Raw genomic sequence first — 71,529 nt, forward strand, 5'->3', positions numbered from 1 at the left:
CGGTGCCACTGACGTCACACAGTTTTGGCGGGGAATCAGGAGAGCCAGCGCCATCTTGGCTTCCTAAAGGGCCTAAACCACAGGCCAAAATATTACTGTTTCACAAATTTCTCGGCTCTCCGAGAACACTCCACTCTCTCCCATATATCAAATTGATGCCTGCAACGTAGAGAACGCTTGGGAAAAGCAGACATGACTCTTACTGCAGGCGTGGGAGAAATATAAGGGGGGGAACACCGTCACAGATGTCAAAATCTTAACTAGTGAAAACTATGTGAATTGAAATAATTTTATTCAATAAATATCTATGTGTAGAATATCAAGCTTGACTTTTGTTCAGTCTTCTTTTTGAATCAATGTCCCTTCAAGTAAGAGTTAAGGCTAGAGATATCTAGATGAACAAGTGACAGATAACTAAATTAAGCAGTGTTCCAGTCGCATTGCTTAAATAAATGGAATTTATATTTAGTTTCAATGATAGGTGGTGGCCGCTTTTATCAGAACATCAGTATAGTATAACATCATAGATAGTATAACAGTCAGACTGCAATCCCCTACTCTCTCTATTATTCTCCTCCTACATCACTCTACTCCTCCTCCTTCCTTCTCTCCCTCTTGCCTCCTCTCTTCCCGTTCGCTCCACGTTTTCTATTCCCAATCGCCTCTCTCTACCTCAGTTTCTGCTTCAACCTTCCCCATGTTCGATCCTCCCATCCTTCATCCCTCTTTCTTCCTCCCCTTCCTTCTTCCTTACTTTGCTTTACTTTCTCACCATTACAGAGTAGATAGAAAATCAGGTTTTACAATGGTGCCAGCGGTTTAGGATATTAATTATCCTCGACTCACGTGTCTTGTGAGCTCAGACCAGCTACAAGGAGAGAAACTTAGTGCTTGAAAATTGACGATTTTCGCGATTTTAACTTGGCGATTTATATAGTGGTGAATTTTATATTGGCGATTTTCATTTTAATTCGCGAGTTTGGCAATTTTGTTAACATCACGTGTGCCATACATTAAAAAGTAGAGTAATTAATATGAAACTGAAGAGTTTTTACAAGTTTTTATTAAACATAGTGGTAATTTTACGATTATCTTTCTGTAAGAGGCTGCCTTTGTATGAGGCAGTCTAGTTAGGCGGTATTGGAAACACTGACCTTGCTGAGTGTACCAGTGTATATGATTATGGTTAAGGAATAAGCGTAGGATTAAGCAGGCTTGCGTTTTTCGTTGCTCGGAGCCACACGTATTTTTAAGAATAGTTGTTTAAATTGCGTGATACGTAAAACTAAAGAGAGTTTAGAGTATGCGTTTTCGCTCTGAGATCTATGGACAGAAATTAGTTCTCGTTTCTCTGAACAGCTTTCAGGGGTGTACACCCAGGTTTATTAGGTGTGCAGCAATCTGTCCGGCATGTTGTCTGAAATTTGTCGATAGGGAACGCTCTGTTGATAAATTAGGAGGTACTTGGAGTTGCCTCGAGTTCTAGATCTTGATGTGAAGGTAGTGGACTGTGAATAAAGTCACCTAGAGCATTACTGATGTCTTCATCATAGCGGGAGTAAGTTTCCACAGCGGAGCTTATTTCAAATTCTGGTCGTGAATTGTATCTTAGGTAGGGCGGCTGGTAATGCCGGATGTGTTACCTCAAGGGCAGGTCAGACGTAGTTGTCAGTCGTGGATTACCGAGGAACAATCGTAGTTTTAATCACCACGAAAGCTAATCTTAAATTGAATTAGAATTATCCCTAGAATTAATTATTTAGAATTAGACATCTAGAATTAAATGTCAGGCTAAGATTTTTCGTAGTGTAAGTGATTTATTATGTATTTTGTTAAACGTGGGAGAAGTTCAGAGCTAGAGGTTTAGATTTTGTGGAGTTAATTTTCATTATGTTAGGTTTTAAAGATCAGTCAGTCCAGTGCTCTACTGTACTTGGCTTGGGTAAGACTATGCTCGCTTTAGCATATTTAACTATTGACACCTGGTCCTGGACAGCATACTGTGGCTCTTACACTCTTTTCTCAGGTTGGAGTGGAGGAGTTATGTTTGAAGACTTCCAGGGGAGGACGAGATCGTTGACTACCAACAGCCTCCGCGACCACCAGGGCGGAGCAGTACTCTCTCTCAAGGTCATCCCTCATGCAGACTTCCAACGACCAGCTGTGGACCAGTGGTGGGGCACTACAGGTCCAGACGGACCCCGGGACAACCCTCGGGCCGTTCCCCACACAGAGGCTTCAAGAGTGACACCTTCAGTCACGCCTCAAGTACGATCTCAGTCTGCACTCATGGAGGTTCCACCTCTCAGGCTGTCCTCAGTAGACCCCAATATCACCGGGGTACCCAAAATTGGACCCCAGATGAGGTTTGTCCCGTTACCATCAGGACCCCAGCGGTCCCAAGGTTGTCATGTCGACGACCCCACTGATTGCAGAAGAAGAACAACGATCCCAGTTTGGTCCATTACCATCGGTCCATCAGCAACGGACCCCAATGGACCCCATGTTGCCTGTAATCATCGCATGGCAATCTCCAGTGGACCTCAAATGGACTACAGTAGACTCTGGTTGTCTGTCATTATTTAGACCACCCCATGTTGCCGGTTACCAACTCCAGGCGACCCCATTGAACACCAGTGGACCCCCCAGGTTATCCTGTCGACGACCCCACGGGATGAACGAGAAAGAAAGAAGAAGAAAGAAAGAAAGAAGAAGAAAGAAGAGAGAAGGAAGAGGAAAGAAGAGAGAAGAAAGAACAAGAAAGAAAGAAGAAGGAAGGAAGAAAGAAGATTAATTACAGTCTCCGTGGTAAGACACTCGCCTGGTGTTCCGCGAGCGCTATGTCATGGGTTCGTATCCTGGCCGGGGAGGATTTACTGGGCGCAATTCCTTAACTGTAGCCTCTGTTTGACGCAACAGTAAAATGTGTACTTGGATGAAAAAACGATTCATCGCGGCAGGGGATCGTATTCCAGGGACCTGCCCGAAACGCTACGCGTACTAGTGGCTGTACAAGAATGTAACAACTCTTGTATATATCTCAAAAAGATGAATGGTCCCCCGTGTTCGATCAGCCAGAGACGGTTGGCGCCCGGCCCCTAATGATGGTCATTGGTCACTAGCAGGGCCCAAGAAGATACTCACACTTGGCACTTAGTCTGGTGCTTGGTGTTGGGAGCACTACACGCAAGGACGGTGTGTTAAGACCAGCCCGGTTACCATCATTGGCTACCACTTGCCGGCAGACACACCAACTTCTGGTCGTGTGTGAGACAGCGTGACAGTACAGACCGAAGACTCCATCGAGAGATGTGGGAAGAAGGACGTCGCTGGAAGAGCAGCGCGGGTGTGTAGTTTGGGAGCGAAAATTGCCGCCACAATGGTTGTGCCAGGACCCCAAAAATGCTGGACAGTAGATGCTCGGCGCGGGCTGACCCTGACGTGACGGGGACTGCCGAGTAAGCGATATAGTGCACCGAGTAGGCTCTTGGCTCTGACCCCGGTTAACAGCGTTGTGGTAGCGCTTGAACGAGCAGCATCCGGAAACTGATAATTCGGGAAGTGTTGCCATGACCCTCATTCCTGTCTAAAAATCGTCTTTCCTGGTGCCACATCTTCAGAGACTTTTAAATGATATCTTAGGCTATTGGAAAATGTTGAACTAACAATTTGTTAAACCAAGTAAAAATTTAACATAAATATTTTAGCTAGGGATTTGTCACACTTTTTTTTTAATTTTCTTTAGATAGAATGTATTTTCTTGTATTTTTTATGCACCTTGTTGATATGTTTATTCTTACTTTTTATTTTATGTCTCCAATAAAGGAAATCTCTGAGTGTGATTCAATCTTGATTGGATCCCACTACAAAAAGCTTCATTTTGGGGGAGATAGGGGGATATGTAACAGTGCAAGTATTTTGCACTCTTTCATGTATGTTTGTGAGTTGTAATTGTGGGTGTACTCACCTAGTTGTACTCACCTAGTTGTGTTTGTGGGGGTTGAGCTCTGGCTCTTTAATCCCACCTCTCAACCATCAATCAACAGGTGTACAGGTTCCTGAGTCTACTGGGCTCTATCATATCTACACTTCAAACTGTGTATGGAGTCAGCCTCCACCACATCACTTCCTAATGCATTCCATTTGTCAACCACTCAGACACTAAAAAATTTCTTTCTAATATCTCTGTGGCTCATTTGGGCACTCAGTTTCCACCTGTGTTCCCTTGTGCGTCTGCCCCTTGTTTTAAATAGCCTCTCTTTATCTACTCTATCAATTCCCTTCAGAATCTTGAATGTGGTGATCATGTCCCCCCTAACTCTTCTGTCTTCCAGCGAAGTGAGGTTTAATTCCCATAGTCTCTCCTCGTAGCTCATACCTCTCAGCTTGGGTACTAGTCCGGTGGCAAACCTTTCAACCTTTTCCAGTTTAGTCTTATCCTTGACTAGATATGGATTCCATGCTGGGGCTACATACTCCAGGATTGGCCTGACATATGTGGTATACAAAATTCTGAATGATTCTTTACACAAGTGTCTGAATGCCGTTTGTATGTTGACCAGCCTGGCATATGCCGCTGATGTTATCCTCTTGATATGTGTTGCAGGAGACAGGTCTGGCGTGATATCAACCCCCCAAGTCTTTTTCTTTCTCTGACTCCTGAAGAATTTCTTCTTCCAGATGATACCTTGTATCTGGCCTCCTGCTCCCTACACCTATCTTCATTACATTACATTTGGTTGGGTTAAACTCTAACAACCATTTGTTCAACCATTCCATCAGCTTGTCTAGGTCTTCTTGTAGCCTAAAACAGTCCTCTTCTGTTTTAATCCTTCTCATAATTTTGGCATCTTTCGCAAACATTGAGAGAAATGAATCCATACCCTCCGAGATATCATTTACATATATCAGAAACAAGATAGGACCGACTACAGAGCCCTGTGGGACTCCACTGGTGACTTCACGCCAATCGGAAGTCTCACCCCTCACCGTAACTCTCTGCTTCCTATTGCTTATGTACTCCCTTATCCACTGGAGCACCTTACCAGCTACACCTGCCTGTCTCTCCAGCTTAGGTACTAGCCTCTTATGCGGTACTGTGTCAAAGGCTTTCCGACAATCCAAGAAAATGCAGTCCGCCCAGCCCTCTCTTTGTTGCTTAATCTTTATCACCTGGTTGTAGAATTCTATTAAGCCTGTCAGGCAAGATTTACCCTCCCTGAACCCATGTTGGCGATTTGCCACCAAGTCCCTTCTCTCCAGATGTGCTACCAGGTTTTTTCTTACGATCTTCTCCATCACCTTGCATGGTATGCAAGTCAAGGACACTGGCTTGTAGTTCAGTGCCTCTTGTCTGTCGTCATTTTTGTATATTGGGACTACATTCGCCGTCTTCCATATCTCTGGTAGGTCTCCCGTCTCCAGTGACTTACTATACACTATGGAGAGTGGCAAGCAAAGTGCCTCTGCACACTCTTTCAGTACCCATGGTGAGATCCCGTCTGGACCAACAGCCTTTCTAACATCCAGATCCAGCAGGTGTTCTTGACCTCCTCTCTCGTAATTTCGAACTCTTCCAAGGCCGCCTGGTTTACCTCCATTTTTCCTAGCAAAGTGACCTCACCTTGTTCTATTGTGAAGACCTCCTGGAACCATCTGTTGAGTTCTTCACACACCTCTTTGTCATTCTCTGTATACCTGTCCTCGCCTGTTCTAAGTTTGAATACCTGTTCTTTCACTGTTGTTTTCCTTCTGATATGACTGTGGAGTAGCTTTGGTTCGGTCTTGGCATATTTTGCTATATCATTTTCAAATCTTTTCTCTGCTTATCTTTTCACCCTGACATACTCATTCTTGGTTTTCTGGTATCTCTCTCTGCTTTCTGGTGTTCTGTTATTCCGGAAGTTCCTCCACGCCCTTCTGTTCAGTTTTTTTCGCTTCCATACATGCTCTATTATACCATGGATTCTTCTGTTGCTTCTCGGATTTTTCCCTTTGGGCAGGGATGAACCTGTTTACTGCCTCCTGACACTTTTTGGTAACATAGTCCATCATACCCTGTACAGACTTATCTCTGAGGTCTGTGTCCCAAGGTATTTCCCTTAGGAAACTTCTCATCTGTTCATAATTCCCCTTTCGGTATGCCAGCCTTTTGATTCCAAGTGTGTGTGTGTGTGTGTGTGTGTGTGTGTGTGTGTGTGCGTATGAACGTGTTTTATGAGAAGGGAGATGGTAGTCGAAGAGTGAGCCAGCCTAGCTTATGCAAACGGCAGTACAATTTAACAAGGAGCTCGTTGTATTGGCTTGAGAGATTACCCACCCCTGACTCTGCCAGCGAGGTGTTTTGAACAGTGAGCGACCACCTTGTACAGAGAGAAGGTGACCAGCCAGTCTTCCCACCCTGGTGGATGCCAGTCACCATGAGGGTGTATCCGTTTGAGTTGTGTGTTAAGAGTGTCAGTAATGCATTGTCTTGATTGGGTGTCCTAGTGGTGACGAGCTAGTGGACTCTGAACCATTTAGTATGTATGGTGTTAGCGTGTATGGAGTGGGTGATCCCCCCCCCCCCCCCTTTTTAATTTGGTCAATATTGTGTTAAAATAATCGGATGTCAAAACGTTAAATAGTGAAAACTATGTAAATTGAAATAATTTGATTCAATAAATGTCTATGTGTAGAATAACAAGCTCCACTTTTGTTTAGTCCTCTTTTTGAATCAATGTCCCTTCAAGTAAGAGTTAAGGCTAGAGATATCTAGATGAACAAGTGAGAGATAACTGAATTAAGGGGGAGTGTAGTTCCAAAAATGCAATCAATGTAAACTCGTTCGATTTCAATCAAAAATTTTTTACAAGTCCTGTATGAAAAGTGTTTCATCTGGTCCAAAATTCAGCATCGTAGCATAAATAGGAAGGGAGAAAAAAAATATTGAAGTAGGTGTGAAAATTATGCCAAAATGGTCAAAAACAATTATAAAAAAAAGTGTCAACTGAAATCATAGCTATGACTCTTTGCTATCCCAATAGCATATAGTAAACAAATATTATAATTAGTTTAATTGGAAAAAAATTAAGTAAAAAAAAAAATTATTATTTTTTTTTTTTCATTTTTTTTTCGGACGATTTGCATAAAACTTATACACCTGACTGCACGTAAGCCTATCTGTAAGGATGCCAGTTTTGGAGAAAATTGGTTGATGTCAACCTCAGCCACCGATTTTAGAATTTTAGACTTTATTATTTGCTGTTTTTTCAATTGACATAAACGTTTACAAAACTTTTTCATTTTTTATTGAATTTACATAAAACTTACACAGTATATGTGGACCGCATGTCTCTACATTTGGTAGAAAGTTTTTTTCTCTAAGTTCATTTATTGATTTTATAATAGCAATAAACATGCCATAATTTTGGGGGGAAACTTTGAAAATTTGTATTAGGAAAACTAAAGATGTTTTGGAAATTATCTAAATAACGATCCTTTATTATATGCTAATGTGTCAGAAAAGTGTCACAGAATAATTATATCTGAAACGTGTGTTCTGAAGTGTAGACTAGAAAATGTGTAAAAAACGTTGAAAAAAAATCTCCCTTTCTATTTACGCTGCAGTACTGAAACTTGGGACAATTTCAGCACTTTTCATATACAACTAGTCAAAAAATATTGGTTGACATTGAACAACTTTTCCAAAACGGTTATATTCGTTCTATGTATAAACAGTGTTCCTGTCGCATTGTTTAAATAAGTGGAATTTATATTTAGTTTCAATGACAGGTGGAGGCAGCTTTCATCAGAACATTATTATAGTATAACATCATTGATAGTATAACAGTCAGGGTACACTCCCTACTCTCTCTATTATTCCTCCTCCTACATCACTCTACTCCTCCTCCTTCCTTCTATCCCTCCTGCCTCCTCTCTTCCCGTTCGCTCCCCGTTTTCTATTCCCGCTCGCCTCTCTCTACTTCAGTTCCTGCCTCAACCTCCCCCCATGTTCTATCCACCCATCCTTCATCCCTCTTTCTTCCTCCCCTCCTTTCTTCCTTACTTTGCTTTACTTTCTCACTATTAAAGGGTAGATAGAAAATTAGGTGTTACACCAACATCCACACCACCCCCACACCCACATCACCCCCACACCCTCACTATCCCAACAACCCACCCTATATACCATCCCCACCATCCCTACACCCACACCACCTCACCATCTTATCTTGAGGTTATCTTGAGATGATTTCGGGGCTTTAGTGTCCCCGTGGCCCGGTCCTCGACCAGGCCTCCACCCCCAGGAAGCAGCCCGTGACAGCTGACTAACTCCCAGGTACCTATTTACTGCTAGGTAACAGGGGCATTCAGGGTGAAAGAAACTTTGCCCATTTGTTTCTGCCTCGTGCGGGAATCGAACCCGCGCCACAGAATTGCGAGTCCTGCGCGCTATCCACCAGGCTACGAGGCCCCTCCCATCCCCACATCCACACCACCCCCACACCAACACCATCCCCACAACCCCCATACCCACACCAATCCCACTTCCCCCACACCCACACCACCCTTACACCCACACCACCCGCACACCCACCACCCCCACACCCACCACGCCCACACTCAACACCCCCACACCACCCCCACCACTGCCACACCCACACCACCCCCACACCCACACCACCTCCACAACCGTAAAACTCACACCACCCCCACCACTACCACACCCACACCACCCCTACCACCCCCTACACCCACACCGTCCCAACAACCCCCACACCCACACCACCCCCACAATTACACCACCCCCACAACCACCACACCCACATAACCCCCACCACCCCCACACCCACACCATCCCAACCACCCCACATTCACACCACCTCCACCAAACCCAAACCCACACCACCCTCTCCACTACCACCCCCACACCACAACCCCCACTCAGCCACTGCCAAACCCACACCACCCTCACCACTGCCACCCCCACTACCGCGACACCCCTCACTACAGTCACACTCACACCACCTCACAACCTCCATACCCACACCACCTCCACATCCGTCTCAACTGCCACACCACCCCCACACCCACATCTTCCCCACCACTACCTCACCACGACTACAACCACTACTACAACACCACCGCCGCCACCCCCACACCACCCCAGCCACGACCACACCTCCCCAGCAACCCCCACACCACCGCCACCACACCGACACCACCGCCCCGACCATTGTCGCCACCTTGCCAAGACCACCACCACCACCGCCGCCACCCCCCAACACCACCGTCGCCACCCCTAACACCACCGCTACGACCCCAACACCATCTGCCACCCCCAACACCACCGCTTCTACCCCCAACACCACCACCACCATCCCCAGACCACCGCCATCCCCAGACCACCGCCACCACCACCGCTGCCACCCCCCGATACCACCGCTGCTACCCTTATACCACCACCACTACCCCAACACCACCGCCACAACCCCCAACCCCATCACTGTCACCCCCAATACCACCACCGCTACCCCCAACATCACCACTACAACCACCCCCACACCACCACCACCGTCGCCACCCCCATCACCAGCACTGCCACCACCACCACCTCAACCCCAACACCACCACGCCACCCCCAACACCACCGCCCCCACACCACCGTCACCACCTCCAACACCACCCACACCAGGCTACTACAGGATGCTACTAAACCACACATAGACACCAGGCTTCAACACCACGCCACTTCACCAGGCTACTACACCAGGCTACTACACTACACTACTACACCACGCTACTACACCAGGCTACTACACAACGTTGCTACACCAGGCTACTACACCAGGCTACTACACTACACTACTACACCACGCTACTACACCAGGCTACTACACAACGTTGCTACACCAGGCTACTACACCAGGCTACTACAACAGGCTACTACACCAGGCTACTACACAACGCTGCTACACCAGGCTACTACACCAGGCTACTACAACAGGATACTACACCACGCTACTACACCATGCATCAACACCAGGCTATTACACCACGCTACTACACCAGGCCACTACACCCCGATACTACAAATGAAACATGATTAAAAATTATGAACCAACCTTTATTATGATTTTTTTTTTGTCTTACTAAATGTAGAAATGTATTTTTTATATATTTACATTTTAAATTATATTCAGTTTTAACATTTTAACTTTAAATACTTTATAAGAGGTGTCACAAAGTTTCAAATTAGGGTATAAATAATGTCAAAAAGTTTCAAATTATGGTACAAAAAGGGTCACAAATTTACAAATTAATGTTAGGTAAGTAGGTTTTGGTTATAAGTTTTGCAAACCTATTTAAAACCACACAAAATGACGTATCTAATGCATGAAAACAAACGTTTTCACTTCTATCTAATACTTTCCAGGAGCGTAGTAGAAACTTAAAATTGTTTCCTGGAAAAAAGATATTCACGCAAACGTAAATGGAGTCAGGCAAGCAAAATGTAGTCAGGCAGGGGTAAATGTAGTAAGGCAAGCGTGAAGTTAGTCAGGCAAGCGTAAATTTTGTCAGGCTAGCGTGAACGTAGTCAAGCAGGCAACAATATAGACAGGCAGGCGTAAGTATAATGAGGCTAGCTTTAATGTAGTCAGAAAAGCGTAAATGTGGTCAGGCTAGCGTAAATGTAGTCAGGCAAGCGTAAATATAGTCAGACAAGCTTTAATTTATTCAGTATGAGCGTTATTTTAATCTGGCAAGTGTTAATTTAGCAGGTAAGCGATAATTTAGTCAGGCAAGCGTTAATTGATTCCTTCAAGCAATAACTAATTTTCTCATTGAGACATAAGTTTAGTCATGCAATCATTAATTTAGTCAGGCAAGCGTTAATTTAGTCATGCAAGCATTAATTTAGTCAGGCACGCTTTAATTTAGTCCTTCAAGCGCAAAAGTAGTCAGTCAGGAGTAAAATGTAGTCAGGTAAGCGTATATGTAGTCAGGCAAGCTTAAATATAGTCAGGCAAGCGTAAATGTAGGAAGGGATGTGTAAATGTAGAGAGGCAAGCATAAATATAGTCAGGCAAGTTTAAATATAATCAAGCAAGTGTAAGTGTAGTCAGGCACGCGTAAATGTAGTCAGGCATGCATAAATATTGACAGGTGAGCTTAAATGTAGTCAGGCAAGCGTAAATAAATTTAGGCAAGTGTAAATGTAGTCAGGCAAGAGTAAGTTCACCCCTACAAGCGTAAATGTAGTTAGGCCAGCGTAATTGTAGTCAGATTAGCTTAAATCTAGTCAGGTAAGCGTAAATGTAGTCAGAAAAGCGCAAATGTAGTCATGAAATCGTAAGTGTAGTCAGGCAAACGTAAATGTATTCAGGCAATCGTAAATGTCGTCGGGCAAGCGTAAATGTAGTCAGGCAAGCGTTAATTTAGTCAGGGACGCGTTAATTTAGTCTGACAAGCGATAATTTAGTCATACAAGCGTTAATTTAGTCAGGCAAGGGATAATTTAGTCAGGCAAGCGTTAATTTAGTCAAGCAAGCGTTAATTTAGTCACGCAACCGTTAATTTAGTCAGGCAAGCATTATTTTTTTCTGGCAAGCGTTAATTAATTCAGGTAACGATTAATTGTTTCCGGCAAGCATTAATTTAGTATTTAGTTTAGAAACATTTGTTTAGTCACGCAAGCAATAATTTAGTTAGATAAGCGTTCATTCAGTCAGACAAGAGATATTATATTCAGGCAAGCGTTAAGTTTTTCAGGCAAGCATAAATGTAGTCAGGCAAGCGTAACTGTGGTCAGGAAAGGGTAAATGTAGTAAGGCAAGCGGGAAGGAAGTCAGGCAAGCGTAAATGTATTCAGGCTAGCGTGAAGGTAGTCAGGCAAGCGTAAATGTAGACAGGCTAGCGTAAGTGTAGTCAGGCTTACTTTAATATAGTCAGAGAAGTGTAATTGTACTCAGGCAAGCGAAAGTGTAGTCAGGCAAGCGTAAGTATAGTCAGGCAAGCATAAGTGTACACAGGCAAGCATAACTGTACACAGGCAAGCGTAAATGCCGTCAGTTAAGCTTAAATATAGTCAGGCAAGCGTAAATGGTGTCAGACAAGCCTTAATTTAGTCAGGGACGCGGTAATTTATTCAAACAAGCATTAAATGGTTCCGGCAAGCATTAATTTAGTCATAGAAACATTAGGTTTGTCATGCAAGCATTAATTTAGTCCGGCAAGCGTTCATTTAGTCAGACAAGAGATAATTTATTCTGGCAAGCGTTATGGTATTCAGGCAAGGGTAAATGTCGTCATACAATCGTTAATTTAGTCAAGGACGCTTTAATTTAGTCAGACAAGCGTTAATTTAGTCAGGTAAGAGATAATTTATTTAGGCAAGCGTAAATGTAGTCAGGCAAGCGCAAATGTAGTCAGTCTAGCGTGAAGGTAGTCAGGCAAGCGTAAATGTAGACAGTCTAGCGTGAAGGTAGTCAGGCAAGCGTAAATGTAGACAGGAGGAGGTGTAGAGGTGGAGAAGCACCATAGTTGCTCTGGGAAACTTCATGGTGTAGCAGCCAAGAGAGCTGTGGAGGACCCTAGCAGAAGGGTGAAGCACCGTACTTGCTCAAGGAAACTTCATGATAGCAGCCTGGAGGAGCTGCAGAGGATCCTGGTAGTGAAGCCCGGAAGAACCTAAGGATATTAGGGTAGTGAACTTCCAGAGGTGGAAGGGGAAGTTCTGGTGGATTACTTATAGGGAGTTGATAGTGTTTGGTTGTCATTAGCGTGCAAGACGCAGTGAGAGGTGAGTGACTGTTTGCATTCTTATGTCAAGGAGTGATTTATTCTGAAGTTTAGAGTTACAGTCGTAGGCTGGGTTACCTACAGATGTATGCGTTCCAGGACTGACAGTGATCGATTGATCAGTGTTGTGCATCAATGAACATTTATACTGATATATGTTATTGCATTCAAATGCTGATGTTCTATATATACATTATCTTGCTGATAGTGCAACAGTGTATGTAGGCTTGATCAACTTGAGGAGGTTAATAGTATCAGGTGGTGAACCAGGAGATAGGATACCACTTGATAAGCTGATAATAGAGTTCTGATGGTGTTGGAGTGCAACCTGATTGTGATATTATAGAGTATAGGATTCATTATTATTATATGTGTGTATGTATCGTGTATGTGCTTCGTCCAGTAAATGTGTCACAATTTGCTGGTGTTTGCCCTTGTCCTAGTGAGGCTTCCCAGGAGGTAGTAAAGAAGGAGAGAGAGAGAGAAAGAACCAAGAACCACTGCTGTGGACAGGGTAGGAGGTAATACTAGTAAGTCATAGGGGATTGAGGAGATCATATCTCATAAGGAGAGAGTGGGGAGTCACAGCGGCTCGAGTGGGTGTGTGCACGTGACAACGAGGCTAAGTGTTGGAGCCGCATCCCCTAAACGTGTGACGTTGAGCCCCTCTCCAAGAGCCAGAAGCGCCAAGGGTGATCTCCTAGTATAAGCACTCTGCCGAGTTGTGGGTTGGGTTGTCCATAGAGAAGGATCAACGACGACAACACCAACCAACCCACAGTCTATAATAAATTGGGGGCCTGTGTCCGGAAGAGTGAACTGACACACCCACACCCTGTCCAAGAGTGGAGTTGTACACCCTTGCTGAAATAGATAAACTGTGTGACCGCAGGTGTATATTCTCTCTTGGGAAGACTCACAGGACAAGATGGATAAGGTGCAAGCGTTTGTGGAGTCAGGCAAGCCTGAGGACTTAGAAGGTTGCACGAGGGATCAATTGAAACAAATAGCAGAAAAATGTGGCATCAGGTTGAAAGCATCTAAAGTAGCTGGGATGAAGGATGAGATCCTGAGGCAGTTAAGAGCCAAAAATGAAGCGGCAGAACAAGGAGCCCAGAAAGGTGCTGAAAGTGGAAAGGAGGATGATGGGCAGGATGAAGTGAGATCCCAGGGATCGAGTAGGAGCAGCAAGAGTAGCCGCAGTAGTAGGAGTAGCCGAAATAGGAGCTTGGAGAGATTCCAGTTAGAGCTCCAGATCCAACAACAGCGTGAGGAGAGACAGTTCCAGCTGGAAAAGATGAAATTGGAACTCCAGATGGAAAATGAAGCCGAGAAGGAAAAAGAGAAAACCAGACTGGAAATAGAAAAAGAGAAAGCAAGACTAGAGGTGGAGAAAGAAAAAGAGAAAACCAGAGTAAGAGAACTGGAGTTGGAACAGGAGAAAGAAAAAGAGAAAGCAAGGCTAGAGGTGGAAAAAGAAAAAGAGAGAACAAAACAAATGCAGATAGAAGCGAACAGAACCTTGGCTGAGCAAAGGATTGAACATGGGTTGCCAGAGAGCACCACCCAGGTATCACACCCACCAGATGTTAGGGTTAGGGAGAAGGACATTCCCTTGTCAGAGAGCTTCTGCAGAGCATTTGAAGCAGAGAGAAGCAGAGAGCTTCTTCGAGCATTTTGAGAAAGTAGCCAGCATCAAGGAGTGGCCACAGGAGGAATGGGCCCAGCTGGTCCAGTTAAGATTGACCGGTGCAGCCAGGGAGGCATACACCCAATTGTCACTGGAAGAGTGCCAGGATTATGCCACAATAAAGAGCAGCATATTGCGCTCGTTTCAGTTAACCCCAGAAGCATATAGGAAGCGCTTCAGAGAGATGATCAAAGTTGGAGCGTGTACGTTTGCTGAGACAGCAAGAGATCTGGAAAGACGATTCCAGAAGTGGATTGAGGCTGCTGGAGTTGGATCTTACGCTGACCTGAAGCAACTGATGGTCATGGAGAAGTTCTTAGAGATGATGCATCCCGAAACAAAGTTCAAGATCCAAGAAGCAGGGATATTGGAGGTGAAAGATGCCGCAGATAGGGCGGATATGATTACGGAAGCGTACAAGAGCTTGAGGGAGAACAGAGTGAGAAGCGAGGCGAGACGCAGCAATGGCAGATCCAATGGAGTCTGGGGAGGAAGAAATTATGAGAGACCCAGAAGAGTCTGGGGTGAGAAAAATTTTGAAAAATGGGCAGATAAAAGTAAGTACCCTAAAACTCAGAAGAGCAGGTCGCGCACTTCATCTGAAAGTGAGGATGGAGGAGCTAAACGAGAAACTAATCGTTATCCAGGGAATCAAGAGTCCAGTAAAGCTCCACAGAGTACGAGTAGTACGTCTGGCCCGAGGAACTCCAATACGAGTGGGCAGAGTCAGAGCTACTCTGGTACATATAGAAGAGACTTTGCCCAGATGAGATGTTACAATTGTAACGGATTGGGTCACGTGATGCGAGATTGTCGGCAGGGCAAGAGAGTTGTGACCCTGGCCATGTGTGACCCCCAAAGTAAATTTACTAATGTGTTCCGAGACAAACCACAGAGAGCGAACTTAGTGAACGAGAGGTATAGGCCGTTCATGAGCAAAGGTTGGATCAGGATAGGAAGCCAACCTGAAGTAGAAGTTGGTATCTTAAGAGATACCGGAGCTAATCAGAGCTTGATTACGAGAAGCCTGATTGGGAATGATCGACGGTTAGCTGGCAGGAGTAAGATGAGAGTATATGGGTTATTGTCTGAGAGTGACATGCCCGTTTGTACTGTCCAGCTAAGGTCGGAATATGTGTCGGCAGAGGTGATGTTGGGAGTGTGCCCCGACATACCTGTTCCAGGAGTCCAAGTGATCCTGGGGAATGACTTGTGCGGGACAAAGGTGTTGCCAAGAGTCATAGCGGAGACTGTGCCAGAGGAGTGCCCAGAAGGCCACTGCACGGGTGGGACACCTGAGAGTGTGAACCTGAATGACATCCGAGGAGATGAGTCAGGAGACCGCCAAGCCATTGAAAACCCTGTCTCGGTAGTGACGAAGGCAGAGGTGGCCGACGAGGAAGACACTGGAGAAGGTGAGACAGTGTCGATTCAGCCGGTGGAAGAGATCGATGTAGACATAGCGTGGCTGTTTGATGAAGGTCCAGCCCAGGCAAATGGAGTATCGGTGAGGTCAAAAGTGAAGATGGCCCAGCCGAAGAAGAATCATGTGAAGAGAGTTGACCTGAGTAGAGCCCAGACTGCTGAAATTAAGAGTCGGAAGGTGAATGCAACTGTGCTGAGTAGGAATGAGGAAAGATGTGGACATACCGAGGACGAGAGTAGAGCGTCAAATGGTCCACGAGCACAGAGGCATATGGATAGTGGAGTTAAGTTGTTTGAGACGTCAAGAGTTGGCATGTTTCACAGACAACGTGGAGGAGAAATAATGAAGAAGAGTGATAGCCGAGAAAATGAGAGGAGAAGAGACAGTATGTGTGGAGAGATGCCTACGAGCACTCTAGGAAAGGCAAAGCGACATGTATGGTCGAGTGCTGTTGGATGTAGTATAGTGCCCGAAGAAACTTTTAGGGAACGAAGAAGAGTTGAAGGAGAAGAAATGGAGTTGTATAAAGGTGAGAAGTGTGAGAAGAGGATGACGATACAAGCATGGAGGAATAGAAGAAAGCCGAGGACTCGATGGAGGTCAAACAGGATGAGGTCTCGGATATATGAGGAGACGAAAGGGAGGATAATCGGTGAAGACGAGGGAGTGAAGTATGATGACAGGAGACGAAAGTATAACGGCAGTAGATGGAAGTGTGAAGACGACAGAGGAGGTACAGACAGTAGATGTCTGACTCTGGACGTGAAGAGAGGAAGACGAGGAAATGGAGGGTGGAGACAGTAAGTAGAGTGGACCGATGGAGTGCAGGCGTCCAAGGAGGACAGCCTAGCCAAGAGGTGCCAGATAAGTCAGATCGTTTATGAGAAGATCATGTTCCTGGAGAGTTGTGAGCCAGATGTTGCAAGGAGCATCGAACTAATTGTAGACTCCTAAGGGAGTATATGGGGTGAAGAACGAGACAGTGTGGTGGCGGATGTATTATCCCGAGCTTTGCCACTGGAATAACTCTCAAAAATAAGGGGAGGGGAGTGTTATGATCTCAGCCTACAGGAGAAACGAGTCTCCCTCCTTGAGAGTTATTCAGCAAGCCTAACCTAACTAGAAGGTCTAGCAAATATTGAGGTGATAACCCATATGAAAAATGGCTGGTTGGATATGTAAAACAATTTAAGATTATGGGCAGTAAGTAAGGAAATAGATAAATGACTGGCTAGGAGATGTGGACATTTTGCTGGAGGCGTGAGGCTCGCTTCCGGAGGACCTTGACCTCACTTGAGTGCCAGACATCGCAGGGGGAAGCCGCGCTCCGTTTGAGCTCCCGCCAGAAGGGAACCCCTAGTGATATATCTCTAAGAGAAGAGAAGTGTGCAGACGTGCCAGCTGTGGAATTGAGCTGAGAACGTTGTGGTGTCAAGTCTTGGACGGCGAGGAGAGTTTAATAAGCTGCTCAGAGGCATTTTCGTGGGCTGTGTGGAGCGCCCTGACCAGACGCCGTCAGAGGGAAAGCGCCCTCGATCAGTTAATCTGTGGTAAGCACGATATACGCCAGTTCATAGTGATTGCTTGTAGTTGGTCGTGTGCCCAGCGACAGTAGCGATGTTTATTTTATAAGTTAGACATGTTTTAATAAGGCAGAAAGCCTGAAATAGGAGAGTGAAGAGGGAGGAGCACGGAGCGACGTCCGTCCCCTCTGAGCGCTGGCGGACGACTGAGGGAGCCTGGCTCCTGATGGAGGAAGACCCTCCCAGCGAGTGAGGACCGCCGCCAGGCGAGGTGGAGTATGGACCCGCCCAAAACGGGGGAGTCCACTCTCACTGTATGTAGAGAACAGATAGAGGTTTGAGGCAAACATATTGTGTGAATATTTTTTGTTTATGTGTTAAAGGGGAACATTTTATTGGAGTGTCGATGGGTTGCAGGTTTGTCTTTGGGGAAGAAGTTGCTGAGAACTTCGAAGCCAGCAGATGAAGTAGCTGATGAGACTCCAAGGTAGTGGAGCAGGGGACCTCGAGCTGTGAGGAGAAGCAGCAGTGAAGAGGAGTGTCACGTGCTTCTGTAGAGGTGGAGAAGCACCATAGTTGCTCGGGGAAACTTCATGGTGTAGCAGCCAAGAGAGCTGTGGAGGACCCTAGCAGAAGGGTGAAGCACCGTACTTGCTCAAGGAAACTTCATGATAGCAGCCTGGAGGAGCTGCAGAGGATCCTGGTAGTGAAGCCCGGAAGAACCTAAGGATATTAGGGTAGTGAACTTCCAGAGGTGGAAGGGGAAGTTCTGGTGGATTACTTATAGGGAGTTGATAGTGTTTGGTTGTCATTAGCGTGCAAGACGCAGTGAGAGGTGAGTGACTGTTTGCATTCTTATGTCAAGGAGTGATTTATTCTGAAGTTTAGAGTTACAGTCGTAGGCTGGGTTACCTACAGATGTATGCGTTCCAGGACTGACAGTGATCGATTGATCAGTGTTGTGCATCAATGAACATTTATACTGATATATGTTATTGCATTCAAATGCTGATGTTCTATATATACATTATCTTGCTGATAGTGCAACAGTGTATGTAGGCTTGATCAACTTGAGGAGGTTAATAGTATCAGGTGGTGAACCAGGAGATAGGATACCACTTGCTAAGCTGATAATAGAGTTCTGATGGTGTTGGAGTGCAACCTGATTGTGATATTATAGAGTATAGGATTCATTATTATTATATGTGTGTATGTATCGTGTATGTGCTTCGTCCAGTAAATGTGTCACAATTTGCTGGTGTTTGCCCTTGTCCTAGTGAGGCTTCCCAGGAGGTAGTAAAGAAGGAGAGAGAGAGAGAAAGAACCAAGAACCACTGCTGTGGACAGGGTAGGAGGTAATACTAGTAAGTCATAGGGGATTGAGGAGATCATATCTCATAAGGAGAGAGTGGGGAGTCACAGCGGCTCGAGTGGGTGTGTGCACGTGACAACGAGGCTAAGTGTTGGAGCCGCATCCCCTAAACGTGTGACGTTGAGCCCCTCTCCAAGAGCCAGAAGCGCCAAGGGTGATCTCCTAGTATAAGCACTCTGCCGAGTTGTGGGTTGGGTTGTCCATAGAGAAGGATCAACGACGACAACACCAACCAACCCACAGTCTATAATACTTGTCAGACAATCGTTAATCTAGTCAGGCAAGCGTAAATCTAGTCAGTAAAACGTTAATTTAGTCAGGGAAACGTAAATTTATTCAAGCAAGCGTAACTCTATTAAGGCAAGCGTAAATGTAGTAATGCAAGCGTAAATGTAGTTAGGCAAGCATAAATGTAGATTGGCTAGCGTAAATGTAGTCAGGAAAACGTAAATGTAGTGAGGCCAGCGTAAATGTAACCATGCAAGCATAAATGGAGACAAGCAAGCCTAAATGTAGTCAGGAATCGAAATGTAGTTAGACAAGCGTAAATATAGTCAAGCATGCTTAAATGAAGTCAAGCAAACATAAATAGTCATGGAAGAACAGTTGTTCACAGGCAAGCTGTTGTTGTTGTTGTTTAGGATTCGCTACCTAGAGCAAAAAGTTCCAAGTACCACGGGCTATGGCGAGCCCGTACTCAGGCAAGCGTAAATCTTGTCAGGCAAGTTAAAATTTAGTCAGGTAATCGTAAATTTAATCGGACAAGCGTAAATTTAATCGGACAAGCGTAAATTTAATCGGACAAGCGTAAATTTAGAGATGTAAGCGTTAATTTAGTTAGGCAAGCGATTATTTAGTCAGGCAAGCTTTAATTCTGTCAGGTAAGCTTTATATTAAACAGGTAAACGTTAATTTAGTCAGGCAAGCGCAAAAGTTCTCAGTCAAGCGTAAATGTAGTGAGGCAAGTGTAAATGCAGTCAGGCAAGATTAAATGTAGTCAGGCAATCGTAAATGTTGTCAGTGAAGAATAACTGTAGTCAGGCAAACGTAAATGTAGTAAGGCAAACGTAAGTATAATCAGGCAAGCATAAATGTAGGCAAGCAAACGTAAATGTAGTCTGGCATGAGTAAATGTAGAAAGGCAAGCGTAAATGCAGCCAGGCAAGATTAAATGTAGTCAGGCAAGCGTAAATGTTGTCAGGAAAGAATAACTGTAGTCAAGCAAGCGTATATGTAGTCAAGCAAGGGTAAATATAGTCAGACAAGCGTAAATGTAGTCAGTCAAGAGTAAATGTCGTCAGGCAAGCGTGAATATAGTTAGGCAAGCGTTAGTTTAGTCAGGAACATGTTAATTTAGCCAGCCAAGCGTTAATTTATCAGGGAAGCGTTAATTTAGACAGGCAAGTATTAATTTTGTCAGGTAAGCGTTAATTTATTCAGGCAAGCATTAAGTTATTCCGGCACGCATTAATTTAGTCATAGAAACATTAGTTTAGTTATGCAAGCATTAATTTAGTGCGGCTAGCGTTTATTTAGTCTGGCAAGAGATAATTTATTTTAGCAAGCCTTATGTTATTCAGGCCAGGGTAAATGTAGTCCAACAAGCGTTAATTTAATCAGGGACGCTTTAATTTAGTCAGACAAGCGTTAATTTAGTCAGGCAAGCGCAAATGTAGTCATTTAACGGTAAATGTAGTAAGGCAAACGTGAAGGTAGTCAGGCAAGCATAAATATAGTCAGGCTAGCGTGAAGGTAGTCAGGAAAGCTTTAATATAGTCAAAGATGCGTAAATGTAGTCAGGCAAGCGTAAATGTAGTCAGGCAAGCAGATTAATGGAGACAGGCAAGCCTAGATGTAGTCAGGCAAGCGATAATGTAGTCAGACAAGCATAAATGCAGTCTGGCAAGATTAAACGTAGTCAAGCAAGCTTAAATAGTCCGAGAAGAATAACTGTAGTCAGGCAAGTGAAAATGTAGTCAGGATAATTTAAAAGAAGTCAGGCAAGCATAAATCTAATCAGGCAAGCAAAAATTTTGTAAGGTAAACGTAAATTTAGCTCGGCAAACAATAATTTAGACAGGCAAGCGTTATTTTAGTCAGGCAAGCAGTATACTGATCTGGGAAGCATTAATTTAGTCAGGCAAGCGTTAATTTAGTGAGGCAAGCGAATTTTTAGTCAAGCAAGCATTAATTTAGTCAGGCAAGCGTTAATTTAGTCAGGCAATCCTTAGTATATCAGGCAACAGTTAATTTTCTCACGCAAGCGTTAATTTAGTCAGGTAAGCATTAATTTAGTCAGGCAAGCGTTAATTTATTCAGGCAAGCGTTAATTTATTCAGAGAAGAGTTAATTTAGTAAGCCAAGCGTTAAATTAGTCAGGTAAGCATTAATTTATTCTGGGAAGCGGTAATTTAGTCAGGAAAGCGTAAAAGAAGTCAGTCAAGCAAAAATGTAGTCAGGTAAGCGTAAATATAGTCAGGCAAGCTTAAATATAGTCAGGCAAGCATAAATGTAGTCAGGCAAGCTTAAGTATAGTCAAGCAAGCGTAAATGTTGTCAGCAAGCGAAAATGTATTCGGCCAAGCTTAAATGTAATCAAACAAGCGTAAAAGTAGTCAGGCAAGCGAATATATGGTCAGGCAAGCGTAAATATTGTCAAGCAAGCGTAAATGTTGTCAGGCAAGCGGAAAAGTAGTCAGTCTTGCGTAAGTGTAGTCAGATTAGCTTAAATTTAGTCAGGCAAGCGTAAATGTTGTCAGAAAAGCGTAAATGTAGTCAGGCAAACGTAAATGTAGTCAGGCAAACTTAAATGTAGTCAGGGAATCGTGAATGTGTCAGGCAAGCCTAAATGTAGTCAGGCAAGCGTAAATTCAGTCAAGGACATATTATTTTTAGTCTGACAAGCGTTAATTTAGTCAGGAAAGCGATAATTTCGTAAGGCATGCATTAATTTGGTCAAGCAAGCGTTAATTTAGTCAGGCAAGCATTAATTTTGTCTGGCAAGCGTTTATTTAGTCAGGCAAGTATTAACTTTGTCAGGCAAGCGTTAATTTAGTCAGACAATCGTTAGTTTATTCAAGCAAGCATTAAGTTATTCCAGCACGCATTAATTTAGTCATAGAAACATTAGTTTAGTTATGCAAGCATTAATTTAGTGCGGCTAGCGTTTATTTAGTCTGGCAAGAGATAATTTATTCTAGCAAGCGTTATGTTATTCAGGCCAGGGTAAATGTAGTCCTACAAGCGTTAATTTAATCAGGGACGCTTTAATTTAGTCAGACAAGCGTTAATTTAGTCAGGCAAGCGCAAATGTAGTCATTTAATGGTAAATGTAGTAAGACAAACGTGAAGGTAGTCAGTCAAGCATAAATGTAGTCAGGCTAGCGTGAAGGTAGTCAGGAAAGCTTTAATATAGTCAAAGATGCGTAAATGTAGTCAGGCAAGCGTAAATGTAGTTAGGCAATCGGTAATGTATTTAGGCAAGCGTAATTGTAGTAAAGCAACTGTAAATGTAGTCAGGTAAGCCTAAATGTAATCAGGCAGGCAGATTAATGGAGACAGGCAAGCTAGATGTAGTCAGGCAAGCGTAAATGTAGTCAGACAAGCATAAATGCAGTCTGGCAAGATTAAACGTAGTCAAGCAAGCTTAAGTAGTCCGAGAAGAATAACTGTAGTCAGGCAAGTGAAAATGTAGTCAGGATAATTTAAATGAAGTCATGCAAGCATAAATCTAATCAGGCAAACAAAAATTTTGTAAGGTAAACGTAAATTTAGCTTGGCAAACAATAATTTAGACAGGCAAGCGTTATTTTTGTCAGGCAAGCAGTATACTGATCTGGGAAGCGTTAATTTAGTCAGGCAAGCGTTAATTTAGTTAGGCAAGCGAATTTTTAGTCAAGCAAGCATTAATTTAGTCAGGCAATCCTTAGTATATCAGGCAACAGTTAATTTTCTCACGCAAGCGTTAATTTAGTCAGGCAAGTATTAATTTAGTCAGGCAAGCGTTAATTTATTCAGGCAAGCGTTAATTTAGTCAGAGAAGAGTTAATTTAGTAAGTCAAGCGTTAAATTAGTCAGGTAAGCGTTAATTTATTCTGGGAAGCGGTAATTTAGTCAGGAAAGCGTAAAAGAAGTCAGGAAAGCGTAAAAGAAGTCAGTCAAGCAAAAATGTAGTCAGGTAAGCGTAAATATAGTCAGGCAAGCTTAAATATAGTCAGGCAAGCATAAATGTAGTCAGGCAAACTTAAGTATAGTCAGGCAAGCGTAAATGTTGGCAGCAAGCGAAAATGTATTCGGCCAAGCTTAAATGTAATCAAACAAGCGTAAAAGTAGTCAGGCAAGCGAAAATGTAGTAAGGCAAGCGTAAATATTGTCAAGCAAGAGTAATTGTTGTCAGGCAAGCGTTAAATAATTCAGTAAATGTAGTCACGCTACATTTAAGAATTCAGGCTAAGAGTAAGTACAGTCAGGCAAGCGTAAATGTAGTTAGGCTTGCGTAAGTGTAGTCAGATTAGCTTAAATTTAGTTAGGCAAGCGTAAATGTTGTCAGAAGAGCGTAAATGTAGTCGGGCAAACGTAAATGTAGTCAGGCAAACTTAAATGTAGTCAGGGAATCGTGAATGTGTCAGGCAAGCCTAAATGTAGTCAGGCAAGCGTAAATTCAGTCAAGGACATATTATTTTTAGTCTGACAAGCGTTAATTTAGTCAGGAAAGCGATAATTTCGTAAGGCATGCATTAATTTGGTCAAGCAAGCGTTAATTTAGTCAGGCAAGCATTAATTTTGTCTGGCAAGCGTTAATTTAGTCAGACAAGTATTAACTTTGTCAAGCAAGCGTTAATTTAGTCAGCCAATCGTTAGTTTATTCAAGCAAGCATTAAGTTATTCCAGCAAGCATTAATTTAGTCATAGAAACATTAGTTTAGTTATGCAAGCATTAATTTAGTGCGGCTAGCGTTTATTTTGTCTTGCAAGAGATAATTTATTCTAGCAAGCGTTATGTTATTCAGGGCCGGGTAAATGTAGTCCTACAAGCGTTAATTAAATCAGGGACGCTTTAATTTAGTCAGACAAGCGTTAATTTAGTCAGGCAAGCGCAAATGTATTCATTTAAGGGTAAATGTAGTAAGGCAAACGTGAAGGTAGTCAGGCAAGCATAAATGTAGTCAGGCTAGCGTGAAGGTAGTCAGGAAAGCTTTAATATAGTCAAAGATGCGTAAATGTAGTCAGGCAAGCGTAAATGTAGTTAGGCAATCGGTAATGTATTTAGGCAAGCGTAATTGTAGTAAAGCAACTGCAAATGTAGTAAGGCAAGCCTAAATGTAATCAGACAAGCAGATTAATGGAGACAGGAGAGCCTAGATGTAGTCAGGCAAGCGTAAATGAAGTCAGACAAGTACAAATGCAGTCTGGCAAGATTAAACGTAGTCAAGCAAGCTTAAGTAGTCCGAGAAGAATAACTGTAGTCAGGCAAGTGAAAATGTAGTCAGGATAATTTAAATGAAGTCAGGCAAGCATAAATCTAATCAGGCAAGCAAAAATTTTGTAAGGTAAACGTAAATTTAGCTCGGCAAACAATAATTTAGACAGGCAAGCGTTATTTTTGTCAGGCAAGCAGTATACTGATCTGGGAAGCGTTAATTTAGTCAGGCAAGCGTTAATTTAGTGAGGCAAGCGAATTTTTAGTCAAGCAAGCATTAATTTAGTCAGGCAAGCGTTAATTTATTCAGGTAATCCTTAGTATATCAGGCAACAGTTAATTTTCTCACGCAAGCGTTAATTTAGTCAGGCAAGTATTAATTTAGTCAGGCAAGCGTTATTTTATTCAGGCAAGCGTTAATTTAGTCAGAGAAGAGTTAATTTAGTAAGCCAAGCGTTATATTAGTCAGGTAAGCGTAAAATTATTCTGGGAAGCGGTAATTTAGTCAGGAAAGCGTAAAAGAAGTCAGTCAAGCTAAAATGTAGTCAGGTAAGCGTAAATATAGTCAGGCAAGCTTAAATATAGTCAGGCAAGCATAAATGTAGTCAGGCAAGCTTAAGTATAGTCAGGCAAGCGTAAATGTTCGCAGGAAGCGAAAATGTATTCGGCCAAGCTTAAATGTAATCAAACAAGCGTAAAAGTAGTCAGGCAAGCGAAAATGTAGTCAGGCAAGCGTAAATATTGTCAAGCAAGCGTAAATGTTGTCAGGCAAGCGTTAAATAATTCAGTAAATGTAGTCAGGCTACATTTAAGAATTCAGGCTAAGAGTAAGTACAGTCAGGCAAGCGTAAATGTAGTTAGGCTTGCGTAAGTGTAGTCAGACTAGCTTAAATTTAGTCAGGCAAGCGTAAATGTTGTCAGCAAGCGAAAATGTATTCGGCCAAGCTTAAATGTAATCAAACAAGTGTAAAAGTAGTCAGGCAAGCGAAAATGTAATCAGGCAAGCGTAAATATTGTCAAGCAATCGTAAATGTTATCAGGCAAGCGGAAAAGTAGTCAGTCAAGCGTAAATGTAGTCAGGCAAGCGTAAATATTGTCAAGCAGGCGTAAATGTTGTCAGGCAAGCGTTAAATAATTCAGTAAATGTAGTCAGGCTACATTTAAGAAATCAGGCTAAGAGTAAGTACAGTCAGGCAAGCGTAAATGTAGTTAGGCTTGCGTAAGTGTAGTCAGGTTTGCTTAAATTTAGTCAGACAAGCGTAAATGTTGTCAGAAAAGCGTAAATGTAGTCAGGCAAACGTAAATGTAGTCAGGCAAACTTAAATGTAGTCAGGGAATCGTGAATGTGTCAGGCAAGCCTAAATGTAGTCAGGCAAGCGTAAATTCAGTCGAGGACATATTATTTTTAGTCTGACAAGCGTTAATTTAGTCAGGCAAGCGATAATTTCGTAAGGCATGCATTAATTTGGTCAAGCAAGCGTTAATTTAGTCAGGCAAACATTAATTTGGTCTGACAAGCGTTAATTTTGTCAGGCAAGTATTAACTTTGTCAGGCAAGCGTTAATTTAGTCAGCCAATCGTTAGTTTATTCAGGCAAGCGTTAAGTTATTCTGGCACGCATTAATTTAGTCATAGAAACATTAGTTTAGTTATGCAAGCATTAATTTAGTGCGGCTAGCGTTTATTTAGTCTGGCAAGAGATAATTTATTCTAGCAAGCGTTATGTTATTCAGGCCAGGGTAAATGTAGTCCTACAAGCGCTAATTTAATCAGGGACGCTTTAATTTAGTCAGACAAGCGTTAATTTAGTCAGGCAAGCGCAAATGTAGTCATTTAAGGGTAAATGTAGTAAGGCAAACGTGAAGGTAGTCAGGCAAGCATAAATGTAGTCAGGCTAGCGTGAAGGTAGTCAGGAAAGCTTTAATATAGTCAAAGATGCGTAAATGTAGTCAGGCAAGCGTAAATGTAGTTAGGCAATCGGTAATGTATTTAGGCAAGCGTAATTGTAGTAAAGCAACTGCAAATGTAGTAAGGCAAGCCTAAATGTAATCAGACAAGCAGATTAATGGAGACAGGAGAGCCTAGATGTAGTCAGGCAAGCGTAAATGAAGTCAGACAAGTACAAATGCAGTCTGGCAAGATTAAACGTAGTCAAGCAAGCTTAAGTAGTCCGAGAAGAATAACTGTAGTCAGGCAAGTGAAAATGTAGTCAGGATAATTTAAATGAAGTCAGGCAAGCATAAATCTAATCAGGCAAGCAAAAATTTTGTAAGGTAAACGTAAATTTAGCTCGGCAAACAATAATTTAGACAGGCAAGCGTTATTTTTGTCAGGCAAGCAGTATACTGATCTGGGAAGCGTTAATTTAGTCAGGCAAGCGTTAATTTAGTGAGGCAAGCGAATTTTTAGTCAAGCAAGCATTAATTTAGTCAGGCAAGCGTTAATTTATTCAGGTAATCCTTAGTATATCAGGCAACAGTTAATTTTCTCACGCAAGCGTTAATTTAGTCAGGCAAGTATTAATTTAGTCAGGCAAGCGTTATTTTATTCAGGCAAGCGTTAATTTAGTCAGAGAAGAGTTAATTTAGTAAGCCAAGCGTTATATTAGTCAGGTAAGCGTAAAATTATTCTGGGAAGCGGTAATTTAGTCAGGAAAGCGTAAAAGAAGTCAGTCAAGCTAAAATGTAGTCAGGTAAGCGTAAATATAGTCAGGCAAGCTTAAATATAGTCAGGCAAGCATAAATGTAGTCAGGCAAGCTTAAGTATAGTCAGGCAAGCGTAAATGTTCGCAGGAAGCGAAAATGCATTCGGCCAAGCTTAAATGTAATCAAACAAGCGTAAAAGTAGTCAGGCAAGCGAAAATGTAGTCAGGCAAGCGTAAATATTGTCAAGCAAGCGTAAATGTTGTCAGGCAAGCGTTAAATAATTCAGTAAATGTAGTCAGGCTACATTTAAGAATTCAGGCTAAGAGTAAGTACAGTCAGGCAAGCGTAAATGTAGTTAGGCTTGCGTAAGTGTAGTCAGACTAGCTTAAATTTAGTCAGGCAAGCGTAAATGTTGTCAGCAAGCGAAAATGTATTCGGCCAAGCTTAAATGTAATCAAACAAGTGTAAAAGTAGTCAGGCAAGCGAAAATGTAATCAGGCAAGCGTAAATATTGTCAAGCAATCGTAAATGTTATCAGGCAAGCGGAAAAGTAGTCAGTCAAGCGTAAATGTAGTCAGGCAAGCGTAAATATTGTCAAGCAGGCGTAAATGTTGTCAGGCAAGCGTTAAATAATTCAGTAAATGTAGTCAGGCTACATTTAAGAAATCAGGCTAAGAGTAAGTACAGTCAGGCAAGCGTAAATGTAGTTAGGCTTGCGTAAGTGTAGTCAGGTTTGCTTAAATTTAGTCAGACAAGCGTAAATGTTGTCAGAAAAGCGTAAATGTAGTCAGGCAAACGTAAATGTAGTCAGGCAAACTTAAATGTAGTCAGGGAATCGTGAATGTGTCAGGCAAGCCTAAATGTAGTCAGGCAAGCGTAAATTCAGTCGAGGACATATTATTTTTAGTCTGACAAGCGTTAATTTAGTCAGGCAAGCGATAATTTCGTAAGGCATGCATTAATTTGGTCAAGCAAGCGTTAATTTAGTCAGGCAAACATTAATTTGGTCTGACAAGCGTTAATTTTGTCAGGCAAGTATTAACTTTGTCAGGCAAGCGTTAATTTAGTCAGCCAATCGTTAGTTTATTCAGGCAAGCGTTAAGTTATTCTGGCACGCATTAATTTAGTCATAGAAACATTAGTTTAGTTATGCAAGCATTAATTTAGTGCGGCTAGCGTTTATTTAGTCTGGCAAGAGATAATTTATTCTAGCAAGCGTTATGTTATTCAGGCCAGGGTAAATGTAGTCCTACAAGCGCTAATTTAATCAGGGACGCTTTAATTTAGTCAGACAAGCGTTAATTTAGTCAGGCAAGCGCAAATGTAGTCATTTAATGGTAAATGTAGTAAGACAAACGTGAAGGTAGTCAGGCAAGCATAAATGTAGTCAGGCTAGCGTGAAGGTAGTCAGGAAAGCTTTAATATAGTCAAAGATGCGTAAATGTAGTCAGGCAAGCGTAAATGTAGTTAGGCAATCGGTAATGTATTTAGGCAAGCGTAATTGTAGTAAAGCAACTGTAAATGTAGTCAGGCAAGCCTAAATGTAATCAGGCAGGCAGATTAATGGAGACAGGCAAGCCTAGATGTAGTCAGGCAAGCTTAAATGTAGTCAGACAAGCATAAATGCAGTCTGACAAGATTAAACGTAGTCAAGCAAGCTTAAGTAGTCCGAGAAGAATAACTGTAGTCAGGCAAGTGAAAATGTAGTCAGGATAATTTAAATGAAGTCAGGCAAGCATAAATCTAATCAGGCAAACAAAAATTTTGTAAGGTAAACGTAAATTTAGCTCGGCAAACAATAATTTAGAGAGGCAAGCGTTATTTTTGTCAGGCAAGCAGTATACTGATCTGGGAAGCGTTAATTTAGTCAGGCAAGCGTTAATTTATTTAGGCAAGCGAATTTTTAGTCAAGCAAGCATTAATTTAGTCAGGCAATCCTTAGTATATCAGGCAACAGTTAATTTTCTCACGCAAGCGTTAATTTAGTCAGGCAAATATTAATTTAGTCAGGCAAGCGTTAATTTATTCAGGCAAGCGTTAATTTAGTCAGAGAAGAGTTAATTTAGTAAGTCAAGCGTTAAATTAGTCAGGTAAGCGTTAATTTATTCTGGGAAGCGGTAATTTAGTCAGGCAAGCATAAATGTAGTCAGGCAAACTTAAGTATAGTCAGGCAAGCGTAAATGTTGGCAGCAAGCGAAAATGTATTCGGCCAAGCTTAAATGTAATCAAACAAGCGTAAAAGTAGTCAGGCAAGCGAATATATGGTCAGGCAAGCGTAAATATTGTCAAACAAGCGTAAATGTTGTCAGGCAAGCGGAAAAGTAGTCAGTCTTGCGTAAGTGTAGTAAGATTAGCTTAAATTTAGTCAGGCAAGCGTAAATGTTGTCAGAAAAGCGTAAATGTAGTCAGGCAAACGTAAATGTAGTCAGGCAAACTTAAATGTAGTCAGGGAATCGTGAATGTGTCAGGCAAGCCTAAATGTAGTCAGGCAAGCGTAAATTCAGTCAAGGACATATTATTTTTAGTCTGACAAGCGTTAATTTAGTCAGGAAAGCGATAATTTCGTTGGGCATGCATTAATTTGGTCAAGCAAGCGTTAATTTAGTCAGGCAAGCATTAATTTTGTCTGGCAAGCGTTAATTTAATCAGGCAAGTATTAACTTTGTCAGGCAAGCGTTAATTTAGTCAGCCAATCGTTAGTTTATTCAAGCAAGCATTAAGTTATTCCAGCAAGCATTAATTTAGTCATAGAAACATTAGTTTAGTTATGCAAGCATTAATTTAGTGCGGCTAGCGTTTATTTAGTCTGGCAAGAGATAATTTATTCTAGCAAGCGTTATGTTATTCAGGCCAGGGTAAATGTAGTCCTACAAGCGTTAATTTAATCAGGGACGCTTTAATTTAGTCAGACAAGCGTTAATTTAGTCAGGCAAGCGCAAATGTAGTCATTTAAGGGGAAATGTAGTAAGGCAAACGTGAAGGTAGTCAGGCAAGCATAAATGTAGTCAGGCTAGCGTGAAGGTAGTCAGGAAAGCTTTAATATAGTCAAAGATGCGTAAATGTAGTCAGGCAAGCGAAAATGTAGTTAGGCAATCGGTAATGTATTTAGGCAAGCATAACTGTAGTAAAGCAACTGCAAATGTAGTAAGGCAAGCCTAAATGTAATCAGGCAAGCAGATTAATGGAGACAGACAAGCCTAGATGTAGTCAGGCAAGAGTAAATGAAGTCACACAAGCACAAATGCAGTCTGGCAAGATTAAACGTAGTCAAGCAAGCTTAAATAGTCCGAGAAGAATAACTGTAGTCAGGCAAGTGAAAATGTAGTCAGGATAATTTAAATGAAGTCAGTCAAGCATAAATCTAATCAGGCAAGCAAAAATTTTGTAAGGTAAACGTAAATTTAGCTCGGCAAACAATAATTTAGACAGGCAAGCGTTATTTTTGTCAGGCAAGCAGTATACTGATCTGGGAAGCGTTAATTTAGTCAGGCAAGCGTTAATTTAGTGAGGCAAGCGTTAATTTATTCAGGCAAGCGTTAACTTAGTCAGAGAAGAGTTAATTTAGTAAGCCAAGCGTTAAATTAGTCAGGTAAGCGTAAAATTATTCTGGGAAGCGGTAATTTAGTCAGGAAAGCGTAAAAGAAGTCAGTCAAGCAAAAATGTAGTCAGGTAAGCGTAAATATAGTCAGGCAAGCTTAAATATAGTCAGGCAAGCATAAATGTAGTCAGGCAAGCTTAAGTATAGTCAGGCAAGCGTAAATGTTCGCAGGAAGCGAAAATGTATTCGGCCAAGCTTAAATGTAATCAAACAAGCGTAAAAGTAGTCAGGCAAGCGAAAATGTAGTCAGGCAAGCGTAAATATTGTCAAGCAAGCGTAAATGTTGTCAGGCAAGCGTTAAATAACTCAGTAAATGTAGTCAGGCTACATTTAAGAATTCAGGCTAAGAGTAAGTACAGTCAGGCAAGCGTAAATGTAGTTAGGCTTGCGTAAGTGTAGTCAGATTAGCTTAAATTTAGTCAGGCAAGCGTAAATGTTGTCAGCAAGCGAAAATGTATTCGGCCAAGCTTAAATGTAATCAAACAAGTGTAAATGTAGTCAGGCAAGCGTAAATATTGTCAAGCAGGCGTAAATGTTGTCAGGAAAGCGTTAAATAATTCAGTAAATGTAGTCAGGCTACATTTAAGAAATCAGGCTAAGAGTAAGTACAGTCAGGCAAGCGTAAATGTAGTTAGGCTTGCGTAAGTGTAGTCAGGTTTGATTAAATTTAGTCAGACAAGCGCAAATGTTGTCAGAAAAGCGTAAATGTAGTCAGGCAAACGTAAATGTAGTCAGGCAAACTTAAATGTAGTCAGGGAATCGTGAATGTGTCAGGCAAGCCTAAATGTAGTCAGGCAAGCGTAAATTCAGTCAAGGACATATTATTTTTAGACTGACAAGCGTTAATTTAGTCAGGCAAGCGATAATTTCGTAAGGCATGCATTAATTTGGTCAAGCAAGCGTTAATTTAGTCAGGCAAACATTAATTTTGTCTGACAAGCGTAAATTTTGTCAGGCAAGTATTAACTTTGTCAGGCAAGCGTTAATTTAGTCAGCCAACCGTTAGTTTATTCAGGCAAGCGTTAAGTTATTCCGGCACGCATTAATTTAGTCATAGAAACATTAGTTTAGTTATGCAAGCATTAATTTAGTGCGGCTAGCGTTTATTTAGTCTGGCAAGAGATAATTTATTTTAGCAAGCCTTATGTTATTCAGGCCAGGGTAAATGTAGTCCAACAAGCGTTAATTTAATCAGGGACGCTTTAATTTAGTCAGACAAGCGTTAATTTAGTCAGGCAAGCGCAAATGTAGTCATTTAACGGTAAATGTAGTAAGGCAAACGTGAAGGTAGTCAGGCAAGCATAAATATAGTCAAGCTAGCGTGAAGGTAGTCAGGAAAGCTTTAATATAGTCAAACATGCGTAAATGTAGTCAGGCAAGCGTAAATGTAGTCAGGCAAGCAGATTAATGGAGACAGGCAAGCCTAGATGTAGTCAGGCAAGCGATAATGTAGTCAGACAAGCATAAATGCAGTCTGGCAAGATTAAACGTAGTCAAGCAAGCTTAAATAGTCCGAGAAGAATAACTGTAGTCAGGCAAGTGAAAATGTAGTCAGGATAATTTAAATGAAGTCAGGCAAGCATAAATCTAATCAGGCAAGCAAAAATTTTGTAAGGTAAACGTAAATTTAGCTCGGCAAACAATAATTTAGACAGGCAAGCGTTATTTTAGTCAGGCAAGCAGTATACTGATCTGGGAAGCATTAATTTAGTCAGGCAAGCGTTAATTTAGTGAGGCAAGCGAATTTTTAGTCAAGCAAGCATTAATTTAGTCAGGCAAGCGTTAATTTAGTCAGGCAATCCTTAGTATATCAGGCAACAGTTAATTTTCTCACGCAAGCGTTAATTTAGTCAGGTAAGCATTAATTTAGTCAGGCAAGCGTTAATTTATTCAGGCAAGCGTTAATTTATTCAGAGAAGAGTTAATTTAGTAAGCCAAGCGTTAAATTAGTCAGGTAAGCATTAATTTATTCTGGGAAGCGGTAATTTAGTCAGGAAAGCGTAAAAGAAGTCAGTCAAGCGAAAATGTAGTCAGGTAAGCGTAAATATAGTCAGGCAAGCTTAAATATAGTCAGGCAAGCATAAATGTAGTCAGGCAAGCTTAAGTATAGTCAAGCAAGCGTAAATGTTGTCAGCAAGCGAAAATGTATTCGGCCAAGCTTAAATGTAATCAAACAAGCTTAAAAGTAGTCAGGCAAGCGAATATATGGTCAGGCAAGCGTAAATATTGTCAAGCAAGCGTAAATGTTGTCAGGCAAGCGGAAAAGTAGTCAGTCTTGCGTAAGTGTAGTCAGATTAGCTTAAATTTAGTCAGGCAAGCGTAAATGTTGTCAGAAAAGCGTAAATGTAGTCAGGCAAACGTAAATGTAGTCAGGCAAACTTAAATGTAGTCAGGGAATCGTGAATGTGTCAGGCAAGCCTAAATGTAGTCAGGCAAGCGTAAATTCAGTCAAGGACATATTATTTTTAGTCTGACAAGCGTTAATTTAGTCAGGAAAGCGATAATTTCGTAAGGCATGCATTAATTTGGTCAAGCAAGCGTTAATTTAGTCAGGCAAGCATTAATTTTGTCTGGCAAGCGTTTATTTAGTCAGGCAAGTATTAACTTTGTCAGGCAAGCGTTAATTTAGTCAGACAATCGTTAGTTTATTCAAGCAAGCATAAAGTTATTCCAGCACGCATTAATTTAGTCATAGAAACATTAGTTTAGTTATGCAAGCATTAATTTAGTGCGGCTAGCGTTTATTTAGTCTGGCAAGAGATAATTTATTCTAGCAAGCGTTATGTTATTCAGGCCAGGGTAAATGTAGTCCTACAAGCGTTAATTTAATCAGGGACGCTTTAATTTAGTCAGACAAGCGTTAATTTAGTCAGGCAAGCGCAAATGTAGTCATTTAATGGTAAATGTAGTAAGACAAACGTGAAGGTAGTCAGTCAAGCATAAATGTAGTCAGGCTAGCGTGAAGGTAGTCAGGAAAGCTTTAATATAGTCAAAGATGCGTAAATGTAGTCAGGCAAGCGTAAATGTAGTTAGGCAATCGGTAATGTATTTAGGCAAGCGTAATTGTAGTAAAGCAACTGTAAATGTAGTCAGGCAAGCCTAAATGTAATCAGGCAGGCAGATTAATGGAGACAGGCAAGCTAGATGTAGTCAGGCAAGCGTAAATGTAGTCAGACAAGCATAAATGCAGTCTGGCAAGATTAAACGTAGTCAAGCAAGCTTAAGTAGTCCGAGAAGAATAACTGTAGTCAGGCAAGTGAAAATGTAGTCAGGATAATTTAAATGAAGTCAGGCAAGCATAAATCTAATCAGGCAAACAAAAATTTTGTAAGGTAAACGTAAATTTAGCTTGGCAAACAATAATTTAGACAGGCAAGCGTTATTTTTGTCAGGCAAGCAGTATACTGATCTGGGAAGCGTTAATTTAGTCAGGCAAGCGTTAATTTAGTTAGGCAAGCGAATTTTTAGTCAAGCAAGCATTAATTTAGTCAGGCAATCCTTAGTATATCAGGCAACAGTTAATTTTCTCACGCAAGCGTTAATTTAGTCAGGCAAGTATTAATTTAGTCAGGCAAGCGTTAATTTATTCAGGCAAGCGTTAATTTAGTCAGAGAAGAGTTAATTTAGTAAGTCAAGCGTAAATTAGTCAGGTAAGCGTTAATTTATTCTGGGAAGCGGTAATTTAGTCAGGAAAGCGTAAAAGAAGTCAGGAAAGCGTAAAAGAAGTCAGTCAAGCAAAAATGTAGTCAGGTAAGCGTAAATATAGTCAGGCAAGCTTAAATATAGTCAGGCAAGCATAAATGTAGTCAGGCAAACTTAAGTATAGTCAGGCAAGCGTAAATGTTGGCAGCAAGCGAAAATGTATTCGGCCAAGCTTAAATGTAATCAAACAAGCGTAAAAGTAGTCAGGCAAGCGAAAATGTAGTAAGGCAAGCGTAAATATTGTCAAGCAAGAGTAATTGTTGTCAGGCAAGCGTTAAATAATTCAGTAAATGTAGTCACGCTACATTTAAGAATTCAGGCTAAGAGTAAGTACAGTCAGGCAAGCGTAAATGTAGTTAGGCTTGCGTAAGTGTAGTCAGATTAGCTTAAATTTAGTTAGGCAAGCGTAAATGTTGTCAGAAGAGCGTAAATGTAGTCGGGCAAACGTAAATGTAGTCAGGCAAACTTAAATGTAGTCAGGGAATCGTGAATGTGTCAGGCAAGCCTAAATGTAGTCAGGCAAGCGTAAATTCAGTCAAGGACATATTATTTTTAGTCTGACAAGCGTTAATTTAGTCAGGAAAGCGATAATTTCGTAAGGCATGCATTAATTTGGTCAAGCAAGCGTTAATTTAGTCAGGCAAGCATTAATTTTGTCTGGCAAGCGTTAATTTAGTCAGGCAAGTATTAACTTTGTCAAGCAAGCGTTAATTTAGTCAGCCAATCGTTAGTTTATTCAAGCAAGCATTAAGTTATTCCAGCAAGCATTAATTTAGTCATAGAAACATTAGTTTAGTTATGCAAGCATTAATTTAGTGCGGCTAGCGTTTATTTTGTCTTGCAAGAGATAATTTATTCTAGCAAGCGTTATGTTATTCAGGGCCGGGTAAATGTAGTCCTACAAGCGTTAATTAAATCAGGGACGCTTTAATTTAGTCAGACAAGCGTTAATTTAGTCAGGCAAGCGCAAATGTATTCATTTAAGGGTAAATGTAGTAAGGCAAACGTGAAGGTAGTCAGGCAAGCATAAATGTAGTCAGGCTAGCGTGAAGGTAGTCAGGAAAGCTTTAATATAGTCAAAGATGCGTAAATGTAGTCAGGCAAGCGTAAATGTAGTTAGGCAATCGGTAATGTATTTAGGCAAGCGTAATTGTAGTAAAGCAACTGCAAATGTAGTAAGGCAAGCCTAAATGTAATCAGACAAGCAGATTAATGGAGACAGGAGAGCCTAGATGTAGTCAGGCAAGCGTAAATGAAGTCAGACAAGTACAAATGCAGTCTGGCAAGATTAAACGTAGTCAAGCAAGCTTAAGTAGTCCGAGAAGAATAACTGTAGTCAGGCAAGTGAAAATGTAGTCAGGATAATTTAAATGAAGTCAGGCAAGCATAAATCTAATCAGGCAAGCAAAAATTTTGTAAGGTAAACGTAAATTTAGCTCGGCAAACAATAATTTAGACAGGCAAGCGTTATTTTTGTCAGGCAAGCAGTATACTGATCTGGGAAGCGTTAATTTAGTCAGGCAAGCGTTAATTTAGTGAGGCAAGCGAATTTTTAGTCAAGCAAGCATTAATTTAGTCAGGCAAGCGTTAATTTATTCAGGTAATCCTTAGTATATCAGGCAACAGTTAATTTTCTAACGCAAGCGTTAATTTAGTCAGGCAAGTATTAATTTAGTCAGGCAAGCGTTATTTTATTCAGGCAAGCGTTAATTTAGTCAGAGAAGAGTTAATTTAGTAAGCCAAGCGTTATATTAGTCAGGTAAGCGTAAAATTATTCTGGGAAGCGGTAATTTAGTCAGGAAAGCGTAAAAGAAGTCAGTCAAGCTAAAATGTAGTCAGGTAAGCGTAAATATAGTCAGGCAAGCTTAAATATAGTCAGGCAAGCATAAATGTAGTCAGGCAAGCTTAAATATAGTCAGGCAAGCGTAAATGTTCGCAGGAAGCGAAAATGTATTCGGCCAAGCTTAAATGTAATCAAACAAGCGTAAAAGTAGTCAGGCAAGCGAAAATGTAGTCAGGCAAGCGTAAATATTGTCAAGCAAGCGTAAATGTTGTCAGGCAAGCGTTAAATAATTCAGTAAATGTAGTCAGGCTACATTTAAGAATTCAGGCTAAGAGTAAGTACAGTCAGGCAAGCGTAAATGTAGTTAGGCTTGCGTAAGTGTAGTCAGACTAGCTTAAATTTAGTCAGGCCAGCGTAAATGTTGTCAGCAAGCGAAAATGTATTCGGCCAAGCTTAAATGTAATCAAACAAGTGTAAAAGTAGTCAGGCAAGCGAAAATGTAATCAGGCAAGCGTAAATATTGTCAAGCAATCGTAAATGTTATCAGGCAAGCGGAAAAGTAGTCAGTCAAGCGTAAATGTAGTCAGGCAAGCGTAAATATTGTCAAGCAGGCGTAAATGTTGTCAGGCAAGCGTTAAATAATTCAGTAAATGTAGTCAGGCTGCATTTAAGAAATCAGGCTAAGAGTAAGTACAGTCAGGCAAGCGTAAATGTAGTTAGGCTTGCGTAAGTGTAGTCAGGTTTGCTTAAATTTAGTCAGACAAGCGTAAATGTTGTCAGAAAAGCGTAAATGTAGTCAGGCAAACGTAAATGTAGTCAGGCAAACTTAAATGTAGTCAGGGAATCGTGAATGTGTCAGGCAAGCCTAAATGTAGTCAGGCAAGCGTAAATTCAGTCGAGGACATATTATTTTTAGTCTGACAAGCGTTAATTTAGTCAGGCAAGCGATAATTTCGTAAGGCATGCATTAATTTGGTCAAGCAAGCGTTAATTTAGTCAGGCAAACATTAATTTGGTCTGACAAGCGTTAATTTTGTCAGGCAAGTATTAACTTTGTCAGGCAAGCGTTAATTTAGTCAGCCAATCGTTAGTTTATTCAGGCAAGCGTTAAGTTATTCTGGCACGCATTAATTTAGTCATAGAAACATTAGTTTAGTTATGCAAGCATTAATTTAGTGCGGCTAGCGTTTATTTAGTCTGGCAAGAGATAATTTATTCTAGCAAGCGTAATGTTATTCAGGCCAGGGTAAATGTAGTCCTACAAGCGCTAATTTAATCAGGGACGCTTTAATTTAGTCAGACAAGCGTTAATTTAGTCAGGCAAGCGCAAATGTAGTCATTTAATGGTAAATGTAGTAAGACAAACGTGAAGGTAGTCAGGCAAGCATAAATGTAGTCAGGCTAGCGTGAAGGTAGTCAGGAAAGCTTTAATATAGTCAAAGATGCGTAAATGTAGTCAGGCAAGCGTAAATGTAGTTAGGCAATCGGTAATGTATTTAGGCAAGCGTAATTGTAGTAAAGCAACTGTAAATGTAGTCAGGCAAGCCTAAATGTAATCAGGCAGGCAGATTAATGGAGACAGGCAAGCCTAGATGTAGTCAGGCAAGCTTAAATGTAGTCAGACAAGCATAAATGCAGTCTGACAAGATTAAACGTAGTCAAGCAAGCTTAAGTAGTCCGAGAAGAATAACTGTAGTCAGGCAAGTGAAAATGTAGTCAGGATAATTTAAATGAAGTCAGGCAAGCATAAATCTAATCAGGCAAACAAAAATTTTGTAAGGTAAACGTAAATTTAGCTCGGCAAACAATAATTTAGAGAGGCAAGCGTTATTTTTGTCAGGCAAGCAGTATACTGATCTGGGAAGCGTTAATTTAGTCAGGCAAGCGTTAATTTATTTAGGCAAGCGAATTTTTAGTCAAGCAAGCATTAATTTAGTCAGGCAATCCTTAGTATATCAGGCAACAGTTAATTTTCTCACGCAAGCGTTAATTTAGTCAGGCAAATATTAATTTAGTCAGGCAAGCGTTAATTTATTCAGGCAAGCGTTAATTTAGTCAGAGAAGAGTTAATTTAGTAAGTCAAGCGTTAAATTAGTCAGGTAAGCGTTAATTTATTCTGGGAAGCGGTAATTTAGTCAGGCAAGCATAAATGTAGTCAGGCAAACTTAAGTATAGTCAGGCAAGCGTAAATGTTGGCAGCAAGCGAAAATGTATTCGGCCAAGCTTAAATGTAATCAAACAAGCGTAAAAGTAGTCAGGCAAGCGAATATATGGTCAGGCAAGCGTAAATATTGTCAAACAAGCGTAAATGTTGTAATGCAAGCGGAAAAGTAGTCAGTCTTGCGTAAGTGTAGTAAGATTAGCTTAAATTTAGTCAGGCAAGCGTAAATGTTGTCAGAAAAGCGTAAATGTAGTCAGGCAAACGTAAATGTAGTCAGGCAAACTTAAATGTAGTCAGGGAATCGTGAATGTGTCAGGCAAGCCTAAATGTAGTCAGGCAAGCGTAAATTCAGTCAAGGACATATTATTTTTAGTCTGACAAGCGTTAATTTAGTCAGGAAAGCGATAATTTCGTTGGGCATGCATTAATTTGGTCAAGCAAGCGTTAATTTAGTCAGGCAAGCATTAATTTTGTCTGGCAAGCGTTAATTTAATCAGGCAAGTATTAACTTTGTCAGGCAAGCGTTAATTTAGTCAGCCAATCGTTAGTTTATTCAAGCAAGCATTAAGTTATTCCAGCAAGCATTAATTTAGTCATAGAAACATTAGTTTAGTTATGCAAGCATTAATTTAGTGCGGCTAGCGTTTATTTAGTCTGGCAAGAGATAATTTATTCTAGCAAGCGTTATGTTATTCAGGCCAGGGTAAATGTAGTCCTACAAGCGTTAATTTAATCAGGGACGCTTTAATTTAGTCAGACAAGCGTTAATTTAGTCAGGCAAGCGCAAATGTAGTCATTTAAGGGGAAATGTAGTAAGGCAAACGTGAAGGTAGTCAGGCAAGCATAAATGTAGTCAGGCTAGCGTGAAGGTAGTCAGGAAAGCTTTAATATAGTCAAAGATGCGTAAATGTAGTCAGGCAAGCGAAAATGTAGTTAGGCAATCGGTAATGTATTTAGGCAAGCATAACTGTAGTAAAGCAACTGCAAATGTAGTCAGGCAAGCCTAAATGTAATCAGGCAAGCAGATTAATGGAGACAGGCAAGCCTAGATGTAGTCAGGCAAGCGTAAATGAAGTCACACAAGCACAAATGCAGTCTGGCAAGATTAAACGTAGTCAAGCAAGCTTAAGTAGTCCGAGAAGAATAACTGTAGTCAGGCAAGTGAAAATGTAGTCAGGATAATTTAAATGAAGTCAGTCAAGCATAAATCTAATCAGGCAAGCAAAAATTTTGTAAGGTAAACGTAAATTTAGCTCGGCAAACAATAATTTAGACAGGCAAGCGTTATTTTTGTCAGGCAAGCAGTATACTGATCTGGGAAGCGTTAATTTAGTCAGGCAAGCGTTAATTTAGTGAGGCAAGCGAATTTTTAGTCAAGCAAGCATTAATTTAGTCAGGCAAGCGTTAATTTATTCAGGCAAGCGTTAACTTAGTCAGAGAAGAGTTAATTTAGTAAGCCAAGCGTTAAATTAGTCAGGTAAGCGTAAAATTATTCTGGGAAGCGGTAATTTAGTCAGGAAAGCGTAAAAGAAGTCAGTCAAGCAAAAATGTAGTCAGGTAAGCGTAAATATAGTCAGGCAAGCTTAAATATAGTCAGGCAAGCATAAATGTAGTCAGGCAAGCTTAAGTATAGTCAGGCAAGCGTAAATGTTCGCAGGAAGCGAAAATGTATTCGGCCAAGCTTAAATGTAATCAAACAAGCGTAAAAGTAGTCAGGCAAGCGAAAATGTAGTCAGGCAAGCGTAAATATTGTCAAGCAAGCGTAAATGTTGTCAGGCAAGCGTTAAATAACTCAGTAAATGTAGTCAGGCTACATTTAAGAATTCAGGCTAAGAGTAAGTACAGTCAGGCAAGCGTAAATGTAGTTAGGCTTGCGTAAGTGTAGTCAGATTAGCTTAAATTTAGTCAGGCAAGCGTAAATGTTGTCAGCAAGCGAAAATGTATTCGGCCAAGCTTAAATGTAATCAAACAAGTGTAAATGTAGTCAGGCAAGCGTAAATATTGTCAAGCAGGCGTAAATGTTGTCAGGAAAGCGTTAAATAATTCAGTAAATGTAGTCAGGCTACATTTAAGAAATCAGGCTAAGAGTAAGTACAGTCAGGCAAGCGTAAATGTAGTTAGGCTTGCGTAAGTGTAGTCAGGTTTGATTAAATTTAGTCAGACAAGCGCAAATGTTGTCAGAAAAGCGTAAATGTAGTCAGGCAAACGTAAATGTAGTCAGGCAAACTTAAATGTAGTCAGGGAATCGTGAATGTGTCAGGCAAGCCTAAATGTAGTCAGGCAAGCGTAAATTCAGTCAAGGACATATTATTTTTAGTCTGACAAGCGTTAATTTAGTCAGGCAAGCGATAATTTCGTAAGGCATGCATTAATTTGGTCAAGCAAGCGTTAATTTAGTCAGGCAAACATTAATTTTGTCTGACAAGCGTAAATTTTGTCAGGCAAGTATTAACTTTGTCAGGCAAGCGTTAATTTAGTCAGCCAATCGTTAGTTTATTCAGGCAAGCGTTAAGTTATTCTGGCACGCATTAATTTAGTCATAGAAACATTAGTTTAGTTATGCAAGCATTAATTTAGTGAGGCTAGCGTTTATTTAGTCTGGCAAGAGATAATTTATTCTAGCAAGCGTTATGTTATTCAGGCCAGGGTAAATGTAGTCCTACAAGCGCTAATTTAATCAGGGACGCTTTAATTTAGTCAGACAAGCGTTAATTTAGTCAGGCAAGCGCAAATGTAGTCATTTAATGGTAAATGTAGTAAGACAAACGTGAAGGTAGTCAGGCAAGCATAAATGTAGTCATTTTAGCGTGAAGGTAGTCAGGAAAGCTTTAATATAGTCAAAGATGCGTAAATGTAGTCAGGCAAGCGTAAATGTAGTTAGGCAATCGGTAATGTATTTAGGCAAGCGTAATTGTAGTAAAGCAACTGTAAATGTAGTCAGGCAAGCCTAAATGTAATCAGGCAGGCAGATTAATGGAGACAGGCAAGCCTAGATGTAGTCAGGCAAGCTTAAATGTAGTCAGACAAGCATAAATGCAGTCTGACAAGATTAAACGTAGTCAAGCAAGCTTAAGTAGTCCGAGAAGAATAACTGTAGTCAGGCAAGTGAAAATGTAGTCAGGATAATTTAAATGAAGTCAGGCAAGCATAAATCTAATCAGGCAAACAAAAATTTTGTAAGGTAAACGTAAATTTAGCTCGGCAAACAATAATTTAGAGAGGCAAGCGTTATTTTTGTCAGGCAAGCAGTATACTGATCTGGGAAGCGTTAATTTAGTCAGGCAAGCGTTAATTTATTTAGGCAAGCGAATTTTTAGTCAAGCAAGCATTAATTTAGTCAGGCAATCCTTAGTATATCAGGCAACAGTTAATTTTCTCACGCAAGCGTTAATTTAGTCAGGCAAGTATTAATTTAGTCAGGCAAGCGTTAATTTATTCAGGCAAGCGTTAATTTAGTCAGAGGAGAGTTAATTTAGTAAGTCAAGCGTTAAATTAGTCAGGTAAGCGTTAATTTATTCTGGGAAGCGGTAATTTAGTCAGGCAAGCATAAATGTAGTCAGGCAAACTTAAGTATAGTCAGGCAAGCGTAAATGTTGGCAGCAAGCGAAAATGTATTCGGCCAAGCTTAAATGTAATCAAACAAGCGTAAAAGTAGTCAGGCAAGCGAATATATGGTCAGGCAAGCGTAAATATTGTCAAACAAGCGTAAATGTTGTCAGGCAAGCGGAAAAGTAGTCAGTCTTGCGTAAGTGTAGTAAGATTAGCTTAAATTTAGTCAGGCAAGCGTAAATGTTGTCAGAAAAGCGTAAATGTAGTCAGGCAAACGTAAATGTAGTCAGGCAAACTTAAATGTAGTCAGGGAATCGTGAATGTGTCAGGCAAGCCTAAATGTAGTCAGGCAAGCGTAAATTCAGTCAAGGACATATTATTTTTAGTCTGACAAGCGTTAATTTAGTCAGGAAAGCGATAATTTCGTTGGGCATGCATTAATTTGGTCAAGCAAGCGTTAATTTAGTCAGGCAAGCATTAATTTTGTCTGGCAAGCGTTAATTTAATCAGGCAAGTATTAACTTTGTCAGGCAAGCGTTAATTTAGTCAGCCAATCGTTAGTTTATTCAAGCAAGCATTAAGTTATTCCAGCAAGCATTAATTTAGTCATAGAAACATTGGTTTAGTTATGCAAGCATTAATTTAGTGCGGCTAGCGTTTATTTAGTCTGGCAAGAGATAATTTATTCTAGCAAGCGTTATGTTATTCAGGCCAGGGTAAATGTAGTCCTACAAGCGTTAATTTAATCAGGGACGCTTTAATTTAGTCAGACAAGCGTTAATTTAGTCAGGCAAGCGCAAATGTAGTCATTTAAGGGGAAATGTAGTAAGGCAAACGTGAAGGTAGTCAGGCAAGCATAAATGTAGTCAGGCTAGCGTGAAGGTAGTCAGGAAAGCTTTAATATAGTCAAAGATGCGTAAATGTAGTCAGGCAAGCGAAAATGTAGTTAGGCAATCGGTAATGTATTTAGGCAAGCATAACTGTAGTAAAGCAACTGCAAATGTAGTAAGGCAAGCCTAAATGTAATCAGGCAAGCAGATTAATGGAAAAAGGCAAGCCTAGATGTAGTCAGGCAAGCGTAAATGAAGTCACACAAGCACAAATGCAGTCTGGCAAGATTAAACGTAGTCAAGCAAGCTTAAGTAGTCCGAGAAGAATAACTGTAGTCAGGCAAGTGAAAATGTAGTCAGGATAATTTAAATGAAGTCAGGCAAGCATAAATCTAATCAGGCAAGCAAAAATTTTGTAAGGTAAACGTAAATTTAGCTCGGCAAACAATAATTTAGACAGGCAAGCGTTATTTTTGTCAGGCAAGCAGTATACTGATCTGGGAAGCGTTAATTTAGTCAGGCAAGCGTTAATTTAGTGAGGCAAGCGAATTTTTAGTCAAGCAAGCATTAATTTAGTCAGGCAAGCGTTAATTTATTCAGGCAAGCGTTAACTTAGTCAGAGAAGAGTTAATTTAGTAAGCCAAGCGTTAAATTAGTCAGGTAAGCGTAAAATTATTCTGGGAAGCGGTAATTTAGTCAGGAAAGCGTAAAAGAAGTCAGTCAAGCAAAAATGTAGTCAGGTAAGCGTAAATATAGTCAGGCAAGCTTAAATATAGTCAGGCAAGCATAAATGTAGTCAGGCAAGCTTAAGTATAGTCAGGCAAGCGTAAATGTTCGCAGGAAGCGAAAATGTATTCGGCCAAGCTTAAATGTAATCAAACAAGCGTAAAAGTAGTCAGGCAAGCGAAAATGTAGTCAGGCAAGCGTAAATATTGTCAAGCAAGCGTAAATGTTGTCAGGCAAGGGTTAAATAACTCAGTAAATGTAGTCAGGCTACATTTAAGAATTCAGGCTAAGAGTAAGTACAGTCAGGCAAGCGTAAATGTAGTTAGGCTTGCGTAAGTGTAGTCAGATTAGCTTAAATTTAGTCAGGCAAGCGTAAATGTTGTCAGCAAGCGAAAATGTATTCGGCCAAGCTTAAATGTAATCAAACAAGTGTAAATGTAGTCAGGCAAGCGTAAATATTGTCAAGCAGGCGTAAATGTTGTCAGGAAAGCGTTAAATAATTCAGTAAATGTAGTCAGGCTACATTTAAGAAATCAGGCTAAGAGTAAGTACAGTCAGGCAAGCGTAAATGTAGTTAGGCTTGCGTAAGTGTAGTCAGGTTTGCTTAAATTTAGTCAGACAAGCGCAAATGTTGTCAGAAAAGCGTAAATGTAGTCAGGCAAACGTAAATGTAGTCAGGCAAACTTAAATGTAGTCAGGGAATCGTGAATGTGTCAGGCAAGCCTAAATGTAGTCAGGCAAGCGTAAATTCAGTCAAGGACATATTATTTTTAGTCTGACAAGCGTTAATTTAGTCAGGCAAGCGATAATTTCGTAAGGCATGCATTAATTTGGTCAAGCAAGCGTTAATTTAGTCAGGCAAACATTAATTTTGTCTGACAAGCGTAAATTTTGTCAGGCAAGTATTAACTTTGTCAGGCAAGCGTTAATTTAGTCAGCCAATCGTTAGTTTATTCAGGCAAGCGTTAAGTTATTCTGGCACGCATTAATTTAGTCATAGAAACATCAGTTTAGTTATGCAAGCATTAATTTAGTGCGGCTAGCGTTTATTTAGTCTGGCAAGAGATAATTTATTCTAGCAAGCGTTATGTTATTCAGGCCAGGGTAAATGTAGTCCTACAAGCGTTAATTTAATCAGGGACGCTTTAATTTAGTCAGACAAGCGTTAATTTAGTCAGGCAAGCGCAAATGTAGTCATTTAAGGGTAAATGTAGTAAGGCAAACGTGAAGGTAGTCAGGCAAGCATAAATGTAGTCAGGCTAGCGTGAAGGTAGTCAGGAAAGCTTTAATATAGTCAAAGATGCGTAAATGTAGTCAGGCAAGCGTAAATGTAGTCAGGCAATCGGAAATGTATTTAGGCAAGCGTAATTGTAGTAAAGCAACTGTAAATGTAGTCAGGCAAGCCTAAATGTAATCAGGCAAGCGTAAATTCAGTCAAGGACATATTATTTTTAGTCTGACAAGCGTTAATTTAGTCAGGCAAGCGATAATTTCGTAAGGCATGCATTAATTTGGTCAAGTAAGCGGTAATTTAGTCAGGCAAGCATTAATTTTGTCTGACAAGCGTTAATTTAGTCAGGTAAGTATTAACTTTGTCAGGCAAGAGTTAATTTAGTCAGCCAATCGTTAGTTTATTCAGGCAAGAGTTAATTTATTCAGGCAAGCGTTAATTTAGTCAGAGAAGAGTTAATTTAGTAAGCCAAGCGTTAAATTAGTCAGGTAAGCATTAATTTATTCTGGGAAGCGGTAATTTAGTCAGGAAAGCGTAAAAGAAGTCAGTCAACCAAAAATGTAGTCAGGTAAGAGTAAATATAGTTAAGCAAGCTTAAATATAGTCAGGCAAGCATAAATGTAGTCAGGCAAGCTTAAGTATAGTCAGGCAAGCGAAAATGTATTCGGCCAAGCTTAAATGTAATCAAACAAGCGTAAAAGTTGTCAGGCAAGCGAAAATGTAGTCAGGCAAGCGTAAATATTGTCAAGCAAGCGTAAATGTTGTCAGACAAGCGTTAAATAATTCAGTAAATGTAGTCAGGCTACATTTATGAATTCAGGCTAAGAGTAAGTACAGTCAGGAAAGCGTAAATGTAGTTAGGCTTGCGTAAGTCTAGTCAGATTAGCTAAAATTTAGTCACGCAAGCGTAAATGTTGTCAGCAAGCGAAAATGTATTCGGCCTAGCTTAAATGTAATCAAACAAGCGTAAAAGTAGTCAGGCAAGCGAAAATGTAGTCAGGCAAGCGTAAATATTGTAAAGCAAGCGTAAATTTTGTCAGGCAAGCGGAAAAGTAGTCAGTCAAGCGTAAATGTATTCAGGCAAGCGTAAATGTAGGCAGCAAGCGAAAATGTATTCGGCCAAACTTAAATGTAATCAAACAAGCGTAAAAGTAGTCAATGTAGTCAGGGAAGCGTAAATATTGTACAAGCAGGCGTAAATGTTTTCAGGCAAGCGTTAAATAATTCAGTAAATGTAGTCAGGGTACATATAAGAAATCAGGCTAAGAGTAAGTACAGTCAGGCAAGCATAAATGTAGTTAGTCTTGCGTAAGTGTAGTCAGATTAGCTTAAATTTAGTCACGCAAGCGTAAATGTTGTCAGAAAAGCGTAAATGTAGTCAGGCAAACGTAAATGTAGTCAGGCAAACTTAAATGTTGTCAGGGAATCGTGATTGTGTCAGGCAAGCCTAAATGAAGTCAGGCAAGCGTAAATTCAGTCAAGGACATATTATTTTTAGTCTGACAAGCGTTAATTTAGTCAGGCCAGCGATAATTTCGTAAGGCATGCATTAATTTGGTCAAGCAAGCGTTTATTTAGTCAGGCAAGCATTAATTTTGTCTGACAAGCGTTAATTTAGTCAGGCAAGTATTAACTTTGTCAGGCAAGCGTTAATTTAGTCAGCCAATCGTTAGTTTATTCAGGCAAGCGTTCAGTTATTCCGGCACGCATTAATTTAGTCATAGAAACATTAGTTTAGTTATGCAAGCATTAATTTAGTGCGGCTAGCGTTTATTTAGTCTGGCAAGAGATGATTTATTCTAGCAAGCGTTATGTTATTCAGGCCAGGGTAAATGTAGTCCTACAAGCGTTAATTTAATCAGGGACGCTTTAATTTAGTCAGACAAGCGTTAATTTAGTCAGGCAAGCGCAAATGTAGTCATTTAAGGGTAAATGTAGTAAGGCAAACGTGAAGGTAGTCAGGCAAGCATAAATGTAGTCAGGCTATCGTGAAGGTAGTCAGGAAAGCTTTAATATAGTCAAAGATGCGTAAATGTAGTCAGGCAAGCGTAAATGTAGTCAGGCAATCGGTAATGTAGTCAGGCAATCGGTAATGTATTTAGGCAAGCGTAATTGTAGTAAAGCAACTGTAAATGTAGTCAGGCAAGCCTAAATGTAATCAGGCCAGCAGATTAATGGAGACAGGCAAGCCTAGATGTAGTCAGGCAAGCGTAAATGTAGTCAGACAAGCATAAATGCAGTCTGGCAAGATTAAACGTAGTCAAGCAAGCTTAAATAGTCCGAGAAGAATAACTGTAGTCAGGCAAGTGAAAATGTAGTCAGGATAATTTAAATGAAGTCAGGCAAGCATAAATCTAATCAGGCAAGCATAAATCTAATCAGGCAAGCAAAAATATTGTAAGGGAAACGTAAATTTAGCTCGGCAAACAATAATTTAGACAGGCAAGCGTTATTTTTGTCAGGCAAGTAGTATACTGATCTGGGAAGCGTTGATTTAGTCAGGCAAGGGTTAATTTAGTGAGGCAAGCGAATTTTTAGTCAAGCAAGCATTAATTTGGTCAGGCAAGCGTTAATTTAGTTAGGCAATCCTTAGTATATCAGGCAACAGTTAATTTTCTCACGCAAGCGTTAATTTAGTCAGGCAAGTATTAATTTAGTCAGGCAAGCGTTTATTTATTCAGGCAAGCGTTAATTTAGTCAGAGAAGAGTTAATTTTGTAAGCCAAGCGTTAAATTAGTCAGGTAAGCGTTAAATTAGTCAGGTAAGCGTTAATTTATTCTGGAAAGCGGTAATTTAGTAAGGAAAGCATAAAAGAAGTCAGTCAAGCAAAAATGTAGTCAGGTAAGCGTAAATATAGTCAGGCAAGCTTAAATATAGTCAGGCAAGCATAAATGTAATCAGGCAAATTTAAGTATAGACAGGCAAGCGTAAATGTTGGCAGCAAGCGAAAATGTATTCGGCCAAGCTTAAATGTAATCAAACAAGCGTAAAAGTAGTCAGGCAAGCTAAAATGTAGTCAGGCAAGCGTAAATATTGTCAAGCAAGCGTAAATGTTGTCAGGCAAGCGGAAAAGTAGTCAGTCAAGCGTAAATGTAGTCAGGCAAGCGGAAAAGTAGTAAGTCAAGCGTAAATGTAGTCAGGCAAGCGTAAATGTAGGCAGCAAGTGAAAATGTATTCGGCCAAGCTTAAATGTAATCAAACAAGCGTAAAAGTAGTCAATGTAGTCAGGCAAGCATAAATATTGTCAAGCAGGTGTAAATGTTGTCACACAAGCGTTAAATAATTCAGTAAATGTAGTCAGGCTACATTTAAGAATTCAGGCTAAGAGTAAGTACAGTCAGGCAAGCGTAAATGTAGTTAGGCTTGCTTAAGTGTAGTCAGATTAGCTTAAATTTATTCAGGCAAGCGTAAATGTTGTCAGAAAAGCGTAAATGTAGTCAGGCAAACGTAAATGTAGTCAGGCAAACTTAAATGTAGTCAGGGAATCGTGAATGTGTCAGGCAAGCCTAAATGTAGTCAGGCAAGCGTAAATTCAGTCAAGGACATTATTTTTAGTCTGAAAAGCGTTAATTTAGTCAGGCAAGCGTTAATTTAGTCAGCCAATCGTTAGTTATCAGGCAAGCGTTAAGTTATTCCGGCACGCATTAATTTAGTCATAGAAACATTAGTTTAGTTATGCAAGCATTAATTAGTGCGGCTAGGGTTTATTTAGTCTGGCAAGAGATAATTTATTCCAGCAAGCTTTATGTTATTCAGGCCAGGGTAAATGTAGTCCTACAAGCGTTAATTTAATCAGGGACGCTTTAATTTAGTCAGACAAGCGTTAATTTAGTCAGGCAAGCGCAAATGTAGTCATTTAAGGGTAAATGTAGTAAGGCAAACGTGAAGGTAGTCAGGCAAGCATAAATGTAGTCAGGCTAGCGTGAAGGTAGTCAGGAAAGCTTTAATATAGTCAAAGATGCGTAAATGTAGTCAGGCAAGCGTAAATGTAGTCAGGCAATCGGTAATGTATTTAGGCAAACGTAATTGTAGTAAAGCAACTGTAAATGTAGTCAGACAAGCCTAAATGTAATAAGGCAAGCAGATTAATGGAGACAGGCAAGCCTAGATGTAGTCTGGCAAGCGTAAATCTAGTCAGACAAGCAAAAATGCAGTCTGGCAAGATTAAAAGTAGTCAAGCAAGCTTAAATAGTCCGATAGGAATAACTGTAGTCAGGCAAGTGAAAATGTAGTCAGGATAACTTAAATGAAGTCAGGCAAGTGAAAATGTAGTCAGGATAACTTAAATGAAGTCAGGCAAGCATAAATTTAATCAGGCAAGCAAACATTTTGTAAGGTAAACGTAAATTTTGCTCGGCAATCAATATTTTAGACAGGCAAGCGTTATTTTAGTCAGGCAAGAAGTATACTGATCTGGGAAGCGTTAATTTAGTCAGGCAAGCGTTAATTTAGTGAGGCGAGCGAATTTTTAGTCAAGCAAGCATTAATTTGGTCAGGCAAGCGTTAATTTAGTCAGGCAATCCTTAGTATATCAGGCAACAGTTAATTTTCTCACGCAAGCGTTAATTTAGTCAGGCAAGTATTACTTTAGTCAGGCAAGCGTTTATTTATTCAGGCAAGCGTTAATTTAGTCAGAGAAGAGTTAATTTTGTAAGCCAAGCGTTAAATTAGTCAGGTAAGCGTTAATTTATTCTGGAAAGCGGTAATTTAGTAAGGAAAGCATAAAAGAAGTCAGTCAAGCAAAAATGTAGTCAGGTAAGCGTATATATAGTCAGGCAAGCTTAAATATAGTCAGGCAAGCATAAATGTAGTCAGGCAAATTTAAGTATAGACAGGCAAGCGTAAATGTTGGCAGCAAGCGAAAATGTATTCGGCCAAGCTTAAATGTAATCAAACAAGCGTAAAAGTAGTCAGGCAAGCGAAAATGTAGTCAGGCAAGCGTAAATATTGTCAAGCAAGCGTAAATGTTGTCAGGCAAGCGGAAAAGTAGTCAGTCAAGCGTAAATGTAGTCAGGCAAGCGGAATAGTAGTAAGTCAAGCGTAAATGTAGTCAGGCAAGCGTAAATGTAGGCAGCAAGCGAAAATGTATTCGGCCAAGCTTAAATGTAATCAAACAAGCGTAAAAGTAGTCAATGTAGTCAGGCAAGCATAAATATTGTCAAGCAGGTGTAAATGTTGTCACACAAGCGTTAAATAATTCAGTAAATGTAGTCACGCTACATTTAAGAATTCAGGCTAAGAGTAAGTACAGTCAGGCAAGCGTAAATGTAGTTAGGCTTGCGTAAGTGTAGTCAGATTAGCTTAAATTTAGTCAGGCAAGCGTAAATGTTGTCAGCAAGCGAAAATGTATTCGGCCAAGCTTAAATGTAATCAAACAAGCGTAAAAGTAGTCAGGCAAGCGAAAATGTAGTCAGGCAAGCGTAAATATTGTCAAGCAAGCGTAAATGTTGTCAGGCAAGCGGAAAAGTAGTCAGTCAAGCGTAAATGTAGTCAGGCAAGCGGAACAGTCGTAAGTCAAGCGTAAATGTAGTCAGGCAAGCGTAAATGTAGGCAGCAAGAGAAAATGTATTCGGCCAAGCTTAAATGTAATCAAACAAGCGTAAAAGTAGTCAATGTAGTCAGGCAAGCATAAATATTGTCAAGCAGGTGTAAATGTTGTCACACAAGCGTTAAATAATTCAGTAAATGTAGTCAGGCTACATTTAAGAATTCAGGCTAAGAGTAAGTACAGTCAGGCAAGCGTAAATGTAGTTAGGCTTGCTTAAGTGTAGTCAGATTAGCTTAAATTTATTCAGGCAAGCGTAAATGTTGTCAGAAAAGCGTAAATGTAGTCAGGCAAACGTAAATGTAGTCAGGCAAACTTAAATGTAGTCAGGGAATCGTGAATGTGTCAGGCAAGCCTAAATGTAGTCAGGCAAGCGTAAATTCAGTCAAGGACATTATTTTTAGTCTGAAAAGCGTTAATTTAGTCAGGCAAGCGTTAATTTAGTCAGCCAATCGTTAGTTTATTCAGGCAAGCGTTAAGTTATTCCGGCACGCATTAATTTAGTCATAGAAACATTAGTTTAGTTATGCAAGCATTAATTAGTGCGGCTAGGGTTTATTTAGTCTGGCAAGAGATAATTTATTCTAGCAAGCTTTATGTTATTCAGGCCAGGGTAAATGTAGTCCTACAAGCGTTAATTTAATCAGGGACGCTTTAATTTAGTCAGACAAGCGTTAATTTAGTCAGGCAAGCGCAAATGTAGTCATTTAAGGGTAAATGTAGTAAGGCAAACGTGAAGGTAGTCAGGCAAGCATAAATGTAGTCAGGCTAGCGTGAAGGTAGTCAGGAAAGCTTTAATATAGTCAAAGATGCGTAAATGTAGTCAGGCAAGCGTAAATGTAGTCAGGTAATCGGTAATGTATTTAGGCAAACGTAATTGTAGTAAAGCAACTGTAAATGTAGTCAGACAAGCCTAAATGTAATAAGGCAAGCAGATTAATGGAGACAGGCAAGCCTAGATGTAGTCAGGCAAGCGTAAATGTAGTCAGACAAGCAAAAATGCAGTCTGGCAAGATTAAACGTAGTCAAGCAAGCTTAAATAGTCCGATAAGAATAACTGTAGTCAGGCAAGTGAAAATGTAGTCAGGATAACTTAAATGAAGTCAGGCAAGTGAAAATGTAGTCAGGATAACTTAAATGAAGTCAGGCAAGCATAAATTTAATCAGGCAAGCAAACATTTTGTAAGGTAAACGTAAATTTTGCTCGGCAATCAATAATTTAGACAGGCAAGCGAATTTTTAGTCAAGCAAGCATTAATTTGGTCAGGCAAGCGTTAATTTAGTCAGGCAATCCTTAGTATATCAGGCAACAGTTAATTTTCTCACGCAAGCGTTAATTTAGTCAGGCAAGTATTACTTTAGTCAGGCAAGCGTTTATTTATTCAGGCAAGCGTTAATTTAGTCAGAGAAGAGTTAATTTTGTAAGCCAAGCGTTAAATTAGTCAGGTAAGCGTTAATTTATTCTGGAAAGCGGTAATTTAGTAAGGAAAGCATAAAAGAAGTCAGTCAAGCAAAAATGTAGTCAGGTAAGCGTAAATATAGTCAGGCAAGCTTAAATATAGTCAGGCAAGCATAAATGTAGTCAGGCAAATTTAAGTATAGACACGCAAGCGTAAATGTTGGCAGCAAGCGAAAATGTATTCGGCCAAGCTTAAATGTAATCAAACAAGCGTAAAAGTAGTCAAACAAGCGAAAATGTAGTCAGGCAAGCGTAAATATTGTCAAGCAAGCGTAAATGTTGTCAGGCAAGCGGAAAAGTAGTCAGTCAAGCGTAAATGTAGTCAGGCAAGCGGAACAGTAGTAAGTCAAGCGTAAATGTAGTCAGGCAAGCGTAAATGTAGGCAGCAAGCGAAAATGTATTCGGCCAAGCTTAAATGTAATCAAACAAGCGTAAAAGTAGTCAATGTAGTCAGGCAAGCATAAATATTGTCAAGCAGGTGTAAATGTTGTCACACAAGCGTTAAATAATTCAGTAAATGTAGTCACGCTACATTTAAGAATTCAGGCTAAGAGTAAGTACAGTCAGGCAAGCGTAAATGTAGTTAGGCTTGCGTAAGTGTAGTCAGATTAGCTTAAATTTAGTCAGGCAAGCGTAAATGTTGTCAGCAAGCGAAAATGTATTCGGCCAAGCTTAAATGTAATCAAACAAGCGTAAAAGTAGTCAGGCAAGCGAAAATGTAGTCAGGCAAGCGTAAATATTGTCAAGCAAGCGTAAATGTTGTCAGGCAAGCGGAAAAGTAGTCAGTCAAGCGTAAATGTAGTCAGGCAAGCGGAACAGTCGTAAGTCAAGCGTAAATGTAGTCAGGCAAGCGTAAATGTAGGCAGCAAGAGAAAATGTATTCGGCCAAGCTTAAATGTAATCAAACAAGCGTAAAAGTAGTCAATGTAGTCAGGCAAGCATAAATATTGTCAAGCAGGTGTAAATGTTGTCACACAAGCGTTAAATAATTCAGTAAATGTAGTCAGGCTACATTTAAGAATTCAGGCTAAGAGTAAGTACAGTCAGGCAAGCGTAAATGTAGTTAGGCTTGCTTAAGTGTAGTCAGATTAGCTTAAATTTATTCAGGCAAGCGTAAATGTTGTCAGAAAAGCGTAAATGTAGTCAGGCAAACGTAAATGTAGTCAGGCAAACTTAAATGTAGTCAGGGAATCGTGAATGTGTCAGGCAAGCCTAAATGTAGTCAGGCAAGCGTAAATTCAGTCAAGGACATTATTTTTAGTCTGAAAAGCGTTAATTTAGTCAGGCAAGCGTTAATTTAGTCAGCCAATCGTTAGTTTATTCAGGCAAGCGTTAAGTTATTTCGGCACGCATTAATTTAGTCATAGAAACATTAGTTTAGTTATGCAAGCATTAATTAGTGCGGCTAGGGTTTATTTAGTCTGGCAAGAGATAATTTATTCTAGCAAGCTTTATGTTATTCAGGCCAGGGTAAATGTAGTCCTACAAGCGTTAATTTAATCAGGGACGCTTTAATAAAAAAGATAAAAAGATAACACTAGATAAGATAGTTTAAGATAAAAGTTTAGTAAAAGATAGTAAAAGATAAGAGTTTAAGATAAAAACTAAACACTACCTAATAAATTCCCTGTAATCTACCTCACTCCTCTATTGTCAACCCATGTCTGTTATTTTTTTTTTTTTTTTTTTTTTTTTTTTTTTTTTTAATCAACACTGTTTGTCAACCTATTGTATTTGTGCTGCTTTTTCAGTCATGTTTCCCCCTTTTTTTTATCTTTATTTGTATTTGTTCTCAACATCTTTTATTCTTTATGCTCAATTAGTATTAAGTTCTAGATATTAATGTTTTCTTGCCCGAAACGCATTGCGTAATAGTGGCTTTAGGCATTGTATGTACTAGCTCTATCTATATACCAATCCATTAATGTAACATCACTTGTATGTATATACCTTACCTGAATAAACATCTGAATCTGAATCTGAATCTGAATCTAATTTAGTCAGACAAGCGTTAATTTAGTCAGGCAAGCGCAAATGTAGTCATTTAAGGGTAAATGTAGTAAGGCAAACGTGAAGGTAGTCAGGCAAGCATAAATGTAGTCAGGCTAGCGTGAAGGTAGTCAGGAAAGCTTTAATATAGTCAAAGATGCGTAAATGTAGTCAGGCAAGCGTAAATGTAGTCAGGCAATCGGTAATGTATTTAGGCAAACGTAATTGTAGTAAAGCAACTGTAAATGTAGTCAGACAAGCCTAAATGTAATAAGGCAAGCAGATTAATGGAGACAGGCAAGCCTAGATGTAGTCTGGCAAGCGTAAATCTAGTCAGACAAGCAAAAATGCAGTCTGGCAAGATTAAAAGTAGTCAAGCAAGCTTAAATAGTCCGATAGGAATAACTGTAGTCAGGCAAGTGAAAATGTAGTCAGGATAACTTAAATGAAGTCAGGCAAGTGAAAATGTAGTCAGGATAACTTAAATGAAGTCAGGCAAGCATAAATTTAATCAGGCAAGCAAACATTTTGTAAGGTAAACGTAAATTTTGCTCGGCAATCAATATTTTAGACAGGCAAGCGTTATTTTAGTCAGGCAAGAAGTATACTGATCTGGGAAGCGTTAATTTAGTCAGGCAAGCGTTAATTTAGTGAGGCGAGCGAATTTTTAGTCAAGCAAGCATTAATTTGGTCAGGCAAGCGTTAATTTAGTCAGGCAATCCTTAGTATATCAGGCAACAGTTAATTTTCTCACGCAAGCGTTAATTTAGTCAGGCAAGTATTACTTTAGTCAGGCAAGCGTTTATTTATTCAGGCAAGCGTTAATTTAGTCAGAGAAGAGTTAATTTTGTAAGCCAAGCGTTAAATTAGTCAGGTAAGCGTTAATTTATTCTGGAAAGCGGTAATTTAGTAAGGAAAGCATAAAAGAAGTCAGTCAAGCAAAAATGTAGTCAGGTAAGCGTATATATAGTCAGGCAAGCTTAAATATAGTCAGGCAAGCATAAATGTAGTCAGGCAAATTTAAGTATAGACAGGCAAGCGTAAATGTTGGCAGCAAGCGAAAATGTATTCGGCCAAGCTTAAATGTAATCAAACAAGCGTAAAAGTAGTCAGGCAAGCGAAAATGTAGTCAGGCAAGCGTAAATATTGTCAAGCAAGCGTAAATGTTGTCAGGCAAGCGGAAAAGTAGTCAGTCAAGCGTAAATGTAGTCAGGCAAGCGGAATAGTAGTAAGTCAAGCGTAAATGTAGTCAGGCAAGCGTAAATGTAGGCAGCAAGCGAAAATGTATTCGGCCAAGCTTAAATGTAATCAAACAAGCGTAAAAGTAGTCAATGTAGTCAGGCAAGCATAAATATTGTCAAGCAGGTGTAAATGTTGTCACACAAGCGTTAAATAATTCAGTAAATGTAGTCACGCTACATTTAAGAATTCAGGCTAAGAGTAAGTACAGTCAGGCAAGCGTAAATGTAGTTAGGCTTGCGTAAGTGTAGTCAGATTAGCTTAAATTTAGTCAGGCAAGCGTAAATGTTGTCAGCAAGCGAAAATGTATTCGGCCAAGCTTAAATGTAATCAAACAAGCGTAAAAGTAGTCAGGCAAGCGAAAATGTAGTCAGGCAAGCGTAAATATTGTCAAGCAAGCGTAAATGTTGTCAGGCAAGCGGAAAAGTAGTCAGTCAAGCGTAAATGTAGTCAGGCAAGCGGAACAGTCGTAAGTCAAGCGTAAATGTAGTCAGGCAAGCGTAAATGTAGGCAGCAAGAGAAAATGTATTCGGCCAAGCTTAAATGTAATCAAACAAGCGTAAAAGTAGTCAATGTAGTCAGGCAAGCATAAATATTGTCAAGCAGGTGTAAATGTTGTCACACAAGCGTTAAATAATTCAGTAAATGTAGTCAGGCTACATTTAAGAATTCAGGCTAAGAGTAAGTACAGTCAGGCAAGCGTAAATGTAGTTAGGCTTGCTTAAGTGTAGTCAGATTAGCTTAAATTTATTCAGGCAAGCGTAAATGTTGTCAGAAAAGCGTAAATGTAGTCAGGCAAACGTAAATGTAGTCAGGCAAACTTAAATGTAGTCAGGGAATCGTGAATGTGTCAGGCAAGCCTAAATGTAGTCAGGCAAGCGTAAATTCAATCAAGGACATTATTTTTAGTCTGAAAAGCGTTAATTTAGTCAGGCAAGCGTTAATTTAGTCAGCCAATCGTTAGTTTATTCAGGCAAGCGTTAAGTTATTCCGGCACGCATTAATTTAGTCATAGAAACATTAGTTTAGTTATGCAAGCATTAATTAGTGCGGCTAGGGTTTATTTAGTCTGGCAAGAGATAATTTATTCTAGCAAGCTTTATGTTATTCAGGCCAGGGTAAATGTAGTCCTACAAGCGTTAATTTAATCAGGGACGCTTTAATTTAGTCAGACAAGCGTTAATTTAGTCAGGCAAGCGCAAATGTAGTCATTTAAGGGTAAATGTAGTAAGGCAAACGTGAAGGTAGTCAGGCAAGCATAAATGTAGTCAGGCTAGCGTGAAGGTAGTCAGGAAAGCTTTAATATAGTCAAAGATGCGTAAATGTAGTCAGGCAAGCGTAAATGTAGTCAGGTAATCGGTAATGTATTTAGGCAAACGTAATTGTAGTAAAGCAACTGTAAATGTAGTCAGACAAGCCTAAATGTAATAAGGCAAGCAGATTAATGGAGACAGGCAAGCCTAGATGTAGTCAGGCAAGCGTAAATGTAGTCAGACAAGCAAAAATGCAGTCTGGCAAGATTAAACGTAGTCAAGCAAGCTTAAATAGTCCGATAAGAATAACTGTAGTCAGGCAAGTGAAAATGTAGTCAGGATAACTTAAATGAAGTCAGGCAAGTGAAAATGTAGTCAGGATAACTTAAATGAAGTCAGGCAAGCATAAATTTAATCAGGCAAGCAAACATTTTGTAAGGTAAACGTAAATTTTGCTCGGCAATCAATAATTTAGACAGGCAAGCGAATTTTTAGTCAAGCAAGCATTAATTTGGTCAGGCAAGCGTTAATTTAGTCAGGCAATCCTTAGTATATCAGGCAACAGTTAATTTTCTCACGCAAGCGTTAATTTAGTCAGGCAAGTATTACTTTAGTCAGGCAAGCGTTTATTTATTCAGGCAAGCGTTAATTTAGTCAGAGAAGAGTTAATTTTGTAAGCCAAGCGTTAAATTAGTCAGGTAAGCGTTAATTTATTCTGGAAAGCGGTAATTTAGTAAGGAAAGCATAAAAGAAGTCAGTCAAGCAAAAATGTAGTCAGGTAAGCGTAAATATAGTCAGGCAAGCTTAAATATAGTCAGGCAAGCATAAATGTAGTCAGGCAAATTTAAGTATAGACACGCAAGCGTAAATGTTGGCAGCAAGCGAAAATGTATTCGGCCAAGCTTAAATGTAATCAAACAAGCGTAAAAGTAGTCAAACAAGCGAAAATGTAGTCAGGCAAGCGTAAATATTGTCAAGCAAGCGTAAATGTTGTCAGGCAAGCGGAAAAGTAGTCAGTCAAGCGTAAATGTAGTCAGGCAAGCGGACCAGTAGTAAGTCAAGCGTAAATGTAGTCAGGCAAGCGTAAATGTAGGCAGCAAGCGAAAATGTATTCGGCCAAGCTTAAATGTAATCAAACAAGCGTAAAAGTAGTCAATGTAGTCAGGCAAGCATAAATATTGTCAAGCAGGTGTAAATGTTGTCACACAAGCGTTAAATAATTCAGTAAATGTAGTCACGCTACATTTAAGAATTCAGGCTAAGAGTAAGTACAGTCAGGCAAGCGTAAATGTAGTTAGGCTTGCGTAAGTGTAGTCAGATTAGCTTAAATTTAGTCAGGCAAGCGTAAATGTTGTCAGCAAGCGAAAATGTATTCGGCCAAGCTTAAATGTAATCAAACAAGCGTAAAAGTAGTCAGGCAAGCGAAAATGTAGTCAGGCAAGCGTAAATATTGTCAAGCAAGCGTAAATGTTGTCAGGCAAGCGGAAAAGTAGTCAGTCAAGCGTAAATGTAGTCAGGCAAGCGGAACAGTCGTAAGTCAAGCGTAAATGTAGTCAGGCAAGCGTAAATGTAGGCAGCAAGAGAAAATGTATTCGGCCAAGCTTAAATGTAATCAAACAAGCGTAAAAGTAGTCAATGTAGTCAGGCAAGCATAAATATTGTCAAGCAGGTGTAAATGTTGTCACACAAGCGTTAAATAATTCAGTAAATGTAGTCAGGCTACATTTAAGAATTCAGGCTAAGAGTAAGTACAGTCAGGCAAGCGTAAATGTAGTTAGGCTTGCTTAAGTGTAGTCAGATTAGCTTAAATTTATTCAGGCAAGCGTAAATGTTGTCAGAAAAGCGTAAATGTAGTCAGGCAAACGTAAATGTAGTCAGGCAAACTTAAATGTAGTCAGGGAATCGTGAATGTGTCAGGCAAGCCTAAATGTAGTCAGGCAAGCGTAAATTCAGTCAAGGACATTATTTTTAGTCTGAAAAGCGTTAATTTAGTCAGGCAAGCGTTAATTTAGTCAGCCAACCGTTAGTTTATTCAGGCAAGCGTTAAGTTATTTCGGCACGCATTAATTTAGTCATAGAAACATTAGTTTAGTTATGCAAGCATTAATTAGTGCGGCTAGGGTTTATTTAGTCTGGCAAGAGATAATTTATTCTAGCAAGCTTTATGTTATTCAGGCCAGGGTAAATGTAGTCCTACAAGCGTTAATTTAATCAGGGACGCTTTAATAAAAAAGATAAAAAGATAACACTAGATAAGATAGTTTAAGATAAAAGTTTAGTAAAAGATAGTAAAAGATAAGAGTTTAAGATAAAAACTAAACACTACCTAATAAATTCCCTGTAATCTACCTCACTCCTCTATTGTCAACCCATGTCTGTTATTTTCTTTTTTTTTTTTTTTTTTTTTTTTTTTTTTTAATCAACACTGTTTGTCAACCTATTGTATTTGTGCTGCTTTTTCAGTCATGTTTCCCCCTTTTTTTTATCTTTATTTGTATTTGTTCTCAACATCTTTTATTCTTTATGCTCAATTAGTATTAAGTTCTAGATATTAATGTTTTCTTGCCCGAAACGCATTGCGTAATAGTGGCTTTAGGCATTGTATGTACTAGCTCTATCTATATACCAATCCATTAATGTAACATCACTTGTATGTATATACCTTACCTGAATAAACATCTGAATCTGAATCTGAATCTGAATCTAATTTAGTCAGACAAGCGTTAATTTAGTCAGGCAAGCGCAAATGTAGTCATTTAAGGGTAAATGTAGTAAGGCAAACGTGAAGGTAGTCAGGCAAGCATAAATGTAGTCAGGCTAGCGTGAAGGTAGTCAGGAAAGCTTTAATATAGTCAAAGATGCGTAAATGTAGTCAGGCAAGCGTAAATGTAGTCAGGTAATCGGTAATGTATTTAGGCAAACGTAATTGTAGTAAAGCAACTGTAAATGTAGTCAGACAAGCCTAAATGTAATAAGGCAAGCAGATTAATGGAGACAGGCAAGCCTAGATGTAGTCAGGCAAGCGTAAATGTAGTCAGACAAGCAAAAATGCAGTCTGGCAAGATTAAACGTAGTCAAGCAAGCTTAAATAGTCCGATAAGAATAACTGTAGTCAGGCAAGTGAAAATGTAGTCAGGATAACTTAAATGAAGTCAGGCAAGTGAAAATGTAGTCAGGATAACTTAAATGAAGTCAGGCAAGCATAAAATTAATCAGGCAAGCAAACATTTTGTAAGGTAAACGTAAATTTTGCTCGGCAATCAATAATTTAGACAGGCAAGCGAATTTTTAGTCAAGCAAGCATTAATTTGGTCAGGCAAGCGTTAATTTAGTCAGGCAATCCTTAGTATATCAGGCAACAGTTAATTTTCTCACGCAAGCGTTAATTTAGTCAGGCAAATATTACTTTAGTCAGGCAAGCGTTTATTTATTCAGGCAAGCGTTAATTTAGTCAGAGAAGAGTTAATTTTGTAAGCCAAGCGTTAAATTAGTCAGGTAAGCGTTAATTTATTCTGGAAAGCGGTAATTTAGTAAGGAAAGCATAAAAGAAGTCAGTCAAGCAAAAATGTAGTCAGGTAAGCGTATATATAGTCAGGCAAGCTTAAATATAGTCAGGCAAGCATAAATGTAGTCAGGCAAATTTAAGTATAGACAGGCAAGCGTAAATGTTGGCAGCAAGCGAAAATGTATTCGGCCAAGCTTAAATGTAATCAAACAAGCGTAAAAGTAGTCAAGCAAGCGAAAATGTAGTCAGGCAAGCGTAAATATTGTCAAGCAAGCGTAAATGTTGTCAGGCAAGCGGAAAAGTAGTCAGTCAAGCGTAAATGTAGTCAGGCAAGCGGAACAGTAGTAAGTCAAGCGTAAATGTAGTCAGGCAAGCGTAAATGTAGGCAGCAAGCGAAAATGTATTCGGCCAAGCTTAAATGTAATCAAACAAGCGTAAAAGTAGTCAATGTAGTCAGGCAAGCATAAATATTGTCAAGCAGGTGTAAATGTTGTCACACAAGCGTTAAATAATTCAGTAAATGTAGTCACGCTACATTTAAGAATTCAGGCTAAGAGTAAGTACAGTCAGGCAAGCGTAAATGTAGTTAGGCTTGCGTAAGTGTAGTCAGATTAGCTTAAATTTAGTCAGGCAAGCGTAAATGTTGTCAGCAAGCGAAAATGTATTCGGCCAAGCTTAAATGTAATCAAACAAGCGTAAAAGTAGTCAGGCAAGCGAAAATGTAGTCAGGCAAGCGTAAATATTGTCAAGCAAGCGTAAATGTTGTCAGGCAAGCGGAAAAGTAGTCAGTCAAGCGTAAATGTAGTCAGGCAAGCGGAACAGTCGTAAGTCAAGCGTAAATGTAGTCAGGCAAGCGTAAATGTAGGCAGCAAGAGAAAATGTATTCGGCCAAGCTTAAATGTAATCAAACAAGCGTAAAAGTAGTCAATGTAGTCAGGCAAGCATAAATATTGTCAAGCAGGTGTAAATGTTGTCACACAAGCGTTAAATAATTCAGTAAATGTAGTCAGGCTACATTTAAGAATTCAGGCTAAGAGTAAGTACAGTCAGGCAAGCGTAAATGTAGTTAGGCTTGCTTAAGTGTAGTCAGATTAGCTTAAATTTATTCAGGCAAGCGTAAATGTTGTCAGAAAAGCGTAAATGTAGTCAGGCAAACGTAAATGTAGTCAGGCAAACTTAAATGTAGTCAGGGAATCGTGAATGTGTCAGGCAAGCCTAAATGTAGTCAGGCAAGCGTAAATTCAGTCAAGGACATTATTTTTAGTCTGAAAAGCGTTAATTTAGTCAGGCAAGCGTTAATTTAGTCAGCCAATCGTTAGTTTATTCAGGCAAGCGTTAAGTTATTTCGGCACGCATTAATTTAGTCATAGAAACATTAGTTTAGTTATGCAAGCATTAATTAGTGCGGCTAGGGTTTATTTAGTCTGGCAAGAGATAATTTATTCTAGCAAGCTTTATGTTATTCAGGCCAGGGTAAATGTAGTCCTACAAGCGTTAATTTAATCAGGGACGCTTTAATTTAGTCAGACAAGCGTTAATTTAGTCAGGCAAGCGCAAATGTAGTCATTTAAGGGTAAATGTAGTAAGGCAAACGTGAAGGTAGTCAGGCAAGCATAAATGTAGTCAGGCTAGCGTGAAGGTAGTCAGGAAAGCTTTAATATAGTCAAAGATGCGTAAATGTAGTCAGGCAAGCGTAAATGTAGTCAGGTAATCGGTAATGTATTTAGGCAAACGTAATTGTAGTAAAGCAACTGTAAATGTAGTCAGACAAGCCTAAATGTAATAAGGCAAGCAGATTAATGGAGACAGGCAAGCCTAGATGTAGTCAGGCAAGCGTAAATGTAGTCAGACAAGCAAAAATGCAGTCTGGCAAGATTAAACGTAGTCAAGCAAGCTTAAATAGTCCGATAAGAATAACTGTAGTCAGGCAAGTGAAAATGTAGTCAGGATAACTTAAATGAAGTCAGGCAAGTGAAAATGTAGTCAGGATAACTTAAATGAAGTCAGGCAAGCATAAAATTAATCAGCCAAGCAAACATTTTGTAAGGTAAACGTAAATTTTGCTCGGCAATCAATAATTTAGACAGGCAAGCGAATTTTTAGTCAAGCAAGCATTAATTTGGTCAGGCAAGCGTTAATTTAGTCAGGCAATCCTTAGTATATCAGGCAACAGTTAATTTTCTCACGCAAGCGTTAATTTAGTCAGGCAAGTATTACTTTAGTCAGGCAAGCGTTTATTTATTCAGGCAAGCGTTAATTTAGTCAGAGAAGAGTTAATTTTGTAAGCCAAGCGTTAAATTAGTCAGGTAAGCGTTAATTTATTCTGGAAAGCGGTAATTTAGTAAGGAAAGCATAAAAGAAGTCAGTCAAGCAAAAATGTAGTCAGGTAAGCGTATATATAGTCAGGCAAGCTTAAATATAGTCAGGCAAGCATAAATGTAGTCAGGCAAATTTAAGTATAGACAGGCAAGCGTAAATGTTGGCAGCAAGCGAAAATGTATTCGGCCAAGCTTAAATGTAATCAAACAAGCGTAAAAGTAGTCAAGCAAGCGAAAATGTAGTCAGGCAAGCGTAAATATTGTCAAGCAAGCGTAAATGTTGTCAGGCAAGCGGAAAAGTAGTCAGTCAAGCGTAAATGTAGTCAGGCAAGCGGAACAGTAGTAAGTCAAGCGTAAATGTAGTCAGGCAAGCGTAAATGTAGGCAGCAAGCGAAAATGTATTCGGCCAAGCTTAAATGTAATCAAACAAGCGTAAAAGTAGTCAATGTAGTCAGGCAAGCATAAATATTGTCAAGCAGGTGTAAATGTTGTCACACAAGCGTTAAATAATTCAGTAAATGTAGTCACGCTACATTTAAGAATTCAGGCTAAGAGTAAGTACAGTCAGGCAAGCGTAAATGTAGTTAGGCTTGCGTAAGTGTAGTCAGATTAGCTTAAATTTAGTCAGGCAAGCGTAAATGTTGTCAGCAAGCGAAAATGTATTCGGCCAAGCTTAAATGTAATCAAACAAGCGTAAAAGTAGTCTGGCAAGCGAAAATGTAGTCAGGCAAGCGTAAATATTGTCAAGCAAGCGTAAATGTTGTCAGGCAAGCGGAAAAGTAGTCAGTCAAGCGTAAATGTAGTCAGGCAAGCGGAACAGTCGTAAGTCAAGCGTAAATGTAGTCAGGCAAGCGTAAATGTAGGCAGCAAGAGAAAATGTATTCGGCCAAGCTTAAATGTAATCAAACAAGCGTAAAAGTAGTCAATGTAGTCAGGCAAGCATAAATATTGTCAAGCAGGTGTAAATGTTGTCACACAAGCGTTAAATAATTCAGTAAATGTAGTCAGGCTACATTTAAGAATTCAGGCTAAGAGTAAGTACAGTCAGGCAAGCGTAAATGTAGTTAGGCTTGCTTAAGTGTAGTCAGATTAGCTTAAATTTATTCAGGCAAGCGGAAATGTTGTCAGAAAAGCGTAAATGTAGTCAGGCAAACGTAAATGTAGTCAGGCAAACTTAAATGTAGTCAGGGAATCGTGAATGTGTCAGGCAAGCCTAAATGTAGTCAGGCAAGCGTAAATTCAGTCAAGGACATTATTTTTAGTCTGAAAAGCGTTAATTTAGTCAGGCAAGCGTTAATTTAGTCAGCCAACGTTAGTTTATTCAGGCAAGCGTTAAGTTATTCCGGCACGCATTAATTTAGTCATAGAAACATTAGTTTAGTTATGCAAGCATTAATTAGTGCGGCTAGGGTTTATTTAGTCTGGCAAGAGATAATTTATTCTAGCAAGCTTTATGTTATTCAGGCCAGGGTAAATGTAGTCCTACAAGCGTTAATTTAATCAGGGACGCTTTAATTTAGTCAGACAAGCGTTAATTTAGTCAGGCAAGCGCAAATGTAGTCATTTAAGGGTAAATGTAGTAAGGCAAACGTGAAGGTAGTCAGGCAAGCATAAATGTAGTCAGGCTAGCGTGAAGGTAGTCAGGAAAGCTTTAATATAGTCAAAGATGCGTAAATGTAGTCAGGCAAGCGTAAATGTAGTCAGGTAATCGGTAATGTATTTAGGCAAACGTAATTGTAGTAAAGCAACTGTAAATGTAGTCAGACAAGCCTAAATGTAATAAGGCAAGCAGATTAATGGAGACAGGCAAGCCTAGATGTAGTCAGGCAAGCGTAAATGTAGTCAGACAAGCAAAAATGCAGTCTGGCAAGATTAAACGTAGTCAAGCAAGCTTAAATAGTCCGATAAGAATAACTGTAGTCAGGCAAGTGAAAATGTAGTCAGGATAACTTAAATGAAGTCAGGCAAGTGAAAATGTAGTCAGGATAACTTAAATGAAGTCAGGCAAGCATAAATTTAATCAGGCAAGCAAACATTTTGTAAGGTAAACGTAAATTTTGCTCGGCAATCAATAATTTAGACAGGCAAGCGTTATTTTAGTCAGGCAAGCAGTATACTGATCTGGGAAGCGTTAATTTAGTCAGGCAAGCGTTAATTTAGTGAGGCAAGCGAATTTTTAGTCAAGCAAGCATTAATTTAGTCAGGCAAGCGTTAATTTAGTCAGGCAATCCTTAGTATATCAGGCAACAGTTAATTTTCTCACGCAAGCGTTAATTTAGTCAGGCAAGCATTAATTTAGTCAGGCAAGCGTTAATTTATTCAGGCAAGCGTTAATTTAGTCAGAGAAGAGTTAATTTAGTCAGAGAAGAGTTAATTTAGTAAGCCAAGCGTTAAATTAGTCAGGCAAGCGTTAATGTATTCTGGGAATCGGTAATTTAGTCAGGAAACCTTTAAAGAAGTCAGTCAAGCGAAAATGTAGTTAAGTAAGCGTAAATATAGTTAGGCAAGCTTAAATATAGTCAGTCAAGCATAAATGTAGTCAGGCAAGCTTAAGTATAGTCAGGCAAGCGTAAATGTTGGCAGCAAGCGAAAATGTATTCGCCCAAGCTTAAATGTAATCAAACAAGCGTAAAAGTAGTCAGGCAAGCCAAAATGTAGTGAGGCAAGCGTAAATATTGTCAAGCAAGCGTAAATGTTGTCAGGCAAGCGTTAAATAAATAAGTAAATGTAGTCAGGCTACATTTAAGAATTCAGGCTAAGAGTAAGTACAGGCAAGCGTAAATATAGTTAAGCTTGCGTAAGTGAAGTCAGATTAGCTTAAATTTAGTCAGGCTAGCGCAAATGTTGTCAGCAAGCGAAAAGGTATTCGGTCAAGCTTAAATGTAATCAAACAAGCGTAAAAGTAGTCAGGCAAGCGAAAATGTAATCAGGCAAGCGCAAATATTGTCAAGCAAGCGTAAATGTTGTCAGGCATGCGTTAAATAATTCAGTAAATGTTGTCAGGCTACATTTAAGAATTCAGGCTAAGAGTAAGTACAGTCAGGCAGGCGTAAATGTAGTTAGGCTTGCGTAAGTGTTGTCAGATTAGCTTAAGTTTAGTCTGGCAAGCGGAAATGTCAGAAAAGTGTAAATGTAGTCAGGCAAACTTAAATGTAGTCAGGGAATCGTGAATGTGTCAGGCAAGCGTTAATGTAGTCAGGCAAGCGTAAATTCAGTCAAGGACATATTATTTTTAGTCTGACAAGCGTTAATTTAGTAAGGCAAGCGATAATTTTGTAAGGCATGCATTAATTTAGTCAAGCAAGCGTTAATTTAGTCAGGCAAGCATTAATTTTGTCTGGCAAGCGTTAATTTAGTCAGGCAAGTATTAACTTTGTCAGGCAAGCGTTAATTTAGTCAGCCAATCGTTAGTTTAGTCAAGCAAGCATTAATTTTGTCTGGTTAAATTTGTCTGAAAACGTTAATTTTTTCAGGCAAGAGATAATTTATTTTGGCAAGCGTTAAGTTATTTTGGCAAGCGTAAATGTAGTCAGGCAAGCGCAAATGTATTAAAGCAAGCGTGAAGGTAGTCAGGCAAGCGCAAATGTATTAAAGCAAGCGTGAAGGTAGTCAGGCAAGCTTAAAAGTAGTCAGGCTAGCTTGAAGGTAGTCAGGCAAGCTTTAATATAGTCAAGGATGAGTAAATGTAGCCAGGCAAGTGTAAATGTAGTCAGGCAATCAGTAATGTAGTTAAGCAAGCGTAATTGTAGTCAACCATTTGTAAATGTAGTCACGCAAGCCTAAATGTAATCAGGCAAGCAGGTCAATTGAGATAGGCATGCCTAGATGTAGTCAGGCAAGCTTAAATGTATTCAGTCAAGCATAAATGTAGTCAGGCAAGATTAAACGTAGTCAAGCAAGCTTAAATATTCCAAAAAGAATAACTGTAGTCAGGAAAGTGTAAATGTAGTCAGGTTAATTTAAATGAAGTCAGGCAAGCCTATATCTAATCAAACAAGCAACAATTTTTTAAAGTAAGATTAAATTTAGTTAGGCAAGCGATAAATATATTCAGGTAAGCGTTTATTTCGTCAAGAAAGCTGTATACAGGTCTGGCAAGCGTTAATTTAGTCAGGCAAGCGATTTTTAAGTCAAGCAAGCATTAATTTAGTCAGGCAAGCGTTAACTCAGTCAGGCAATCCTTAATTTATCAGGCAACAGTTAATTTTCTCAGGCAAGCACTAATTTAGTCAGGCAAGCATTAATTTAGTTAGGAAAGCGTTAATTTATTCATGTTACCGTTTTAGTCAGAGAAGAGTTAATTTAGTTAAATTAACTAAAGCGTTAAATTAGTCAGGCAAGCGTAAACTTATTCTGGGAAGCGTTAATTTAGTCAGGCAAGCGTAAAAGAAGTCAGTCAAGCGTAAATGTACTCAGGCAAGCATAAATATAGTCAGGCAAGCTTAAGTATAGTCAGGCAATCATAAGTGTATGCAGGCAAGCGGAAAAGTAGTCAGTCAAGCGTAAAGGTAGTCAGGCAAGCGTAAATGTTGGGAGCAAGCGAAAATGTATTCGGCCAAGCTTAAATGTAATCAAACAAGCGTAAAAGTAGTCAGGCAAGCGAAAATGTAGTCAGGCAAGCGTAAATATTGTCAAGCAAGCGTAAATGTTGTCAGGCAAGCGTTAAATAATTCAGTAAATGTAGTCAGGCTACATTTAAGAATTCAGGCTAAGAGTAAGTACAGTCAGGCAAGCGTAAATGTAGTTAGGCTTACGTAAGTGTAGTCAGATTAGCTTAAATTTAGTCAGGCAAGCGTAAATGTTGTCAGAAAAGCGTAAATGTAGTCAAGTAAACGTAAATAGAGCCAGGCAAACTTAAATGTAGTCAGGGAATCGTGAATGTGTCAGGCAAGGGTAAATGTAGTCAGGCAAGCGATAATTTCGTAAGGCATGCATTTATTTAGTCAAGCAAGCGTTAATTTAGGCAGGCAAGTATTAATTTTGTCAGGCAAGCGTTAATTTAGTCAGTCAATCGTTAGTTTAGTCAGGCAAGCATTAATTTAGTTAGGCAAGCGTTAATTTATTCAGGTTAGCGTTAATTTAGTCAGAGAAGAGTTAATTTAGTAAGGCAAGCGTTAAATTAGTCAGGCAAGCATAAATTTATTCTGGGAAGCGTTAATTTAGTCAGGCAAGCGTAAAAGAAGTCAGTCAAGCGTAAATGTAGTCAGGCAAGCATAAATATAGTAAGGCAAGCTTAAGAATAGTCAGGCAAGCATAAATGTAGGCAGGCAAGCGGAAAAGTAGTCAGTCAAGCGTAAAGGTAGTCAGGCAGGCGTAAATGTTGGCAGGAAGCGTAAATGTAGTCGGCCAAGCTTAAATGTAATCAAACAAGCGTAAAAGTAGTCAGGCAAGCGAAAATGTAGTCAGGCAAGCGTAAATATTGTCAAGCAAGCGTAAATGTTGTCAGGCAAGCGTTAAATAATTCAGTAAATGTAGTCAGGCTACATTTAAGAATTCAGGCTAAGAGTAAGTACAGTCAGGCAAGCGTAAATGTAGTTAGGCTTACGTAAGTGTAGTCAGATTAGCTTAAATTTAGTCAGGCAAGCGTAAATGTTGTCAGAAAAGCGTAAATGTAGTCAAGTAAACGTAAATAGAGCCAGGCAAACTTAAATGTAGTCAGGGAAACGTGAATGTGTCAGGCAAGGGTAAATGTAGTCAGGCAAGCGATAATTTCGTAAGGCATGCATTTATTTAGTCAAGCAAGCGTTAATTTAGGCAGGCAAGTATTAATTTTGTCAGGCAAGCGTTAATTTAGTCAGTCAATCTTTAGTTTAGTCAGGCAAGCATTAATTTAGTTAGGCAAGCGTTAATTTATTCAGGTTAGCGTTAATTTAGTCAGAGAAGAGTTAATTTAGTAAGGCAAGCGTTAAATTAGTCAGGCAAGCATAAATTTATTCTGGGAAGCGTTAATTTAGTCAGGCAAGCGTAAAAGAAGTCAGTCAAGCGTAAATGTAGTCAGGCAAGCATAAATATAGTAAGGCAAGCTTAAGTATAGTCAGGCAAGCATAAATGTAGGCAGGCAAGCGGAAAAGTAGTCAGTCAAGCGTAAAGGTAGTCAGGCAAGCGTAAATGTTGGCAGGAAGCGTAAATGTAGTCGGCCAAGCTTAAATGTATTCAAACAAGCCTAAAAGTAGTCGGGCAAGCGAAAATGTAGTCAGGCAAGCGTAAATATTGTCAGGCAAGCGTATATGTAATCAGGCAAGTGTTAAATAATTCAGTAAATGTAGTCAGGCTACATTTAAGAATTCAGGCTAAGAGTATGAACAATCAGACAAGCGAAAATGTAGTTAGACTTGCGTAAGTGTAGTCAGATTAGCTTAAATGTAGTCAGGCAAGAGTAATTTTAGTCAAGGACACATTATTTTTAGTCTGACAAGCGTTAATTTAGTCAGGCAAGCGTTAATTTAGTCAGTCAAGCCTTAATTTAGTCAGTCAAGCCTTAATTTTGTCAGGCAAGCGTTAATTTATTCAGTCAATCATTAAGTGATTCCGGCAAGCATTAATTTAGTCATAGAAACCTTAGTTTAGTCATTCTAGCAATAATTTAGTCCAGCAAGCGTTTATTTAGTCAGGCAAGCGATAATTTATTCTGCCAAGCTTTATGATATTCAGGCAATGGTAAATGTAGTCCAACAAGCGGTAATTTAGTCAGGGACGCTTTAATTTAGTCAAACAAACGTTAATTTATTCAGGCAAGAGATAATTTTTTTGGCAAGCGTTAAGTTATTCAGGCAAGCGTAAATATAGTCAGGTAAGCGCAAATGTATTAAGGCAAGCGTGAAGGTAGTCAGGCAAGCTTAAAAGTAGTCAGGCTAGCTTGAAGGTAATCAGGCAAGCTTTAATATAGTCAAAGATGCGTAAATGTAGCCAGGCAATTGTAAATGTAGTCAGGCAATCAGTAATGTAGTTAAGCAAGCGTAATTGTGGTCAAGCAACTCTAAATATAGTCACGCAAGCCTAAATGTAATCAGGCAAGCAGATCAATGGAGACAGGCAAGCCTAGATATAGTCAGGCAAGTTTAAATGTAGTCAGTAAAGCATAAATGTAGTCTGGCAAGATTAAACGTAGTCAAGCAAGCTTAAATAGTCCAAAAAGAATAACTGTAGTCAGGAAAGTGTAAATGTAGTCAGGTTAATTTAAATGAAGTCAAGCAAGCCTAAATATAATCAAACAAGCAAAACATTTTTCAGGTAAGCGTAAATTTAGTTAGGCAAGCAATAAATATATTCAGGTAAGCATTTATTTAGTCAAGCAAGCTGCATACAGGTCTGGCAAGCGTTAATTTAGTCAGGCAAGCGATTTTTTAGTCAAGCAAGCATTAATTTAGTCAGGCAAGCGTTAACTCAGTCAGGCAATTCTTAATTTATCAGGCAACAGTTAATTTTCTCAGGCAAGCGCTAATTTAGTCAGGCAAGCATTAATTTAGTCAGGCAAGCGTTAATTTATTCAGGCAAGCGTTAATTTATTCTGGGAAGCGTTTATTTAGTAAGGCAAGCGTTAAATTTGTCAGTCAAGCGTAAATGTAAACAGGCAAGCTTAAATATAGGCAGGCAAGCGTAAATGTAGTCAGGCAAGCGTAAACGTAGTCAACAAGCGCAAATGTAGTCAGGCAAGCTTAAATGTTATGAATCAAGCGTAAATGTAGTCAGGCAAGCGTAAATATTGTCCTGCAAGAGTATGTTTTGTTAGGTAAGCGTTAATTTATTCAGGCAAGCGATAATTTAGTTAGGCAATCGAATTTTTAGACAAAAAATAAATAATTTTGTCAGGCAAGCGTCAATTTAGTCAGACAAGCGTCAATTTATCAGGCAAGCATTAATTTAGTCAGGCAATCGTAAATTTAGTCAGGGAAGCGTTAATTTATTTAGATAATCGTTAATTAAGTCAGAGTAGCGGTAATTTAGTAAGGCAAGCGTTAATTTAGGCAGGTAAGCGTTCATTTAATCTGGAAAGCGATAATTTACTCAGGCAAGCGTTAACTGATTCTGGCTCGCACTAATTAACTCATGGAGGTATTAGTTTAGTCATGCTATCATTAATTTCGTTAGGCAAGCTTTAATTTATTCATGCAAAGCATTAATTTAGTCAGGCAAGCACTAATTTATTCAGACAACCGTAAATGTAGTCAGTCAAGCGTAAATGTTGTCAGGCAAGCATAAATGTAGTCAGGTGAGCGTAAGTATAGCCAGGCAAGCGTAAATGTTGTTTGGCTATCGTAAGTAGTCTGGCAAGCATAAATGTAGTCAGGTGAGCGTAAGTATAGTCAGGCAAGCGTAAATGTAGTCAGGCTAGTGTAATGGTATGTACAGACCATACCTCCTTCCCCCTTCCCCTTCCTGATCCATTCCCTCTCTTCCCTCCCCTCCCTTGTTCATCCCTCCCATGTATCAGTCCGACCCTCTGGTCTTTCTCCCCGTCCTTGTTGGCCATTTCCCATCATAACTAGTCAAAATACCCCTTAGGCAGGTGGTGAAGTCACTTGTTCCCCCCAACCCTGTTTCCAATCCCTCCAAATTATTTGTCTCCCACTCATTTCCAATCCCCTTTTCCAATCCGTTCCCCTCTCCTCCTGCCTTCGCCACTAACCATTTGACAGTTTCAAGATCAGTGACGAATTTCCGTAATTCACAAGTTTCGAGTGAGGGAGCTGGGAGCCATATACAGCTGTGGTTTCCTGTGTAGTGTGGAATTGGTTCATGATTCTACAAACAGTGAGTAAACAGAACTTTCAGGACAGGCCTCAGCTTCCAAGGAGGCTTGGGGCGGGGCCAAGTCAGAGGTTTTGGCTGGCTTAAGAGTGACACTCTGTAGTCATTGGTTGAGCTCTGATAGGAGGAGTTAATTGGGCCTAGGAACTAAGTGGGTGGAGCCTGTTCAACTGGTAGGCGTTTTAGAAAATATTAAAGTAGTGTGTTTTGGGGGTGTACTGGGATACAGGTCTCCTCATCTGGAAGGCAGCCACTAAAACATCGTGGCCGAGGTTGCAGGATTTAGGTAATGTCTGTCTGAGTTTTGGTACAACAGTAAATGAACCTCGAATTCCATTTGGCCTCTTAAGATGTGTTATTAAAGTAGGACATTTCAATTTGATTTCAATTTACGTGTTTTAAAATAATAAAGTGTTTTAATGTAATTGTGTTTAGTTATCTGTTCCCCTTTGATTCTGTGAGAGTCCTTTAATAGGGGATAATCTCGGGTGGTATTTGAAGCCTTTGGATCCTCAATATATAAAGTTTTCCTTTTTTATTCCCTAAGCATTTTTCCAAGATTAATTGCCCTTTGAGTAACATGATTATTGAGTACCTTCCTTCCTGGGGAAACAATAATTTAGAGACATTTATTTATGGTTCGGGAAGGTGGTGGCAGTGTTTAAAGATTTTAATATTAGCTAAAAATTAATAACCCTTATTTTTGTTGTATCCTCCTTATTTAATATTCAGAATATTGGTGGCAGTTCAGTGGTTATCTTGAGGTTATCTTGAGAGGATTTCGGGGCTTTTTAGTGTCCCCGCGGCCCGGTCCTCGACCAGGCCTCCACCCCCAGGAAGCAGCCCGTGACAGCTGACTAACACCCAGGTACCTATTTTACTGCTAAGCAACAGGGGCATAGGGTGAAAGAAACTCTGCCCACTGTTCTCGCCGGCGCTTGGGATCGAACCCAGGACCACAGGATCCCAAGTCCAGCGTGCTGTCTGCTCGGCCGACCGGCTCCCTATACCCCTCCCAGTGAGGGGTCATACTGAA

This window comes from Procambarus clarkii, chromosome 34 (assembly GCF_040958095.1).
Source record: "Procambarus clarkii isolate CNS0578487 chromosome 34, FALCON_Pclarkii_2.0, whole genome shotgun sequence".
Lineage (NCBI taxonomy): Eukaryota > Metazoa > Arthropoda > Malacostraca > Decapoda > Cambaridae > Procambarus > Procambarus clarkii.